We start from the raw sequence: 72,089 nt of genomic DNA, 5'->3' as shown, positions 1-72,089 counted from the left end.
CTATTTTATCTTTTTAGTAGCATTTGCATATCTAAATGTTGTTTAAGAGCCAGCATAGTTAAAGAATGAAGCTAGAAACTAGGAGACTATTCATGAGCCATGGCGGTCCAGTGGTTAGAGTGCAGTACTGCAGGCTACTTCTACTGACTGCCAGCTGCCTGCAATTTGGCAGTTTGAATCTCACCAGGCTCAAATTGACTCAGTCTTCCGAGGTGGGTAAAATGAGGACCCAGATTGTTGGGGGCAATATGCCTAACTCTGTAAACAGCTTGGAGAGGGTTGTAAAGCACTATAAAGCGGTATATAAATCTAAGTGCTATTGCTATTGCTGTTTTAGTCCTGACTGAGGCACAAAGCGAGCTGTGACCTTGGGCCAGTCACTCTCTTTCCAACTTAGAAAGCAGGCAGTGGCAACCCACTTCTGAAGTGTTGCCAATACAACTGCAGGAATTTGTCTAGGCAGCTACCTGGATTAAACAATTGATTCAAAGGAATAAGAATTCTCCATCCATTTTCCATCTTCAGTCAATTTTCTACAGACAAGTTCATCTGCTTGTACAGTATTTCTTTATTACTTGCATGTAATTTGTATCTATTCACTCAATTTTCCCTGTCAAAAATAATCATTTTGTCCTTGATTTTCAAATTAATACTCCTCATTGCATCATCAAATTTATTCATCATTTGTTCCACATAATTTGGGTTCTCAGACAAAAATGACATCATTTGCATAGAGAAACTCATTCATGTTCCCAATGATCAGCTCTCACAAGAATTCCTTTTACATTTTTGAACAAATACATAAACAACTAAAGAAAAATATTATCTTCCTTTCTGTTTAGTAGTGATTCATTTGTTAAGAATTGTATTTATTCTCACTATAATATACTGCTTTTGTTGCATTCAGAAGTAATCTTTTCAATGCCATATTCACATACAATGTTCCATAAGTCAAGCCTATTCACTTTTACTATAAACTTACTCTACAACAACAAATACACAAGTACAATTTCATAATTTAGCAATAACCTATTTAGGGGCAAAAATCTAGTCTATGCATCCTTTAGCTGATGTAAAACAAAATTCCATTTTATTTGTTTTCATTTATTAATCAAATGTATATAGCAAGTCATCTTACCTAAAATGACTTTGGATAATTTTGCTTATTAGCTATTTCTCATATCCTTTTATTCAATATTCTGTTATAATAACTTTGCTGGGAACACTTAACAAACTAATTCCCCCACCTTATTTTTCTTTTGTATATTTGAATAATGGCATTCCTCCAATACATGACATAGACGAAGTCTTCACATACACATTAAACAAATTGCACCACCATTCTGAAGGCAAATTACATTCGTATTTTAACTTTTGTTTTCAGTTATTCAGTTATATATGTAGCCATACCATTGTCAAACACCCTCAAATAGTATTTATGATTTCTTTTCCAACATTTGTTCTCGGAAAATAGCATTATTGTTTTAAGCATTTATTTTTTCACTTAAATCATTGTTTGACATTCTGCTATCATGCTTGTACAAATCTCTAAAATGTTTTCTCAGCATTGCTTTATGGCCATTTCATCCAAAATCAATTCATCCCTTTCGTTTTTGATTCCGTTCACTCTGCTAGAAGGGAGATTTTTTTTTTTTGTTTAGTCCTTTTCATTCACTCCCAAAATCAGAGGTCTCCAAACTTGGCAACTTTAAGACTTGTGGACTTCAACTCCCAGAATTCTTCAGCCAGCATAGAATTCTGGAAGTTGAAGTCCACAAGTCTTAAAGTTGCCAAGTTTGGGGACCCCTGCCCAAAATGGTTCCCACAGTAAATTAAATAATGATGAATTATCTTTTGAGAATGATAAAACGGGTTTTTCTAACCCCTCCCCCAGATTTAATATCAGGGGTACCTGTCACATTCCTAGTTAGGAAGTACACATTGACTGGTTGACTCTTTGCAAAGTAAGTGGTCCCAAAGATATCTGGGTTCCATGCCATGCAGGGATAACGGCTACCATACAGGTAACGGCTACCATTTTGAGTTGCATTGAGAAGTCTCTTGCCATCCAATGCAGTACTTGCAACTCCAGTTATGTGTTTCTGGTGGCTTGTACCACCAGCAGCCAGATTACTGTATCCTGTTTCAACTGCTACTTTCAAATAGTCTCCAAGGCAGCCACATGCAAAATGCATTGCAGAAGTCTAGCCTAAGGATGCAATTGACATGTTGTTGCTTGTATCAGGTATGGCTGAAACTAATACAAACAGAAACAGGGCAAAGCCCCATCTCTGCCTATATAAGTATAAACAGGTATAAGCAATACATAATAAATGAGTATGAATCAGTGGTGGGATTCAAATTCTTTTACTACTGGTCTGCGGGCATGGCTTGATGGGCATGGCAGGGGAAGGATACTGCAAAATCACCAGTCAGAGGTGGTATTTGCCAGTTCTCCGAACTACTCAAAATTTCCGCTACTGGTTCTCCAGAACTGGTTAGAACCTGCTGAATACCACCTCTGGTACGAATAAATGGGAACAGTAGGACAAGGACGGTAGGCACACTGGTGCCCTTCTTCATGTCCCCTTACAGGCCTCTTAGGAATGGAGTGAGGTCCATGGTAGACAGTTTAAGGTTAAAGTTTTGGGGGTTTGAGCAGTTGTGGGATTCAAATTTTTTTACTACCAGTTCTGTGGATGTGGCTTGGTGGGCATTTGCAGGGGAAGGATACTGTAAAATCTCCAGTCAGAGGTGGTATTTGCCGGTTCTCTGAACTACTCAAAATTTCTGCTACCGGTTCTCCAGAACAGGTCAGAACCTACTGAATACCACCTCTGGGTTTGAGGATGTAACAACAGAGTCAGGTAGTGAGTTCCAGGTGTTGACCACTCTGTTACTAAAGTTTTTTATATGGGGTTTTATTTTCTGTAAGCTGTCTTGAGTCGCCATCTGTGAATAGGCAGCAATATAAATTCCACAAATAAATAACAAACAAACAAATCCATTGGGAATATGCAGAGGTGGTATTCAGCAGGTTCTGACCAGTTCTGGAAGCCGGTAGTGGAGATTTTGTGTAGTTCAGAGAACAGGCAAATACCACCTCTGACTGGAGATTTTACAGTATCCTTCCCCTGCCACACCCACCAAGCCACACCCACAGAACCGGTAGTAAAAAAATTTGAATCCCACCACTGGGAATATGGATACTTTACGCATGCTTGAGTGTCATGAAAATGCAAGCCTTAGCATGGCAGTTGCCACAGAAAGAGACCCAAACAGTGTTTGCAAAAGACGAGCTTATCGTTTGCCAGAGAGGCTGGATTTAGATCAGCTAGAAAAAGCGAGAGTCCGGCTGTTTCCATGTGGCAGCACAGTGGGGGTTTTCCTTTCTTGAATCACCCGCAGAACTGTTATTTACTTAACAAACTTGACTTTTAAGCATTACCAGGCATCAGCTTAAAGAACAGGGAAGTAAGGTCAAGGAAAAGAAAGGCCCAGAGAGATTAAAAAAAAATAAAGCAGGCAGGTGTTGATTCAGTCTTGTCTGTTTCATCCAGAGTGAGACAGTATTTCAGGTCAGGCTAGAGAAAATAATAATAATAATAATAATAATAATAATAATAATAATAATAATAATAATAATAATAATATTATTATTATTATTATTATTATTATTATTATTATTATTATTATTATTATTATTATTATTATTATTATTATTATTTCCACTCTGGATTTTATCACTAATAGGTCTCAATTGGCTACCTGATTTAATTGTCATTTTAACAAGGTAACTTAGAAGAAGGCAATTCTAAAATTCAGGCTACCAGAAAAACTAGATGACCATGAAATAGTGGAAAAGAGGATGCCTGGTGGTCCTAAGTAAATTTAAAGAAACACTGAAGGAGGAGGAGAAGATCTGTTTTTTAAAAGCACCGTTGTAAAACTAAGCAATTAAAGATTTAATTACATTTGGCAATATCTCCAAAACCAGGACTTCTTCCTTTGATGAAGCTAAAGCAGTAAGTAGAGCACTAACAATCTGGATGGTTATCTATGTCTTTTTGCTGCTATCTACTGGCCATTTGGATATTTGCAGCCCAGTAGCTCTGTGCTTGTGGCACAATTGCCAGGTAAACCTCCACCTCACCTTTGCACACCAAAGATGCACCAAGATTATTCAATGGGGCTTGGTTGTGAGAAGCTGTTGATTATCTGCACCCGAGATGATTATTTTCACCCATTTTGTCTTCCTAATTATACAACTTATATTTCCAGCAACTGTGATTGTCTTTGGATGGCATACTATAGTTTTATTTCATGGTGACAAATCTCCCATATCCATTTACTTGTGGGGGTGTGGTTTTCTTTTTATAGATCCTTGATTAGGATATTGTTTTCTGCTTGATTGTTTGCCTGGTGTCAATCCCTGCTCCTCTGGGATGGTGATAGTGTTCTGGGTTTTTTGTTTCCTTCTTAGCTTTAACTAAAGAGCCGAGGTGGTGTAGTGGTTAGAATGCAGTACTGTAGACTATTTCTGCGGACTGCTGGCTGCCTGCAATTTGGCAGTTTGAATCTCACCAGCTCAAGGTTGACTCATCCTTCCAAGGTCAATAAAATGAGGACCCAGATTGTTGGAGGCAATATGGTGATTTTGTAAACTGCTTAGAGAGGGCTGTTAAACACTGTGAAGCAGTATATAAGTCTTATTGCTATTGCTAAAACTGGCAGGGAAAGTTCCTGTGTATAAACAGGGGGCAAATCCCACACTCACCAACATTGGTTTATTTAGTTGTGTAACTAAATGTCTGCAAGCAAACAAACAACCTCAGAGAACTCCAAGGTTTCCATAACTTAAGTTCTTGTGTGATATATGGTTCTTATTACATAATTTGTGTGATGACATCATGACATATTTGCCATTAATTTGACACTATTAAGTCTTATTACAATTATTGCCGGATGTTCTCAGAATTCCCAGCCAACATGGCTAATAGGTGGTTTAATGAAGCTATAGTAATTCTGATTAGTTTAAATTTTAAATGGTGACATGGCTACTTGCTTTTTTCTCTTTACCATATGCAGGAGGAAGAGAAGAGAAATAAAGGTACTCAAATCTACTGGTAAGACTTTAGAAAGCTTATTTACTTAATACTGAAATATGGCTTAATGTTAACAGCTGAACTAAGCCTGTATTTTGTGAATCACAGTTGGGCTGAAATCTTCACAGCATTTATTGCTCTTAAATATTACAGAGATGACTGTTGGCACACAAAAGATTAACTAATACTGTTAATGTGCAATGCATCTATTAAGACTGCTCAAAAAGGGAAAAACAGCTTTGTAAGAGCAATATTTTGTTAATATTCAATGACTTTTCCTTATAGTGTTTTTTGATGGAAAACACATGGAAATATTTCATATCTTTTGGCATGCATTTCAAGAGAATGAGAGAGAGGAGAGAGAGAAAGTGAGAGAGCAAAGGAAAATATGCAGGAGTTCTGAGTAAAACAGCTGCTGTGTAGAAACCATTGCTTAATATGCTCTGCTTTATTGCATATTTATTTCTTTGCATCCATCTGTTTTCACTTGTTGTCTCTTGTTTTATAATTGGATTTCAGGAAATTTGGGGGCAGGGAATAATCTTCCTGTTATTTGTTATCACAATACATTGTACAACGTGATCCTCCAATCCAAAACAAATGCAATCATAAATGTTCTTCTCTTCCGTTAGGATAAGAAATCAAGGTAGGAAAAGATGCATCTAGTGTACCTCTGTATTCCCAGAAGATTTTTAAGGAGGGTTCTTTATATCATACTTAAAATGACCAGTTTCCTACTTTCTTCAGCCAAACACATGATTGTGGTTTGTGGGGGCTTTTCCAGACAATAATTTTACTGTTATTATAGATGCACAGCTGTTCAGCTGCTACAGAGGAATCCAGCTCCGTCCCCCTCAAATTTTGTGTCTGATGCAGAGGAATCATATTTTCCTGAGACTCACAGAATGATATTTTGTGTCTGGGAAAATGAAATATTTTGCTAGCCTGTTTATGCCTGATTGAAATAGTGCGTATCAGCCCCAATGAGAAACATGTGCAGCAGGTTTTTCACCCTAATCCTTGCTAGTCTGTACCGATTAAAGCAATATTTTCCTTTCTGTGCATTTGTTTTACCTTGGTAAGACATGATCTCACTTGTTTTACAAAGAAACATACGGATCGGGGTAGAGTCTTAGCAAGCAGTGTGAATCTACATGTGGAAGCTGAATGACAAACCTAGAAATGCTGCTTTGCTGAAAATGTTTCTATGAATTGATGTCTTTTTTTCCCCCTGAAAAAGGAAGAAAGTGGTTGGAGCACTGAGGTTTTGCAATAGTCCTGGTATCTTCAGAGGTCATCTTCCAATTTGCCCTTCATGTATTGTCTCCCATGAGATAAATTAAAAGGCTAGTTTGGACACAGTTCACAAGTAGACCTTTCTCTGCTTGCTTAGGCAAATAGCAATAGCGCTTAGACTCATATACAGCTCCACTCTATAGCCCTCTCTAAGCAGTTTACAGAGTCAGCATATTGCCCCCAACAATCTGGGCCCTCATTTTACTGACCTTGGAAGGATTGAAGGCTGAGTCAACCAGTGAAGCCAGTGAAAATTGAACTGCTGACAGTCAGCAGAATTAGCTTGCAATACTGCATTCTAAATACTAAAGCTTGCCATATAGGATCTTTGGGTAAATCATGCCTTTGCCTTATTTCCTCCTCATCTGAACCAATCACCTGTTGTATTTTCTGCAAGTTGGTTCAATTACACTAAATATTACAAATAACTGTAACCTCTCCTGCCATGTTTGCATAAAGCTCATCTTGGAAGATAATCTAAATTCTGCACCCATTAATTTGAATTTTGGCAAGCTTTATCTTCTCATAGAGGTTAATATACAGATAGAATTCATCTGGTTCTCTCAACTGATAAGGACAAAATTTACAGATATAAAGGTTTATTCCTTCTCTCTTCATAGCCCCAAAGCTTTTCATAACAAGGAGATCTTCTGCAATGGATCTCACATGGGTAGGACTACTAGTTTGACCTGAAGTAAGTTGCAAACTTTCTGTTCTGTACAATCATTTACATACTCGTAAACGCCACGCGGTGATTGGACAAGACGCGCGGCGAGCTGATTGGCCGAGCGAGCGGCAGTGATTGGCCCGCCGCGAATCGCCCGCGATTGGTGGAAACTAATCGCGGGAGATTCAAAGTGGTGTCATTGGCCGCGGCCGATGGGGCATTGGCCGGGGGCATGTGTGGCTTTACGGACATGGACGAGGCGCTCCGAGACTGCGTCGTCCTAGGGCTCAGAGATCCGGTCCTGCAAAGCCGACTGATGGCAAAAGGCAACATCGCCCTCGCCGACGTCCTCACAGATGCCACCGCCACCGAAGCGACCCGGAAATCGGCGGCTCGAATGCGGAGACCCACCGCGGCCACCGATGCAGGCACGACAACCGAGACATGCGCTGAAGCAAGTCTCCGGGAGGCCACCACCACGCACCATGGCGACCTCGACTCCGGTTCCGACACCACGGACGAGGAAGAGGACATCCATCGACTCCAGACGGAACGAGACCGGCGCGATCGGCGGAGTCATAAGTCGGGGCCCCAATGCGCCAGGTGCGGAGGCGACCACCCTCGATCGGAGTGCCGATTTTTTGATGCGATATGCCGGCACTGCGATAAAAGAGGCCACATCGCCCGAGTCTGCCGACTTAAGAAAAACGTCAGCCCCCGGCGGAGAGAGAGCAGCAACCGGAGACGAGATGGCACCCCCACGGCCCAGAGACCGCCAATCTGAAAATCGCTGGAGCCGAGACGAACGGGGCCGCCGAAATGGAAGGAACTGGCAGAGAGAGGAAACCCACCAGACGGTCGTCATCGGCCATTCATCCAGCGAAGACGCCCGGAAGGTATATGTGGAAGTGAGCATCGAGGGCGAACCATGCAAGATGGAGGTGGACTCCGGATCCTACCTCTCCATGGTTGCATGGCGGGAAATCAAGCGCCTGGTGCCCAGAATCCAAAGAAGGGGACTGGAAAGCCAGAAACTAATCCTCAAGGACTACCAGGGAAATCGCATCCCGGTAGTCGGAACAGGACAGTTTGAAATAAATTTCAAGGGGCGAAAGGCAAGGCTCCCATTGACAATCGTGGACCGAGACTGACCCAGCCTTTTAGGACTGCAATGGTTCGCGCCACTCGGGATCGAAGTGACGGGCATTGATCACATCGGGGAAGCCAATTGGGAAGAACAACTCGCAAAGGACTTCCAGGAAGTGTTCGACGGCACCCTAGGCAAGTACCGAGGGCCCCCTATTTCTTTCAGTCTAGACCCCAGCATTCCCCCAAGATGCCTAAAACCACGGCGGGTACCTTTCGCACTCCGGCCCAAGATCGACGAGCAAATAAACAAGCTCGTCAGTCAGGGGGTTCTTAAACCAATTGACCACGCCAGGTGGGAGACCCCCATAGTCACCCCAGTCAAGCCCGATGGGTCAGTGAGAATCTGCGGGGACTATAAGGCCACCCTCAACTGCGCATTACAACAGAGCGCCTATCCCGTCCCAGTGGTTCAGCATCTCCTACACTCACTGGGGGGAGGCAAGGTTTTTGCAAAACTCGACCTGGCGCAAGCATACCAACAACTGCCGGTCGACGCAGAAACCGCCGAGGCGCAAACCATAGTAACCCACCGGGGGGCTTTCCGATGTAAGAGACTCCAGTTTGGAGTCAGTGTGGCACCAGGGATATTCCAGAGCCTCGTGGAAAGACTCCTGCAAGGAATCAAGGGGGTGGTGCCCTACTTCGACGACGTACTGGTGTCGGCAGCCAATCAAAAAGAACTGGAGGGTCGTTTGAGGGAGGTCCTAACGAAATTCAAAAATGCGGGGCTGAAGGTTAAAAAGGAAAAATGCCAATTACATACCGAGAGGGTCGAATTCCTAGGGTACCTTTTAGATCGGCACGGAATTCACCCAACCGAAAAAAAAATCAGAGCAATCAAGGAAGCCCCCAGGCCGAAGAATAAAACGGAACTACAGGCATTTCTAGGGCTGCTTAATTTCTATAATGTTTTCCTGCCACAGAAGGCGACCGTGGCGGAGCCTTTGCATAGGCTCTTGGACAAGGCGGCCCCATGGACTTGGGGGAAACGCGAGGAAGCCGCCTTCAACAAAACCAAGGACCTACTCAACTCGGATGCTGTCCTCATCCAATACAACGAGACCCTACCGCTAGCTGTCACATGCGACACATCAACCTTCGGCGTCGGCACCGTCCTCAGCCACACTCTCACCGATGGAAAAGAAGCACCCATCGCCTTTTTCTCAAGGACCCTCACCAAACCAGAAAGAAACTACAGCCAGCTTGACAAGGAGGCCCTGGCTATCGTTGCCGCTGTCAAAAGATTCCATGAATACATCTACGGCCGGACGTTCACCATCGTCACCGACCACAAGCCGCTGCTGGGAATCCTGGCAGGAAACAGGGCCACCCCGAACATTCTATCTCCAAGAATGACAAGGTGGTCCGAATTCCTTGCCGCCTACAGTTACCGGCTCACACACCGACCCAGTAAGACGATCACCCACGCAAACGCCCTGAGCCACACGCCGCTACCTGACTTGGACACCGACCCAGCACCAACGACGACCACCCTTAGCATAGAGACTCTGCCCGATCTACCCATAACCGCGTCAGACATTGCCCGTGAAACTAATAAAGACAAACGTCTGGCGCGAGTGTTACATTGGGTAGAGAAGGGGTGGCCCGAAAAAGACGTCGACGAAACATTCAGGACATTCCGGAACCGGCAAACAGAACTGTCATTACAAAAAGGTTGTTTACTGTGGGGAGATAGGGTTGTCATTCCGGAAAAATTACAGGGAAAGGTATTGGAATTGCTGCATGAGGGACACCCAGGCATCGTGCGAACTAAAGCCTTGGCCAGAAGCTACGCATGGTGGCCAGGGATAGACAAACAGATCGAGGCTTGGGTGGCAGCATGCAACCGATGCCAGGAAACCAGGCCTAGCCCCCCTGCTGCCCCAATCCTGGAATGGGAAACCCCCAGGGGACCATGGTCCAGGATTCACATAGACTTTGCCGGACCCACAAAAGGACACACCTTCCTCATTATGGTAGATGCTTACTCCAACTGGTTGGAGGTAAGCAACATGAAAACTACCACCATGGAGGCCGTTACCAAAGAACTCAGCAGGCTGTTCGCAACCCACGGCTTCCCAGACGTCTGAAATTTGAAATTTGAAATTTACTTTTCAGCCCCGACTACGGGCCCCAATTTACCTCGCTAGAATTCAAAAAATTCCTAGCAGAGCAGGAGATACGACACGCATTAACAGCGCCGGCACATCCGGCGGCGAATGGGAGGGCGGAATGGATGGTTCAATTTACAAAAATAACAATCCAGATAATAGAAAACGGGGAAATCCAAGACAAAATAAATAAAATGCTTTTGATACAACACATAACCCCGAACACAACAACTAACAAAAGCCCGGCAGAACTATTAATGGGGAGGAAATTAAGGTCCCCATTAGACAGACTGCACCCCACATACAACCCAGAAAAAACCCCAAACTCCTCAAGCAAAGACCGAACATTTAAACCAGGCGACACAGTATACGCAAGGAACCTTACCGGGGACCCACTGTGGATACCAGCAACCGTAACCCAAGTGACAGGTCCCCACTCGTACCGTTTACAAACAACCGACGGGCGAACATGGAAACGACACATCGACCAATTAAGGTCGAGAACTACCACGGGAAACACAACTGACACGCAAACAGACACAGACACATACCCAAAAAAAAGAAGGGGACCCCCCCAACACAAACCAAGAGGGGAGGGAAGACCCCAATAACCAACCCACACCAGAAAGAAACTGGGAATACTCACCAACAAACAGCCAGCTCGAAGCCTCACCAGGAAGAAGCAGCCAGGCCAGCTCAACCAGCCCAGAAAGACCAGGCGGGAGCAGCAACAACCGCAGCTCAACCAGCCCAGATAGACCGGGAGGGAGCTGCGACGAAAGGCCCGGCTCATCCTTCCAGGCGGTTCCATCGACGAGGCAGAGAGCAACACAGAACCCGACCGAACCGGCCATGAGCCAAGCACCAACTAACCTGCGCAGGTCAAGTAGGCAAGTACGAAGCCCCACCTACTTACGGGACTACGTTACGTAGGACCATACCAAGAGGGGAGGGGTGTTCTGTACAATCATTTACATACTCGTAAACGCCACGCGGTGATTGGACAAGACGCGCGGCGAGCTGATTGGCCGAGCGAGCCGCAGTGATTGGCCCGCCGCGAATCACCTGCGATTGGTGGAAACTAATCGCGGGAGATTCAAAGCGGTGTCATTGGCCGCGGCCGCCGCAGCCAAAAGAATAAAAGCCGCCACTTTTCCCCTTTCAAGCCGAGCTGATCTCGGACCAAATAAAGAGCTGAAACTAAGTCACTGGCTCCGAGTCTTCTTCCACGACGGACACGACACTTTCTACACAGGATAATGTACCAAAGGCATTTTTTCCAAAAGGCATCTGTTTCCTCCACCCTTGAAAACATTTCTCTTTTCATTCAGAAGGAGATTCACTTCTGCAGAACTGAAGAAGCTTCTTGGATAAGAAGCAAAGCATTTTGAAGGAAAAAACAACAACCCCAAACAGTCCAGCTGCCTTTTGAAAAAGTGCCTTTGGGGCAACTATGACCTGGATGATTGAGAATCCCCATAGACATTTACACAGAATAATGTTTGCAGTGTGCTTTGAAGGTTTAAGCAAAGAAAGCATGGAGAGGGGAACCTCCTGGTTCAGAATTGTGGAAACAAGCAATTGTGGCTAGGTGTGGTCTGGTATTGCACTGCCTGTGTATGCTTTATATCCTAAATTATTTTATTGGCAAGTTTGATGTTGATTAGTTTTGTTATGAAATCATTGTAATTGTTTATTTAGCAATCTCAGGGTAATTTTTGGATAATATATCAGATTGCAATCTTGTTTCCTGTATTAATGGAGAAATTATTAATCAGTAATAGAGTGTCTATTTTGTCTGCAAGCTTTAATTTCCCACCAGTTTCCTGCAAACTGACTCCCTCCAGATGTTCCAGAATTCATAGCCAGATTGAAAGTCCCACTATATCTGGAGAGCAATCAGGCTGGGAAAGCTTGTTCTACAATTACAAGTTGCATTTTAGAAATTAAAAGATACTTATGTTATCTCACAGTTATCTAGCATGTTCAAGAATTGATTAAAATCTCAAGAACTCTTTTTAAATAAGTGATTGAGTCAATTGTGTGAAATGATCTGCAATTTTAAAACATTCGTAGTTATTTTACTGAAATAGTACAGTATGATTTGATGTTTTTTTGGGGGTAAGCTGATCATGATAGTTCTTTGAGATTGATCTAGAAATAATATAAATGAGGGTGAAAATATTTTCTCCAAGCATATGGGTTGGTTTCTGAATGTTTTGTTACCGGGCTAGAGTTTAAGGGATGTCAGTGTCATTATTCTTCTGTTTATAACAGCTTCAGGTGTGGGTATGTCACGTGAGAGTCTTGCAATGGGTCAGGTATAGAAAGGTGGGTTTCAAAAATTTTAGGGTTCTCTGCCCTGTTGCTGTGTAGGTGTAGCCATGGTGGCCGTAGCTTAGTCAGCCTCCTGCATCATGGCAGGGGGGCATTTTTTTGCCCTCCTGGGGCTCCAGAGGCTTTCCTCAAGCCTCCAGGAGGGTGAAAATGGCCTCCTTGGGCTCCAGAGGCTCTCTGGAAGCTGGATACGGGTCCATTTCTGGCCTTCCCGAACTTCCAGGAGTCTCACTTTTTGCCCTCCCTAAGCCTCCCCATACCCTGCACTTATCTGCATCCAAAACAGGCCACCTGGGAGGGGTGGAGCAGGGTGGATGGGGCAGGGCCAGGGAGGAGTTGGGATTTGGAGGTTCTCCAAATAGCACAGAATCTTAGTTAGGGGCTCTCCCGAACCCCTGCGAACCCCCGCAGCCCACCCCTGGGTGTGAGTCATTGACTCTTACTTCCCACTATCTCAGGACTTGAAGGCAGCAAGCCTTATATATTATATAGGGAAAAGAAAGGATGATCACTTCTCTTATGGGTTATTTGTAAGCTCTCTGAATGCATTTGATCAGCCAATCAATGGCCAAAAGGCTGGAGTACAATAGAGCCAAATCCAGTAAAAATAACAGGGATGTGAGCAAACGTATTTTTGCATGAATTGCTGGTTGTATTGTGCAATCAGATCTTAATATAATTTTTTTAAAAAAATCAAGGAATGTCTGCAGACATTTCTATGGATTCTACCTACTTTATAAATTAACAGAAAAAGCAATCAATACCTGTAGTGTAAAGTGAATGCTGGTAGGTAATTATTGGATTTACAAAGATTCTTCTAGACACGAAGCATTGATTCAAAAAAGGAAGGAAAGGTGGGGGGGAGGAGAGGCAGAATCTTTAATGTTTCCAGTGTTAGGGATAATTCAGCTGACTTGATGAATCTTTCTTAGAATGTAAACTAAGTTCTGTTAGCACTTCTCCCCTAATGGAAAAAAAAACCTGCCTTGAGGTTTTAAAAGATCAAATGTAAGAGAAACACATATTGACATCTTAGTTCATACCTAATTCTATCATGCCAGGTATAGTCTTTACACAAGACATAGTGACTCAAGAATTTTAAACCATGTCTTCAGCCACTTAGTTCTTCCTTCTCTCTGTGATGCTTTACAGTCAAGAAAAATCTTTTGCCATGTTTTGGGAAGTTCTTCCTTTTGATTATAATTGTGTCTGTGAGTGGTACTTTTGCTTTGCTTTGATTTAATAAGTCTATCACTACCGTTCAAATAACATTTGTTAAAAAGAAGCTTTGTTTTCAAAAGTGTCCTTTAATCCAGTGGTTGCCAACCAGTGGGCCGGGGGAACCACTGGTGGTCCACGAAAATTTTTTGGTGGTCTGCAGAGAAATGTTACCCCCAAAGCAACTAATCCAGGCTGTGTGGGGATATAAGGCTGCGCTGCCCACATGGCCCGTGGGAACACAATGCTTGCTTCACTTGCATTGCAAACAATATGAGGTAGTGAGGGGAGGGGGAAAGAGTGGAGGAGGGAACTTGCCCCATGTACCCCACATCCCTGGCCTGGCCACTGGGCTGCTTCTTTCTTCTTCTTTCTTCTTCTGCTTTTGGCTGCACACAAGGAAAGCAGCAAAAGTCTTTCTTTCTCTCCCCCAAACTCCACCAGAAATGAATCTTTGGGACCCTGCAATGCATTCTGCTCCAAGAGGCTGCGCTGGCACAACAAGTCTGACAAAGACTCATTTCAAGCAGAGTTTGTGGGAGAAAAAGAAAGACTTCTGCTGCTTTTGCTGCTTTCCTTGCATGAAGCCAAAAGTCTCTCTTTCTCTCCCCCCCCTGAGAATGGAGCTGGAGAGGGTATCCTGTGATTCCAAATAAAGAATGATCGATCGGTAGGAAAACAAGGTGGGGAATTTTCCTGCAGACTTTTTGGGGGATTTTCCCAGGGTCTTTGGTCCACGGGATTTAAAATTATGAGTTTGGTTGTCCCTGAGGTCCAAAAGATTGGCAACCCTGCTCTAATCTTATCTATTATGGAAACATGGAGTGCAAATAAAGGGACTTGCAGCATGAAGGGAAAATTTAATATGATACTTGAGGTCTTGAAGTCAGAACTGAAGTTCCTGGTGACTGCCTGGACAAATCCCTGCAATTTTCTTGGCAATATTTCAGAAGTGGTTTTGCCCATGCCTACTTCCTCAGGATGTTGAGAGAATAACTGGCCCAAGATCACCCAGTTGGCTTTGTCTAAAGTGGGACTAGAACTCATGGTTACCCAGTTTTTAGCCTGATACTTTAACCACTATACCAAACTGGTCTCTAAATATTATAGGGTAATCAAAAAGGAAAGCCTTACCTTTTAACACTATTAGTCTGAGAACTGAAAGTGCTACATTTGTGGACATAAAAATCCAGAAAACTAATAAGTGGCAGCTAAGACTTAAGAGTTTTCTTTATCTTTGTACTGCTGTCTAGTGGCTGTCCATGGTGTTACAGTCCAGGTAGGGTGGTCCTATATCCCAGGTCCTTCTGCTTTAGAAATCAGATTTAAAGAATAAAAACATTAGAGATCTCACCTGCAGTGAAGCTCAAATGTGTTTGGTTTAATTTCCTTAGTGAAAGACAACAAATATGGAAAGAAAGTGGAGAAGTTGGACCTCAGCCAATGAGAGACTGAGCGGGATGAAGGCTCAGTGGGGTGTTTTTGAACAAACTGGACAGATAAGTGACTCAAGACTATTATTAAAAAACTGCATATCAACTAAAGATAATGTAACCAGCTGGAACAACAACCAAAGATTGGTGTGAGTGAATGAGAATGCCAATAAACAATGCAAAGAATTAGTAGCAGACAGCAAAAGCAAGCACAGAGAATACTTAACAGGATGAATAACAATGTAGGGTGGATTTATTTCCTTTCTATTCCTTTCCTTTCCTAGATCCAATCAATTTACTAATTAATCCATAGGATCTATGTTCCCAGTCAAAGTATTGGATGAGAAGCTAGTGATTAATACATTATCCTGCTAAGTTGGAAGCCTCATTATTTGAATTAGAAGTTGCTTTTGCAACACAATACTCAATGTGCCATTGTGACCGCTTTAAATGTTACTAAGAGGTTTGGGGGTTTAAAAATGTAAGTTTAAGTTTTTATGTAGAGTGTACAGAAATCTAAAAAGGAGAAGGTCCTGGAACTGTGTATCCCTTATAGAAATAATTGAAAGAAATGCATTTCAAGCTCCCCCTACTCCATAATGCTGGCCACCATGACAACTCTATAAGTGAAATTAAAGATTTATTAATGGAAAAGGTAAAAGATTGCTCAGTAGAAGTTCCCAAATGAGTGCGAACTCTATCTTTGAGAAGACACTTCATATCCTTCCTGAATCTCTCTATGAGGTATTCATTTTTTAAAAAAATCTGAACCATGATAATGCAACAGAAGACTCCTAAAGTCTTCAGAGGGGACCTTTCTTCAAAAAAATGGGCATTTGAGATTTTATATTCCTGGTTCAAGCTGTTGTATATGCAAGGAAAAAAAAACCATTTCCATTTTTACTGTTACATTTTACTGATACATTAGTCTACAATAGAATTTTACCATTTTGATTTGTCTTTGCCTGATTTAGCTGTCTTGATTTTCTTTAATTTGACTAAACTGTCTTGACTGGACTCCACCAGAATGTGACAGGCTGTGCTTTATTTAAAATAAAGATGTTATTCCTTTAAAATAAAGATGTTATTCCTGCACATGGTCTCATTGGATTTGTGCAGCACACTGAAATACAGATTAGTCAACCACATCGCAGCATGACATGTTATGAAAATGTCTAAAACTAATTCATATGAGTGGAATATATGAATCCCCCGCCAAACCTGGATTAATAACTGTATTCAAATTAAGGATTAGATGGCTGGGTTGAATCTGCTGTAGTCAGGAACTAAGCTATTTTCAGATAGTGCCAGAAGTGTGAGAATCTGAAGACATGCTTTTGCTGTGTCAAATTCACTTCAGCAGCCTGCACTTATCCAACCGAAGGACACAAAACAGAGAAGAGCTAGCTTTCAATTTAGGAAGTTAGTTTTGGGTGATTTGCTTAATTCAGCCTGAGGGATGGGGCATAGAGCAAATATAATGGATTAAGTGATTCATCAAGCCTTAATCCACCACTTGCCTTTGGTTCGATACAGGATAGCCTCCTAAACCAGAATATGGTTTGTTTGATTTTGGTTTACTGTGTTAGGCAAAGACAACCAATGGTAGCTTATTCAGTAAATTAAGATCAAGTTAGAGGATTATGTGATCATAGGTTCTATAAGAATACAATATTAGTTTTTTATAATGCTTGACAGGCCATCCTGAGCTAGTGGTATGGTGGTTAGAATGCAGTATTGCAAGCTAAGTCTGCCAACTGCCAGCAGTTCAATCTCAGGTTGATTCAGTTTTTGATAAAATGAGGACCCAGATTGTTGCAGGCAATATGCTGACTTTGTAAACCACTTTGTGCTGTGAAGCGGTATATAACTCTAAGTGCTGTTGCCATTGCTATCCTTGATTACAGAGAACAAGGAGAATAAAACAGTTTTATGTTAATGTGTGTAATAAACTCCCATACTGATGGGATTTTCCAGAGTCAACTAAATTACTGGATTAACACAATATGCTATATACTCTTATCTCCACCAGATTATTATAAAACAACTCTTGTCTTAATCCTCCTTGATCTTGCGGGCCCCATGACCATGGAGATGCCGGTCACATGACCATGGAGATGTCTTTGGACAGTGCTGGCTCTTCGGCTTTGTAACAGAGATGAGCACCAGCCCCTAGAGCTGGAAACGACTAGCATGTATGTGCAAGGAGAACCTTTACTTTATGGCACTAGGCCTTTCGATCCTCTCCAGAGTTTTGTATTATGTTTTATTTTGTTGCTCCTCATTATGTACTTGCAGGGGTCTATACATAGGGGGTGGATTATACTTCTTAAAGTAAATAGGTAAGATAAACAGAGGAAACGAGAAACTGAAAGACTTTCCAGTTTCCCAAGTCAGCTGCAGTGGGTACTCTGAAGAGGGCAGAGCTGGTTCTATATAGTGCTAGGAAGACTTTTTATCCATTATTTTTTGCAACCAGAGTAGGACTGGTGAGTATCAAGTGTTTATTTATTTTCATTCTTGTGCCAGAATACAAATACGGATATGTAATGGGAAGGAATATGATGGGCATTTTGCTGAAGAAGTCTTTTTTTAGTAACGTTTGTTTCTTTTGTTGTCTTAGGACACTGTGTGAAAATGCTGTTCCTCATGCCTCCTCTCCAATGAACTTGATTTTCAAAAAAGGAAGGGGAAGACGTCAATCTTGCTCTTTCAGATAAATCTTTCTGCCCTCCAATAAATGTCATTGGTAACATACAGCACTGTCATTTTTTAGCTGGTTTCAAGACATTGCTCTGTTCTACCAGGCAAAACTGAGGTCATTAGTCCGTTCATTGATTCTCTCAGAAGATGAACTTTGTTGCAGAAGAAGATAATCACCCAGGAGTTGGGGATCATACTATATAAATTTAATAACTAATAATTATTACAATTAATTTCAGATATAGTCAAAACAACTGGAGAAGATTTTGAAAAATGAATGGGTTAAGATTTAAATGGAACTTCAAAATACAAACAGACAGGCATCTTGTTCATAACATATCTGATATAACAGTTATTGAAAAGACAAAAATCAGTTCATTGATGTTGCTAGGACTGAGGAAAAACAACTGGAAAATTTACAAAATACTGGGACTTGCAAATCAAAGCTGAACCCTATGGAAAAAGAAATCTGTTGTTGTACTAATCGTGAGTGGAGCCCTTGGAGAAATATCTGAAGGACTTCCCCAATATCTGGAAATACTGAATTTATCTGATCTGAACACTAGTTCTAAAAAACAACAACAACCCACATCCTCCTTGGAACGGCCTAAATTCTTAGACACTGCCTTAATAATTCTTGGTTAGGACTTGAATTATGATGAATAATGAATCTAATTGTAGATTATCCACACATAATAATTACATTGCTTTAGTTTGGATTCTACCCATGTGTGCGTCTATGTGTATGCATGCCTGAAATGTGATGCAGAGCCCCAACATTTTACAGCATATTTTCTTCAGGGTTTGTTTAGTTCCAGCAACAGAAAAGACAAACAACTCTCTTCCATTTGTGAGCCAAGAGTGCTTTAAAGGATAGGTCACTGTTCCAAAAAGAGAGCATGCCAAACACCAGCTTCTCATATGGTCTCATATCAATTCCAAATGAATAGCTTCCAAGAGGATAGTTTGAGTGCTTGGGACATCTCTGCTTTGCTTCTTTGATAGTTTCACTTCATTTCCCCTCCCACTGGTTTACTAAACCCTCGTATGCTACTAAAAAAGAATACTATCCATAACTGCTCCTAAGTCGTCTTTAGGAGGATGCTAGCATAGAAACTATCCAGTTAAATTAGAATAATAAGGATATCATTTTATCCATTTATTCATACTCATTTATTATGTATATACTTATACCTATTTATACTTATATGTTTATATGTTATGTTTATACTTATACTTGCTTTCTCATACATGCTTGACAAAATAAATAAATAAAATAAAAAATAAAATATTATGTAGGACAGAGAGCCCTTCCTCATGGCTGAGTTAAAGTGCTACTCACCAGTTCTTGACTAAGCAGCAAGCTAGACTTGAATGGTATTTACTACTCCATTGGCAATCCCTATCCTGCCACAGATACAATGTCCAATTGGCAGCGATGAATAGATCTGTCCCATCCCCACCGCCTTTGGTTTCCCTCCACTCTCACCAAACATAATCAATTAGCAGGAAAACTTCCCATATCAGAAGGAGAGGAGGAGGCAAGATTTGACTAAACCATCAGGTTTGGCCAGTGGTGGGATTCAATTTTTTTTACTACCGGTTCTGTGGACATGGCTTGGTGGGCATGGCAAGGGAAGAATACTGCAAAATCTCCTTTCCCACCCACCTCACTAACCTGCTTTCCAGCTCCATTCTCCCAGCCAATCAGCTGGGACTCAGGAGGCAGAGAATAGATGGGGGCGGGGCCAGTCAGAGGTGGTACTTGCTGGTTCTCTGAACTACTCAAAATTTCCACTACCGGTTCTCCAGAACTGGTCAGAATCTGATGAATACCACCTCTGGGTTTGGCTACCTGTGAAAGCCCACTCTGGTTTGCCCAATTGTGCAACAGTCAAATGATAAGATAAGAAAGTTACACCTATTTCCATTCTCTTTTATCAAGCTTTTTAGGGAGATAAAGTCCAGTCAAATCTGGTTCTAGGGGGTGGGGCTCATTTCCATTTCTTAGCTAAGGGAGCCAGTGTTGTCCGAAGACATTTCCATGGTTAAGTGGCCCATATGGCTCTACACCAAAAGGCTCACAGAGTGCTGTTACCTTCCCACTGAAATGGTACTTCTTTATCTACTTGCATTTGTATGCTTTCAAACTGCTAGGTTGACAGGAGCTGGGGCGAATAACAGGAGCTCACCCCCATTATGCAGCACTCAGGTTTTGACCCGAGCTGTCAGATGACAAACTCAGGGTCTTTAACTGCTGAGATACTCTATATCAGGGCTGTCAAACTCCCGGCCTGCAGGCTGGATGTGTCATGCCCTAGCCACGCCCATTTTAGCGAAGGGGGAAAAAGTCCTGAAACATCATGTGATGCCGCTGTGATGATGTGAGTTTGACATCCCTGCTCTATATCAATGAAACCCATTGCTTCAATCTAACAATGTAATTACATTTGCACATTTCTACTTCTGGCTTTAATGCAGCATTGTCATTATATAAGCAGGAGAAAGAACAAAAGCACCTATGTGGCAGACAACTTTCTTCCTTCTGGATGTTCATTAAAAGAATAATTTTGAATGTAAATAACAGAAACAGAAGTTAGTTGTTGTGATTAATGAAAATTGTGCTTTCCAAACAATTTGCTCTCAGATAAAATAAGCACTAGACCATTTGTGTTTGTAAATTAACTCCCCTAATAATGATTCTGAATGGTAGGAATCTAAGTATCCTTAATAGAAACCATGAGTAAATTACTGCAAACATTAAAAATGACAAAGTGTGCCATGTTATCCTAAGTTGTATTAACAGAGGGATACAGTCAAGATCAAGGGAAGTACTAATACCAGTCTATAAAGTCTTAGTAAGACCACACCTAGAGTACTGCATCCAGTTTTGGTCACCACATTATAAAAAAGATGTTCAGACTCTAGAAATAGTACAGAGAAGAGCAACCAGGATGATTAGGGGACTGGAGGCTAAAACGGTTGCAGGAACTGGGCTTGGCTAGTCTAGTAAAGAGAAGGACCAGGGGAGACATGATAGAGGTCTTCCAATATTTGAGGGGCTGCCACAGAGAGGAAGGGGTCAAGCTATTTTCTAAAGCTCCAGACAAGGAATAATGGGTGGAAACTGAACAAGGAGAGATTTAACCTGGAAACAAGGAGAAACTTTCTGACAGTGAGAACAATCAACCAATGGAACAGCTTGCCCTCGGAAGTTGTGGGAGCACCATCAGTTGAGACTTTCAAGAAGAGATTGGACTGCCATTTGTCAGAAATGGTGTAGGGTCTCCCACTTGGGTGGGGGTTGGACTAGATGACCTACAAGGTTCCTTCCAACTCTGATTATATGTAATCTGTTATATTATTTACTATATGTTTCAATCAATTTATGTGACCAACCATCTCACAAGGCACTCAGTATCTAGCATTTTTTTTAAAAAAAGAATCAATTAAACAGTCCCAATAATATACCAATAGTAGCAGCTGAGGACAGCAACAATCAAAACTCCAGCAGCCATCCCACGTGCCCCCTTAACCTCCTGGCCTTAACAACTGGGAAAACAGCCAGAGCATGGCTATTCTGTTGGAGGTAGTGGGGCAGATAGAAACAATTGGAAACAACCAATCCTGCAAATTATTTGGTCCCATGCCATGAAGGGCTTTACAGGTGACAATCAGCACCTTGAACTGTATCCAGAAGCACTGGGAAAGCCAGTGCAAGTCATAGAGAAAAAGCATAACTTGGAGGTAAAGAAGTGCATCTATTCATGCAGGAATGATCTTGGGAGGCAGGAGGAAGACCATACAATGGTCAGATAAGAGGTAGCTGATCCTGCAGAAGGAATGTAGATGTGGAAATGTCTTGGAAATGAACTTTCTTAGTTATTTTGCATGGTAAAGGTGAGGGGGGAGAGATGCCGTACAGGAAACATACCCAGATAAATTAATTCTACTTCACTGTAAATTTACATTAACAGAATCTTTTAATGTATTCCAGTGATTTTGTACCTATGTACTATTATTAAACAACTTTGTGTATGTATTATTGTAGACAATCATTGATTGGAGCTTCTAGCAAATCAGACTTAAGGTCCCCAAGATGCTATTGCATAAACGCTCATATTAAAGCTTAATGAGATGATGTTATGTTTCAGGTTTAGCTTCTTCTGTTACATGTGATCTGCCACGGGTTCAACTTTCAAAGTGTGAACTTTTATAATTTCTTCACAAAACCATGCTATTCTATTTTGAGAGGTTTTCTCAAAAAAAAAAAAAAAAAAAAAAGAATCTGGATGCCATTTGTGCTGAATAGGATTTCATATAGCCCTAAGTAAATAATTACAGCTCCCAATATCTTCTTCTTGTTATTTGATATAATAGATGTTTAAAGTGAATCTCAAAAACATAAAATAAATCAGAAAAAAATAACTAGAAAAGAGATTTGCAAGTAGTAAAAAAAACTGAGTAAAAAAATTAAGATAGCACTAGATTAAGGTTTAACAAAACCTTATGTTAAGAGAAACTCAAATTTTGGATGTGGCGCAAGCCCACATGTAAAATTATAATTAGCAACAACCTTTCTTGAAGTTGAATTTAATTCTGTATTAAACAGTTGTTTTTGACACTATACGTCTTTCCACTGTTTAATGCCACTCTTTTAAAGATATTTCAAAGAAGCTTGTAAGATTGTGTGTGTGTTTTGTGTGAATATATATACATTTGTATGAAATAAATAAAAATGCCAGAGACCTACTATTGAAAATCCAGAGTTGGGAGCCTGGTAGTATACAAATCATGATGATGATCATCATCATCATTTTTACCATCACCATCCTGGCTTATATGTATTCATACTACATTTATCTAATTGCTTTATTTAGTTGGAAATCAATATATTTAAATCATGTATTTCTAAATTTTTATTTTTATTTAAAATCAGGGTTTTCTGGGATGATTTAAATTATTTTGCTTCTACTTGCAATACATTCTTTGCATAACCTTTTGATTTCTTTTAAAAAAAATAAGATTTCTAACAATAAAAATGGGAATATAAGCAACCACATAACTCTTTTCTTTCTGAATTCCAATATGACAGAGATAACCTATGATAAATGATGATGTGACTTACACTGAGAGTAGACATATGGGCTCTTTTTTATTCATTATCAGGAAATATTTCAGAGTCAGGATGAGACATATGAAACAGTTTGTAAAGCAATCAATGTCTATTAATATTATTCTGTTACGTGGAAGCCTTTTTTGTGGGCATATTTTCTGCATGGTGAAAGAAAAGTCCAAACTTTTGCTCTCAAATGATGAATAAATACAGGGCCCCCCAGATGTCTGATAGAAATGCAGCATTATTTACTCTTTTGACTGACCCTACGGTGGGAGCCTAATCTGGAATGAGCAATGCTCGGCTTTTAAAAATAACAGTCGGAAGACTGAAACCCTACTTGAGGTAGAAAAGGGTAATGGTTCCCTGGGGTCAAGGAAAGTTATTGTGAAAACTAAGTTATGCCTTCAAGGGTGGGGCTTGTCCTCAAAGGTAATCCTAGACAAAAGTCCTCTTGTGCTTCTTGACATGTATATGAAACTGTGGTTTAGCCTGTTTAGACAAACTAGGAGTTGGTTATTTCCATTCTTCATTGTTTATATTCTGCATTTTTTTCTCTTTTGGAAACAGGGCAACAATCTTCCTATTCTTGAAGCAGAGATTTGTAGGGAGTGCATATGATTATATGCTTCCTGATATTTGTATTTAAGAATTCCAAACAGGCCAGTTTTAATCAAAGGTTTTACTAACGCTGGTAAGAAATCTTAGCTGGAGTGTTTTCTGTTCTTTGTTGCTTGCCCCTCTCTCTTCTTTATGTTTGCCCTTCGATTGACGTCTCCTGGGAAGTTTAAATTGATTCACTAACACAAATATGTTTGCAAAGTGTAAATAAGATGCCAATTGAACAGCTCATGCTCTAGTGATACATATAACTTTGGGTGCTAGTTGCCCTTATCTGAGTAATTTTTACAAAACATTCTGGTTTATTTTCCTCTCTCTGTCTTCCCCTTCTCCTCACTCTGTGTTCTAGATTGTTCTTCATTGTTAAAAATTAAGAGAAAATAAATAGCAAGGCCTTTCAACCATAAGTATGGTAAGTGAATGGTAGATATTATATAAGCTATACTGTTAATCAAGATGACTAAATTGTATTGTTTAATCATTTCAAAATGACCAGCACTTTAACAATGAAAGCAACAAATGAATTGACACACAAAAAAATTATTTACAATAATAGTTTTAGAGAAAAAATGCTGAACTAATCTTTTGTCTTTTTTTTTAGAGTAGCATAGGGATTTCCCATTTTTATCCTAAGGAGACCATTTAGGTTTAAGTTCTGGTAGAATATCCTGATTGTTTTTGGACTGCCTTATATCTATGTAATAATGTTAGCTGACAGCACTTGTATATGTGACCATGACAACACTTTTAGATTAATACCATAACCCTGTTATTTCATATCTTCATTGGCAATTGAACTAATATTGTTCTATCTTGGTCACAGTGAAGCTCAAATCACAAAATGGAAGTTGTGATGCTATAGTTTCATCATGTTTGTGGAGTAGCATGGTTCATTTTGTCTGGACTCAGATATTGGCTCTGAGCATTTCCATTTCTCCACAGGAGCTAGTTGGCATAATGCCCTCATGTATTCACACCACATTTTGGAAATGCTTTGCAGTTAACAATCAATATTTTGTTTGTCATTTCTACATACACACAGTGATAGAGAAAAACCAACACTCCTATGTACACAACAGGAGGCAAGGACAGTTGAATATGGCTATTGATTGAAACCAATTTTTATTGTCACTGTTACTAAGATCATACTGAACATGAATGCTTTAAATTGTTATCATGTAAGCCACTGAAAATCAAACTGATTGTGGCAGGATATAGTTGCCATACATACATAGCCATTAAATAAACAAGCATGTTCTCTCATTGATTAGATGTAGGAGATGACATCTGAGCCTGAGGGTGGGGTGAAACACGTCATCAGTCTTGAGTCCCTACATGCCCATAAGAAATCTAAGTCCATCTTACTTTGAATTCTATTGACTCTTATCTATTCCAAATTTGTTTTGTTTGTTAGTAGTCAAAAGGCTTTTCTCCACCGTTGAGCTGAAGACCAATTTTGAGTCAACTAAACACTATTGAAATGTGTTAAACTTTGAAAGTTGTTGAACTCTGTCCTGCCTCTAGTACCTGTTTTCTCCTGCCAGTCATCTGATTTTTCTCCAAGGTAATGGATTTCACCCTTTGTGTAATTTCTAGAATAGTTACTTTACAATAGAAGGGTATGATAACAGAATTTTGAAAGCCTGTCCAAGTTTCTCACTGTTACACTAAACAAAATCAAGGCAGAGCTATTTTGTACTTTCTCTCATGCTTTCTTCAATCTCTGGTTTATGTAATCTCTTGTCTGTACCCTTCTTAAGTGCTCGCTCACCTTTCCCCAAGGTCAGTTTTAAATTCCTTTGTAATGGGCTATACAGCCTTATGATTATATTCTTTGAAGCTGCCCAGAGATGATATCACAGGAGATATTATTTTAGAAGGCAAAACTCACAGAAACATGAAAAGAAAAAGATGTTGGCAAAGCATGTTGTTTAATGCAAATAGGAAAATCCCTTCCAGTATAATCTGCTTACAATATCATGCTGTTTTTTTCCTCTGTAAATTACATATTAAGGTATTTCAGTGTTATCTAATATTCTATCTAACATTTCCTGCTGATGCTACTATTCTGGAAATAATATAAATTGTGTGGGAGAGCTAGTGAATTGGCATTCAATAAACCAAATTGCTCTTATGAATATGCTGAGAAATGAATAATATATTGTTTGTGTTCTGAAACTCAAAGTACAGGAAAGATTTTCCCTTAAATAATAAATCTGATTCAGATTACTGTATCGCCTTTACAGTGGGGTACCTTTCCCAGTTCCCATTGTAATTACATTTAATATTAACAATTACTTTTGGCTTTTCTATGGTTGGATCTATATTATGGAATGATTTGTCATTGGAAGTAAGACTTGTCCTCTGGAGTTAAAGCTGATGCAGGAGCGTATCTTTTTATCAGAGCATAGACTTCAAGGTTTTTATACTGCTGGTTATTTTATTTTAGAGAGAGCTATTAGGACAAGCAGCACACAACATCATTAAAGCCATTAAACAATAAATAAGTGTCAGAGTGAGCAATAGATGGAATTTTATATTTTATTTTCCAAAGAGCCAATTTGAGTGGGGAATTATGATTAGTGTAGCAAAGAAAGGAAATGAAGATAGAATGCTCAAGTGACTTGGATGAAAGTAAAGATGCAGGAATCCAAATATTTTCCATAATTGGACCTAAGGCTGTCCAGCTTATAGAAGATATGGAATGTACCAATTCTAAGAGAACTTATGACGGAAAGCTTTTATTGGAGAAGACTTGTCATTTATTGACTGGAGGCAGAAGATAAAATTTAAGGTATAAACTTAAATCTACAGACAATAACTTGGCTTGGATTGCAAAACTTAAGACAGAAACTTCAAATGATCCGCTTGAATTTAAATATATCTCACTATCTGAAATAGCTATAGATTTGAGTAAATGGACTGTACTCAAGTTGAATATTTGGCCTAGACCTAATAATTTAAAAATGAATTTGCTGCAGGTAGTCTATATCAGGGGTCCCCAACCACCAGGCCGCGGACCGGTACCGGTCCGTGGAGCACTCTGTACCGGGCCGCAAATAAAAAATAAATAAAAAAATGGCGACTTTCTTCGCCTTCGGTGAATGCTGCTGGGATCAGGGATCAAGGACACAAATGAAAGAAGGGGAGGGAGGAAGCAACCAAAGCCTGTCCTGCTCTCCAGCTCAGCAGCTTCGGTTTCCTCCCGCCTCGTTCCTCTCTCAGTCGCTCTCTCGCTCCTCCACCAGCCCAGGAAGAAACTGCTTCAAAGGAGCTGGCAGGGTGGCTTTTCCTGTCGCAGCAGCTCCTCCGAAGCGCCCGTTCACCCCACCCGCCCGCGCCCGGATTCAATCCAGTGCTCCATTCTGCCTGTCTGCCTGCCTTCGTTTCTGGTTGTTTGGGAGCAGCTTCGGCTGATAAAAAGAGGCGAATAGTTATTATTCTCAGCCGAAGCTGCTCCCAAACAACCAGAAACGAAGGCAGGCAGGCAGGCAGGCAGAACGGAGCACTGGATTGAACGCACGCGCGGGCGGGCGGGGGGTGAATGGGCGCTCGGAGGAGCTGCGGCGACAGGAAAAGCCACCCCTCGGCTTCTTTGAAGCAGTTTCTTCCTGGGCTGGATGTTAGAGGTCCATCGTAGCTCTGAATGATCCCTAAACAAGGACTACAGGAGCTTCCTAGGGAAAACACACTGACTAAATGCTCCTCATTCAATTCCTGTTTTCACCAAACAGAGATAAGAGAAACATCTGCATGAAATTTTGTAGCTACACAGCTGGGCAAGACCTAGAACTAGAGAGACTGCAGTCAGGTGTCTTTAATGCTAGTTGTAGGGTAAACATAAAGTTTTGGGAATGGAAAATAGAATCTCCCCCCCTCCCCCTGCCGGTCCTTGAAAAAGTGTTTCTGCTTGAAACTGGTCCCTGGTACAAAAAAGGTTGGGGACCACTGGTCTATATCTTACATGGTATTCCTCTATGCAGTATATTTCAAAAATATGTTTTCAAAAATTGTCTATTTTAGGAACTTATCCTCTTCATTTTTCACCCAGGAAAGTGATTGCCTGTTTGTGAGGTAATTTTTAATTTTCCACATTTGAATGTCAGAAATGAACCACATATTTTTACATAGAGAACCTTCTGAACATTCACAAAGTACAACACTTTAGTAGAGTCTAACATCACACTGCTGCTGTTTTCTTTTTGCCAAGACTCTTGTTTCTTCTGAATCAACATCTGTAAGAGTTTAAGCTCATGCAAGAGGATTAATTAATTCTATTCACAAAGGAATGTTGATGGATAAATGCAAGGAATAAATGTTGGTAATCACATCCTATTTATGAATGTATATACCCTATCTTGAGTTCCCCCCTAACCATAGGAGAATTATGTCCTTCAAGTCCCTTATTCCATTTCTCTCAATCAAGGATATTACTCCTGCACTTTATAAAAACCTAAGTCATTGCATCATGAGCAGCTCATGTTATTTGGATTCCCAAAGCTGCAGTTCTAAATTTTTGTGCCCAAAATTGTATTTCTACTCTTTATGAAAGTGCTGTAATTGTTTGGAGAGGTTATAACCTTGTAATGCCCCACTTTTTTCTTCTCTTTTAACCATTTGCTACATGATCCATGGACACTGACTGACTGTCTCTTAAGGTTCCTACATTGACTTAATTCTCATTACCAAATCCCCTAACCCAGATACTAGAATGACTAGTATTGAAATCAGTGAACCCTTGCTCTACTCATGATAATAATGATAGTTATGTTTTTATATCATTACTGAGGATAGGAAAAAAACAACCCAGACAAATATGTCACTAGAGTTTTCTGGCCTTTGTCTACATGATGTTTCTTTTATATGAATTGCTAAATTTGCAATAATACGTAGAGACTTGGATGAGTTTACTTTAATTTTACCCATCTTGGTCCAAGTATGTTGTTTAGACAGCACAGCTTTAGGAGTAATTTTGCCCTTTCAGATGGCTAACTCATGTTTCTTTTTAAATCCCACTAGGAAACTCATTTTTCACTGTTAGTTTATTGTAAACAGGCTTAACTTCTTTGTTTAATTTTCCCTATTTACTGCATTTGGATCTTAAATCTGAAGCTTGCTCCTATGCACATATATCAACAGCAGGGGTGGGATTCAAAATTTTTAACAACTGGTTCTGTGGGCATGGCTTAGGTGGTGGGTGTGACTTGGTGGTCATGTGACTGGGTGGAAGTGGCTTGGTGGACATGTTATTGGCTGGGTGTGGCCAACTCAATATCACTCACATTGAGGCACGCATCTCCTCGCCTGGCCTCTCATGACTGTGGGGGTGCTGCAACAGTTGTAAGTGTGAAAAATGGTCATAAGTCCCTTTTTTCAGTGCCATTGTAACTTTGAATGGTCATTCCACACAAGCAAAGTACCAGCAAAGGAGGGGAAAAAAGCTCCAGAGAAGTTCCTGAGACAGGAAGTCCAGTCCTGCCAAGAATGCAATAAGGGTTAATGGAGAGGCCATTTCTGTAAGCAACACCAGAATGTTTCCTTCCTGCCTTCCTTACAGGATTAGCCCAGTAATTTCTTCTACCAACCAGTTTTCCGAACTGCTTAGAATGTTAACAACCGGTTCTAGCGAATAGGTGTGAACTGGTAGAATCCCACCCCGATCAAGAGGGTAGGTTTAGATTTCTTTATATAAATAGTTCCAATACAGTCTGAATTCAAGTCTGAACATAGCCCTGAAACAGTCTCTGCTGCCATGATTGATGATATTTTAACTAAAGAGAAACAGGGTATTTACTATTATATTGACTTCTTGATCTGCCATTTGGAACATAGAATGTTGACAAAAAATTGATCATAGGACTTTATGTCAGAAACTTGATAAAAATTGAAAAATGGAGACACTGGGTTGCCTATTGGACCACCAGAAGGTCAATAGCAAATTCCTACCTGATCCCATTGTACTTGCATCATTGCAATTCATAGGATTTCATTATTTTACCTCTGCTGTTAATATCTTACCAGAAAATAGAAGGTAGTCAGCCACAAATTGGAACATGTATCAGCAATATGTTAATGGCACCAACTCTAACATCACCTGAGTGAATTCAGTTGCTGTGCAAGTGTTTTGAATTGCTTGGAGGCAAATGGATTATGTCTGGATGAGCACCAACAAATTCAAGTTCATTTGAGAGAAATGAGTACTGTGAAATTAAGAAGGAGGGGAGGGAGGAAAGGAGGAGGGAGGTAAAAAAAGAAAAAAGAAAGGAAGAGGGAGAGAAGAGAAAGAAAATAAAAGAATTATGACAAATGGTTTCTTAGCTCCAGGAATTATTAAGAAAGCCTGTCCTGGACAACATAATATTTATTCCGAGGGAATTGGATACTCTGTGGACTTTCATTCATTCCACTTTGTCACTTGGGCCCAAGTATCCTCAGTCCCAAGGAGAGAAGGTGCACAACTTTTGTTGGTAAATTGGCCTCTCAGGTAACATAGCCTCAGTAATCTATGCCCTAATAACCTAATAATCGGGTTAATGTGAAGTATTTATTTGGAAACCTCGAATATGGTCCATAAGCTGCAACTAGTAGAGAATTCACTAATTAAAATTTAAAATGTTAACATTAGCCTATAAAGACCTGAATTTTCAGGGCTTAAACATTTAAATTTGCCAGTCCCATCCAACCTGCATAAGGTCAGTGGGGGAATTCTGCTGGATGTCATTCTGATTGGCTCACATTACTATGTAGTAGTTTGATTTATTGAGTATTATTTCCTCATGAAAATAACTGATTCCCTCACTGCCTTTTTATTTTTTTCAAAATATACTCTCTGGCATATGTAGTATCACCAGTACTAGACTGTCTTTTTGATTGCCTTGGTTGCTCAGTGGTTAGAGTGCAGTACTGCAGACTACTTCTGCTGCCTGCCGGCTGCCTGCAATTTGGCAGTTCGAACCTCACCAGGCTCAAGGTTGACAGCCTTCCATCCTTCCGAGGTGGGTAAAATGAGGACCCAGATTGTTGGGGGCAATAGGCTGACTCTGTAAACTGCTTAGAGAGGGCTGTAAAGCAGGGTTATCAAACTCCCAGCCCACAGGCTGGATGCTTCACAAGCTGGCCATGCCCACGCCCAGTTTAGCAAAGGGGGGAAAAAATCCCGATTCATCACATGCTGCCGCCATGATGACATGAGTTTGATACCTGTGCTGTAGAGCACTGTGAAGTGGTATAAAAGTCTAAGTGCTATTGCTATTGTTCAGATTTCTGTTCTTGCCCTCTCCTCCTCCTCTTCTTACTCTTCCTCTTCACAATGATCCTTGTTTTAATATTTACTTTTTGATTTCTTTAAGATTGTTAATTTTTTATGGCTCTATTGAAAAGTGTTTTAAAAAGTTTACACAGCACAATCTGAGAAACAATTTTGCCCTTTCAGAGGAGACCTTTTAAACTGCTCTGGGCAATTCTGGAAAAGCAGTATATAACAAGATAATAAAGAAACAATAACTAAAATAAATAGAAGTCACACAATCAAACCGCTTCCTCAGCATTATGTTATTGATCCTCAAGCTGGAGCTTAAAAAGTACCGCTTATCCAAAATTCATGGTTGAATTTAATGGGAACGACTGCCTAGTAGCTGTGTTTATCAATATAAGTATATTTTTGTATCACTTCTGATATTAGATATATGGATTTATACACAATGATGGCAAATGTTCCTCTGTTCTTATAAGAATGGACACCTAATTTTCACCAGGCTTCTCTTCCTTTGCTGTTATAGTCTTTAACATCAACATACATGATGTTCTGGAGAATCAGTTTGGGGAAGCAATGGGGATTTAATAGATAAGGCAGCTCAGCTCCAAACTGGGTATTTGGCTCATGTAACAAGAGAATCTGGAACTAAGACAAATTGATCACCAGGTGTATGAATATCAAACAAACCCATCTGTCATAATCATGGCAAAACGTTCCATGATTCACATTTTTTTTTGTAACTTGCAGCATTTTATCATTGATATTTAAAGTTCTGAGTGATCAATTAAAATCAATTGCACATAATGTTCTGCTTGCCTTCAGATGATCCCAGAGCAACTGAAGCATAATTTCTCAGTTGTTTCTGCTGTGTTCTTGTTCATTGTTTAATTTGAACTTTATCCTTGCAGCCTAGCAAAGGAGATAAGGGGATAAATAGCATGAGAAGCATAAATTGGATGAGAAATAGTATGCTTTCAGAATAGTGCTGAGACAGAACATAATTTGCTCATTGGCTATATACTGCTAGGGAAAAAAATGGCATAGACAATGTTCTACAGTACAGAGAAATAGAAAGCTACCCAAAATTGAGGACATACAATTCCATACTATTTATCTGGGAGTATTATAACACTGGATTGTAAATCTGCAGGCGGTCACTCATTAGTTTTCCTTATATATAGTTGCGAAACCCAGTACTGTTACAATAATCGGTAACTGTCAATCATTATGTACCTACAATGGCTTCATCTATACCTGAGTCAAATGAGGCTGTTTGAAACTTGTTTACTGGCTCAGAATAGCTTTGCCTAGTGGATACTGCAACTAAGTTGGGTGTAAAAAGCCTCCATTAAGTTTTATTTCTGCATGAATGTCAGGATCAGAAACAGGAAGGTAATGAGAGGAGTTGAACTTGGGCGAGCAATAGAACCATACTGAAAAATGCTTAATATATTTGTTTATAATCTTTCTCTCCAGAATAAATGATCAACAACATCAGCAACCAAAAAAGTTCATGAACAGATCAATCTTAAACTCATATTAAAAGTTGACAAATGCACTAATCATAATTCCACACAAAGGATATTGCTTGTGTTCCAAAATCAAAATCTTTACTTTGCAGAATTAAACACTTTCCCAGAAAGCATTATTAATTCTGTCCAAAGATTGTGTCCAAATACTCACCCTACTCTGATTGTCTGAGAGCTATCTGATTTGATGAGTTCTGGCTCTGAACTCAATCAGGTAGCTTTTGATTTAGTTGAATCTGGGTCATTTTTTTCCTGAACTGCTGAACTATGCCTGAATCAAATCCTGGGGTAGATTCACATTTGTACTACTAATATTTTTCCACTTGCATGATTCATTAAAATGTATCCCCCCAGAACAGTTTATTTGTTATCTTCACTGTAGACTTGGAATGACACTTTCTGTATTATTTTCATTCAAAACTAATTTTTAACAAACTTTTCGTTTTTAAAAATTTTGTGGCATTATAATTTCTGCCTGTCCTAAGATCAGAAGAAGAGACCCCTGTTCAAATGACAGACAATGTAATTCATGGAATAATTGGAGAAAGTGCGCCCAGGGAAAGTATAATTTCCGTTTCTTCTTCTTTTTTGTTTTTTGCAAGGAGTATTTGTGTCAAATAAGACTCAAAATGACTTCAGTCATCTTCTCTTTCCTCTTGCTTTGCAATAGTAATAGATGGCATAATAATACATTTGATTATTTTGTGTTGATAAATCTACTGTTCACTGCTGACCACATTAATTTCTCTAGAGGCACCATGCAAGATTGCATTTCTTTTTTTCTATCAACATTTAATTAACACAGATAGAATGCCCAAGAAATATACACAAAAATCTCAGTGCATGCTGATTTAAAAGAGGGATTATATTGTAGCCCAAGACTCCTTAGTTAAATGTAATCAATACATCATTTATGCAAACCCCAACTTTCACCTAAACTGCTGCCAAATAGTACATTTTAATGTGAGAGAAGGAAAAAGTATGCATACATATAGAATATTATACATTAATATCAGGGGTGGGATCCAAATTTCTTAACAACCAGTTCTGTGTGTGTGGCCTAATTTGTGGGCATGGCTTGGTGGTCATGTTACTGGCTGGGCATGGCTAGGTGGTCATGTGACTGAGGTGGGTATGGCTAGGTGGTCATGTGACTGAGGTGGGTATGGCTAGGTGGTCATGTTACTGGCTGGGCATGGCTAGGTGGTCATGTGACTGAGGTGGGTATGGTTAGGTGGTAGGTGGCCCTGTGACTGGTAAACCAAATATAAGTGGTCCTCGCTTAATGGCCAGTTGCTTAGCAAGTGCTCTAATTTATGACTGACCTTCCCAGAGCTACTTGACCTGTTTTGGGAGTTTGAAAGCCATGCGCTCTCTCCCTCCCCCTCCCTCCCTCCCTCTCTCTCCCTCTCTCTCTCATGACCAGTTACAACATGCCACACAGTCATGTGACTGAGGTTTTCTATGTTTTTTGCCAGTTTCCAACAATTCCTTCTGGTTTCTGGTTAAAAATGCCCATTGGGGAAAAGGGACTTGTTTAACAACCAGTGTTCACTTAATGACCACAAGGTTCACTGAATGATCATGGTGTTTGCCTAACCTGGAGTTTGCAACCGTAAACACTCAAAGAACTGTTTTTCTATTCTCTTTTAAACAGATCTCTCTCTCTCTCTCTCTCTCTCTCTCTCTCTCTCTCTCTCTCTCTCTCAATCTCTCTCTCTCTCTCTGTGTGTGTGTGTGTGTGTGTGTGTGTGTCTTTCTTTCTCCCCCTCTCTCATCTTTCTCTCTCATCTCTCTTTTTCTTTCTCCCTCTCTTTCTTTCTCACCTCTCTCTCTCATTTTTCTCTCTCTCTCATCACTTTCTTTTTCTTTCTCTCTTTCTCATCTCTCTGTTTCTCATCTCTTTCTCTCTCTCATCTCTCTCTCTCTCTGTCTCTTCTCTCTCTCTTTTCCTTCCTCTCTTTCTGTCCCGGGAGTGGGGAGGAACATCTGAACTAGTGTTGGGTGGTGGAAATCTGATGAGCCAGTACTGAAGACCAGATGGCTGGCAGGAACGGGGGGCAATCCCGCAGTCTCCTCAAAAATAATGCTTCTGGTGAGGAGGAAGAGAAGTGCATTGGGAGGAGACTTGGCGGGTGTCAGAGGGGTGGTGAACGCTTCATGGCTCCTGAGGAGGTGGAGCCTCCAAGCTCCCAATATCTTCACATGAGGGTATCGCTGGCAGCTGCTTCCTGCTTCTCTGCAGCCGTGCTAACAGCATTCAGCCTGGCTGCTTCCCTCCTCCTTCTCAGCCTCATACATACAGAGCAAACACTCACACATGTCACAGTGCTGGAGGGACTCGCCCACGCACCGACTCCTTGTGGAAGATCCTCCCGGCGTCATGTGTGCACGTTCTACCTGAGAAGGAAAAGAGTTGCCAAACTTCTTCCTTCCTTCCCTTTGCAGTGGAGCTGCTCGGAAGGCAGCTCCTGTGGCCTGGCTGTCCCTTTATGGTCCCCCCCCTCACACACACACACACACACACACATCTGCATCGAAATACCTTAAAGGGACTGGCTGCAGTGGCTGCCTTCGTGCTGCAAAGGGAGAAAGAAAAGTTTGGCAACTCTTCTCCTCCTTCTCAGGCATACACACAGAGTGTGCTGTGCACACATTGTGTGTGCATGGTGCTGGAGGGACTCGCCCATGCACAGAAGGTCCCAGCCTCATGTGTCCATGCTCTGTGTGAATGCCCGAGAAGGAGAAGACTTACCAAGTTTTTCTTCCTTCCTCTCTTCTGACACACTGGCCAGGCAGGTGAGCATGGGGCAAGTGTCCTTCCAGCAAGCGCAGCCATGGGGCTCTGACCTCATACAAATGCAAGTTTGCAGATACCCGGGATTCCTGGCTTTGGCTGCAAGAACTGCAGACAGCCTTCCCCACCACATACTTCCTCCTCCCGCTGGCCCATGCGAGGCAGGAGGCCCGACAGAAAGCACCTGGCACAAAGACACAGCCCTCCATGACAGAGTACTTCCTGGGGAACAAAGCAAGAACTTACTGATCCATTCCGAAGGGGAGCTTCAGAGTGGTGGCAGCGGCATTCTGGGAAGACGGCCCTCAGGGCCCTGGGAAACTGTCTTGTGCAGTACAGCAAAATGTACTTTAGCAACTGGGAATTGCTGCTTTGGGCTCTGCAAGTCCTCTTCTCTTCGGGAAATGGCTCTGGGGGGCAGAGAGGAACAGAATTCAACCTGGCTGCTTCTTTGACACCTGGAGTTGTTTCCTGATGGGGACTTGCAGGACCCAAAGCTAAATTTCACTATGCCAAGAAAGACTCTCCCAGCTAGACCAGCAGGGGAGAGAAGCAGCTGCTGATCCAGCAAGAGCTGACACGGAGCTGCTCCATGTGTTCTCCCATGAAGGCAAGTGTGGGGGAAAGGTGACTAGTGGTATACAGGTAGGCAACCGGGGCTTGCTTGCAGAGCCTCACTCACCAATCATGAAGGCAGGCAGCAATGGCAGGTGTGGTGGATGGGGAAAAGGAGGCTGCAGGCAGCCATGTCACGCATGCGCGATAAGGACTGACTGGGCGGGGAGGGGAGGGATGGGTGGAGAGGGGTGGGGCCAGCCAGTGGTACGATTTGCCGGTTCTCCGAACTACGCAGAATCATAACAACCGGTTCTATAGAACCAGTCTGAACTGGTAGAATCCCACCCCTGATTTATATGTATACTTAATTTAAATTAAAATAAATTATGATTAGATTAAATAAAAAATAGCTCTTGCTCTGCTTTCACTCTTTCTTATCCTTTGACTTGGTACAAGTGGGCAAGAATCTCAGCTCTAAATAGTTGTGCATCCTTACTTCCTAATAAATAAGATGCCACCAACAGATTTAGTGGGTTCTCCAAACTTCTACAGGTATACGTTCCTTTCAAGGAAGTTATAAATATCATATACTGGTGATCAAAAGAGGAAGGGACCTGCTCAAAATTTTTTAGTACTTTATAAAAACAGTATAATAACTGAGAAGATGTTTAGTTTATAAAAATGCTAAGGAAAAAAAATCTTTGGGAATGATTCTTTGGGAATGACATAGGGTGTCAATGTTTCTGTTACATTGGAATTTATAGTGTGAAAAGCATGAGATGTATTTCATTGCAAATGCAGGACTACCAGATTCTGTAACAGCTTTGTTCCCTATGCCATCCATCTGGTATACTCAGAAGATTCATTTTTCTTGCCATGTACATGTATACATCCGAATCAGACTGTGTTGTTTCTCTGTGTCATATAATATATGTGTGTATATGCATAATTTTGTATTTACTTATTTATTTAGTCATATTTATGTAGTGTATATTGGAAATGGTAATCCTCTGAGAGCTGTATGCAACAAAATTTGTTGATTAGTGTTCATTCAAAGTGAGAATAAAGTTATTCTAAGTTCTCTCCAATAAGGGAAGTAAAGGCAAGTCCATGGGAACTGTTCTGGGACAAATATGACCCCCAAAATGTATACTACACTATGTGCACAATTATTAGGCAAGTGAGTATTTTGTCCATATCATATCATAGATATTCTCCTAAGAAAGCCAAAACCTTACTTTTACTTTCTTAAATGTTCAGGTTTGTGATTTATTAGCATTTTGGATTGACTGAGAGCACTGTAGTTGTTCAATAATGAAATTAATCCTCCAAAATAACAACTTGCCTAATAATCGTGCACAGTGTGTATAAGATGGTTATTTTATAAAATCAACAGTGCTTTCCTGTACATGCCCATTGAGAAACCCATTCATTGAGTTTTCAAGAAAATATTTTTGGAACAAAGACTGAGAGCCTTTCGTCACTTGCATTCAAGCATGGTAGAAATATGCCCTGGCAGTGCTTAATTTCTTTCTTGTTCCCAAGTTGTCATTTTCAAGCAGACTACTTGGAGTTTTCCACTCTCTTTGAACAAAAATAACCCTTTTTAAAAATCAACATTTAATAAATCTGCAGTCATACTTAGCTGTACTGGGGTTAAAGTTGTGTTTCTCCAGTGCAATACAGGAGCAACCTCAAAGTACATAATAAAATTACCTCAGAGAGAATTCAGGCAACTGTAGTTATTGTGAACAGAGGCAAGGGAGACAGACTATGGTGAAATAATGAGAGCATGTGCAAGATAGATATAGTTTTGGCTAACTTAAAGATGACTAGATAGCTCTTCAAGTTAACAGTGAGGAAGGGCATTGACTTAAATATTGAAATGGTGCCTCAAAAACCAGGCAAATGGATGATTTCCACTTGCCCTATCCAATATCCTGAATAAAACACAGTCACTAATAGTTCTATAAAGTAACGATAATATTTGAGATATTCACTGCTACTAAGGAAGTACTCAATAGGTGAACAAAAATATCAAATTCAGCCTAAACATCTGGCTGATGTGAAATGAACTATAATAAGAGAAAGAACTGTAAACGGGAAAGAACTGCAGAAGGTAACAAAATACAAAGATCTGCAAATAGAAATAGATCGGCAGTGGCAAAAGGAAACAAAGGTAATATCAACGGTAATAGGTGCCCGAGGTGCAAATTCCAAACAACGGGAGGACCACTTGAACACCCCCAGTACTGGCAAATCCACCATCAATCAATTGCAAAAGGTAGCTTTGTTCAGAACAGCTTACATCCTGAACAATCCCTCAATCATTATCAAATATTCAAATCTTCCTATCCCATGTCCTTAGGAAGGACTTGATTGGTGGATAAAAATGCCAAATCCAGCCTAAATATCTGTTTGATTGGATAAACAAGTGTAATAATAAAAGCTAGCATTTGAGATGAGGCATTGGTCAGAATTATATAACACAAATCTATATAAAAAAATTGAGGAATGAAAACTTAGAATAGCTGCTATACTCTTGAAAGTCCTTCTCAGTTTACCTGTATAATGGTCAGTGATTCTTGTTTTCTAATTTTATTATCTTACATATCTAAACAATGATGAATTACAAATGAACATGACAATAACATGTGTACCAAAGTACCTTCAAAATTATTGCATCTTGAGCAGAGAAAAGATGCAAGTTAACATTTTAAAAGCAATATTTGTTCCCAGAAAGGTAAACTAAATAAGACTTTCAATTCTAAAAAAACATATCTAATGTTTATTAAAATCTGAAGTCATTGATTGGACAACATGGGATATTCCAATTCTCTATTCGAGATTGCTTCAATCGTCAACATTCATTGTTTCTTTTAAAAATGATAATGGTTTCTGAAAGGTAGTTAAGGGTTGAAGATGTTAAAATTTAATTACTGTATCTCCCAAAATCTGGAATGTTCCAGTCCTTAGAACTTTAGATGTATTCAATTGTTTCAAAATAGATTTATGTACTCGTGGAGCAAACGTTTGTGGTCCAGATTCCAAAAGTTGGCTTAATAACGTTTGCTAACTCTTAGCTGTCAGATTTGCTTTATGCCAAAGAAGAGGCAAGACCAAACAGCATGATTCCATATGGTGTAGGTTTAATTCATTATTTAAACATTGAATCATAATGTCAAAACTGAAGAAAAAGATTTAATAGCTATATATTTGTGTGTGTAAGGGAGACAGAGAGAGAGGGAGAGAGAGGAAGAAAGAGGAAGAAAGAGTTGCATTATTATTTATAAAATATTATGAACCAATGACTTACACTATAAATAACATTTTAATTGCAATGTTTTTAAAATTTAATGAAATAAAAAATAGTCAGTGGAAAACATATTCTTTAGTAATTCTTTTATATAAAAAGTGGGTATGAATCATTTGTCCTTTGAAGAATAGAATAACTAGAATAGAGAGTTCTATTTATAACAATGACAGTCATGCACTCCAGCCCCAGACCAGTTAGTAACACAGCGGTGACAATAAACAACAAAATGAATTTATCCATCAGTAGAATAGGGTGGTACAAAAGATGATAGTATCTCATGTTTATATTTCCTCATGCTAAGAAAACAGGAAGAAGAACAATATGGAAATGATGCTTTTAAAAATAGGGAATGAACTAAATTCTCATTTAGCTCTTTGCAAATCACATTTTACAGTGTTGCTTTTATATTTTTAGAAGCAAAGAATATTGCTTTCTGGAATTATTCTGCATGGGAATAGAAACCTATCTTATGCTGGATAAAAAGTAATTTATCAAAAGAGAAATTAAACCTACATATCCAACAAATTCCCTTTCATGGTAGACAATATGAAGGAAAAGAAATTGAGTAGGAAAGTGTAAATAAAAGAAATGAATGGCACGAGAAAAGAAAGAGATGAGGAAATACAGCTAAGTGTAAGTTATACCAACAACATTAACTATGGTATATTTCCCTACACTTTTGCAAGACATTATTACATCATTTTTCATTCTTGTACTAATTAATTGTGTTTGTTTTGCCTTAAACGCCTCACTTTTCTCTTTTTTTCAGTTGAACTCAATCTAACCTGGGTTTTCTGTCTTCCCTGTTTTCTCATTCCTAAAATCTTCCATCACATTTTTTTATTTGCAGTTTGATCCTCCATATCACCAAGCCTCCTCAATGCCTCTCTTTCATCCTGGTTATTTTCAACTGGTTTTAATTTAGCTCTTGTTCATTCTTGATTCTGCCTCTTCATTATACCAAGTAAGTTTCCCAGCCCCACTGCATTCAACTTGACCAATTTATTGCCTACAATTCCATTAAAATCTCCCATCATAACTATATTAGCATAGTCCAGTTCAATTATTTTCATATGTAATTTTTTGTAGAATTCTTCTTGATTGTCATTTGGGGCATAAATTGCAATCAGGAGTGTTTTCGTATTATTGTCCATTATTTCCACCATTAGTATTCTTCCGTCATCATCGGTATAAATCAATTTTGCTGGGATGGTCTCTTTGATATATAAAACCACTCCTCTTTTCTTACATTGTGTCAAGGAAGTAAATATTTTCCCTAGTTTTGGCTGTATCAACAATTGTTCATATTGTTTTTTAATATGTACTTCTTGTAGACAAATTATATCAAATTTTAATTTCTCTAATTTATGAAAGGTTTTCCTTCTTTTAACGGCTGAGTTAAGTCCATTTATATTAATTGCAACCAGTTTTTTCTCTTCCATGGTTATATTTTGTAGTTAGGTTTAGCAGTTCTCATAGATCTTAGTTCACGTTGTTCTTTGGCTTCCACCTTTCCACCTACTGCACCTTCTTCTTTTTCAATTGCCATTTGGTAGTCCTCTTGGAATTCAATTAGTGAGATTTCTTTTTCTGCCTCTTCCTCTTTCCCTCCAAAAAATTCTGTATAAAATAATTCCGCTTTCTCAATTGAGTCAATTCTATGTCTCTGTTCTTGCCATGTGAATATTAAACCTTCTGGAATCAGCCATCTATAATTCACCTCTTTTTTAAGTAGCATTTTAGTCAGGAATCGGTATTCTCTTCTCATCTCTCTCACTCTTCTGGGTATTTGTTTCAAGACCACAATCTTCTTGTCTTTATATTTCAATGTTTTCTCTTTTGCCACTTGCAATATTTGCGTTTTAATGGCTTTCTTTGTAAATCTAATGTGAACTTCTCTTGGTAAGCTATTTCTCATTGCATATCTTGTGAAAACTCGATAAACCTCATCTATTCCATCCATCATCTTCTCTTGAGTTATTTCCAAAGCTTCAGCCAGTATTTCTATCATTATCTCAGCTAAGTTTTGTTTTTTGTTTTTGATGCATTGATTTTTCAATATAATATTAACTGCCAATCTTGGGGTCTCAGCAAGAACATGACACACCTATAGCCAAACCAGATCTTGTGTCATCCTAAGCATTCATTAGACTTTTAGTGATGACACATCTCACATCTTGCTCCTGACTGAACTATTCACTAAGTATTCTTTATATTCTTTCTCATATGTGCTTTGGTTCTATCATATAACAAATCTTATTGTATTCAAAAGCCAATCTTCAATTTCATATTAATGCATATTGACCCCTTAATTAAAGCTTATTCATCTTATCATATACAGTACTTAGGTAAAGATAAATATTTCCTCTGCCTGTCATGTTTAATTCTAAGGGGTGGTGCTCATCTCTAATGCACAGCTGAAGAGTCAGCAAGACACTTCTGTGGTCATATGGCTAGTATGATTATACACCAGGGGTGGGCAAACTTTTTGGCTCGAGGGCCGCATTGACTTTTAAAATTTGACAGACGGGCCGGGTCAGCACAAGATTTTTTGGGAATCGCCCCCACACTTCCCCTCCCCTCGGAGGCCCCTGAGTCAGGAGTTGCTACCGCCGGCGCGCTCCGCACTGCTCCAGTCCCGCGTTGCCTCGGGAAGGAAAGGCAAAAAAGGAAGAGCCGCGGCGGTGCTTTGCAACAGCAGCAGCGGCACCAGAGGCTCAGGCTCAGCGGCTCCTGGTTTTGCCTTTTCCTTCCCAAGGCAACGGGACTGGAGCCACGCGAGCTGCGCCGGCGGTAGCAACTCCTGACAACCCCAGCTGGACACCTGAGCGGGCCCCGGGCGGAACTGCCTGTTGCTGCTGCCGGAGCACCGCCAGGTCGCCTCCTCCAAGCAGCCCGCCCGCCCACTGGGCTTCCCTCCGCCGCGCGGCTCGTGGCCAGGCACGGCGCCCGCGAGTTAAAGGAAGCTGAAAGTTGCTGGGAAGTTGCTCGGGTTTCCGGGGCTTCCAGGCTTAAACTTTGCACAGGCAAAGTTTGCAGGCGGGCGTCTTCCCACCAAGGAGCGGGAAGGGTTCCGCCCGGTGGGCGGGCGGGCTGCTTGGAGGAGGCGACCTGGCGGTGCTCAGGGTTTCTCCTCCGCCATGCGGCTCGGGCCAGGCGCGCGCCCGCGAGGAAAAAGGAAGCCGCAAGTTACTGGGAAGTTGCTCGGGTGCTGGGAGCAGGCTTTTAAAGTGCCACCCGAGCAGGACCGCCGAGCCGGGAACGGGGCACCAAGGCAGGGCAAGGCTCCACCAGCAGCGGCCTAGCTTTAGGTGGCTCCAAGCAGCCTGCTCCAAGCAGCCCGCCCGCCTGCCGGGCGGAACCCTTCCTGCTCCTCGGCTGGAAGACGCTCCCGCCTGCAAACTTTGCCTTTGCAAAGTTTAAGCCTGAAGCCCCGAAAAAAGGGGATCGGTGGGGACTCACCTTCAGAGAGGTCGCACTCGAAGGTGATTTTGAACTCCCAGCCGAGGCCTTTGCAAAGTTCTTCTTTCTTTCCCTACCCCGAGAGCGCTCCGCACTGTTTTGCAGCTTTGGGGGCCACGCGGCGCAGGGCAATACGCCACGCCCAGCTATTTTTTTTTCAGGGCGGGCCGCATTGGACAGACCAACGGGCCGGATGTGGCCCGCGGGCCGTAGTTTGCCCACCCCTGTTATACACTGAAAGCATACGGGACCCAGTTACCTTCCTACTGAAGTGGTAACTATTTATCTATTTGCATTTACATGCTTTCGAACTGCTAGGGTAGCAGAAGCTGGGGCAAGTAATGGAAGCTCACTCTGTCACATGGTACTTATATCTCAAACTGCCAATCTTAAGGTTGGCAAGCCCAGAGTCTTAATTGCTCAGCCATCGTGCCCTCATCATATACCATGCATAAATAAACATGTACTTATATTTTAACCAACATCTTCCAAGAGCAGTTAACAAATGAATACCCCATAGCAGGGCTGTCAAAATTGTGGCCTGCAGCCAGATGCATTACGCGCTGGCCACACCATCGCCCGGTTTAGCAAAGGGGGGAAAAGTTGTGATATGTCATGTGATGACATTGTGACGATGCAAGTTTGACACCTCTGCCCTATAGTTTTTTTATTCACCTTTTTACCATTTTTTTTTTTGGTGTAGAGTAACATTAATGGTATCCTTTCAATTCACCAGAGATTAATACAGCCTTCACACACAATCACGCATACAGCAAGCCATGTAGCCACTCTTTAAATGAACCACATCCATCTTTAAACATTTCTCCTACTCCCTAGAGCTGATGCCTTACTATTTTTCAGGATTCTTATATTCAAGACTTTTTTTCTATCTGTTTTCCTTGGTTTTTTATTGCAATCTTATTTGTTGAACTCTTTCACATATTATAGTCATCCCCATACAAATATCCTTTCCAGTTTTTCTTCCCTTCTGTTTCATCAGGACTCATTTCATTCTTTTTATTTTAAATTTCATTTACTTGCTGGAGGTGCATTCTCATCCTTTTTTCAGCCACTATTCTCCCCCCACTCCCAAAACCACTTTCCCCTTTCTTTTAGTTTTAACCATTTTTTTTTGCTCTCTAAGTTCTTTGCACTATCTTTTCCACTATAAACCCATGGATAAAATATTTTTCTCATTCTGCTCTTTTGCAATATTCATTTACTTCATCAATAATGAGAAGAAAAGCAGACTGCTCAGAAAAATCATGATTCAAGGTCTACTCTTTTTGTACATGCATTATGACATCACAACAGATATACAAAAGGGACAGTGCTTGCAATACTCCATTGCCACCCCCATGGTCATTTTGACAAAACTTTGTGTTCCAGGGCCACCTCAGGCCCTTTGACCATAGGAAACGGCAGCTCCTTGTATTAATATTCAACCCAGCACAAAATTATTGGATCTTTTGAGTGGCCTTGTGATTTGATTGGTGTTCCAAGACTGGAGGCTCATTTCAGGATCCTCTTTTATAAAGATCAATTCTCTTTATTAGGGAGATTAATTAACTATTAGTGTTATAGGAGAACAGATCCCAGAAGTTAAAAAGAAAGAAAATCGCCATGCTGAAAGCAAGGGTTTTTATTTTTCAGATTGAGAGAGAAAGAAAAAAAAATCAAACATCGCTTTAATTTGAACTCACAAATGACAGTTTATTTTAAGAGAGTTTGCATAAAACAGGAAGTTAATTGTATTTCAACCTCACTCAAAGCCTGTCGATTGAGAAGATTGTTAAATTACTACAATAATAATGAGGCAGACTGGGTGAAGGAACTGCCTCCTGCAGCCAGCCATGTTAATTACCTTGCAGCTGGGAGATCAATTTGCATATGTGCTCTTTGCATCCCGTCAGGTGTAAGAGAAACCACTGAACAGTTACAGGAAATAATTTGACTCTCCAAAATGTATGACTAAAAGGTAGGCTTTGCCACACTATTCCACTCATTGTTCCCTTTAATTTGTTCTCATCTTAACAGCCTCTGCTTCTGACTCCTGGAACCTTCACATTAGCAAACAGAATCTCATCAGAAACTCCCGTTCTCCTAATTAGATATCAAAGGGAGGTGAGCCTATAACCTAGATGGTCAATGAGAAGCAAGACAATTACATTCAATGGCATTAGATGCTTTTACAATGGACCTGGATGGCTAATAAAATTGGAAGCTATTCAATAGTTTTGTAGGGTCTTCACACTTTTTGTTTGGTAAAGATCACACGATTTTATACATTCTCTTTTAGTGTCATGCCTGTGCTGGGTTAGATGTAAGGAATATTCCACAGGCTAATCTGAATATTCTTTATCCCTTAGCAAATGTCATCTCTAATGTAGATAGAGAAGAAACAAATGGGAGGAAAAATAAGCTCAACATTCACTTGTGCACATTGATGTTTAATCTTATTGTTTTATATTATCTTGTTCTTAGAAATGGGGTTTCAATCACAGGTTCTTGACTGTGATCTTGATTTTTGTTTAACCTGTCCTTGCATTGCTTTGTTTAAAATCACAACTGAAGATGTGCCTGTTCATAGAGGCATCTGCAGTGCTGCTTCCAGGATAACATTGCCTTTTTGATAACCTCACAACATTAATAATGTTTGCAACATTGATGAGGCTACAGTTTTGTATTATTGGAATTATTAAACTGCTTTCATTGCAGAAGATTTTATGGTTGTTTTTGTCCATTGTTCTTGGCTTCATTGAAAGGAAAAGAAATATAAAACAAATTATTGTTATTGCTGGTTATAGTAACTATATTGACAAAAACATCCTGGTCCTGTCCTAAAGTTTCTCATGGCTTCTTTTGAGTGGTTTTGATCTGTGCTCGCTGCTGGAGTGCCCCAATCCTTTGGATTCGGGGCTGAAGCCACCCCGTAGAGGTGGTGAAGAGGGGGGAGATTGTTAGCCAAGTGGAGGGGAGCCGCATCTCTCCTCCTTGGCTGGTCTAAACTCCCTTCCCCAAAGAGGGTTGCTGCGGTGGTCAGAAATGGCCACCTCAAAGAAGAACCTGACTGGATAAGATTGTGCAGGAGGAAGACAAAGAGGAAAGCAGGACAGACCAGGCTAAACAACAGAGAACATCTAAGCAAGGTATCCTGAATCTAAAAGTACCTAGAGGTACTTCTGAAAGAAGATTTTTAAGCGGCGAAGGAGAGAGAAAAGGAGGTTAAAAACCCTTTTTTACCTTTATATTGACAATTACAAATAGTATGGAAAGAAATTTATATTAATCTATATTAATCTATTTTGACACTAATAGGCAACCTTAAGCTGAAATCTAAGTGTCAAAAGGAGAATAAAGATTTTTTCTTGGTCCTTTGTGCAGAATGCTGTTTTAATGTTGTGTTTTTGGAGGATCTTGCTGATTTTGTCAAAATCAGAAAAATATCCACCATCCTAAGAAACCCTAAAGACAAAATCGAGTTAGAAAACCAAGGAGTATACGAAATCCCTTGCACCACCTGTCCCACCACATACATCGGACAAACTAACAGAAGAATAAGTGCATGCATTGAAGAACACAAGAACTCAATCAAAAAGAGAACCGACCTCTTCCCTGGTCCAACACCTCAAAGCCACAGGACATGAGACTGACTTTAAAAATACCAGAACTATCACCAAAACCGAACACTTCAACAACAGAATAATCAGAGAAGCCATAGAGATAGAAAAACACCCACACAGCATGAATAAACGAGATGATACCTCCTGCCTACCAGCCATTTGGAAACGCGCCCTCATGAACAAATGAGTACCTAACATAAAGAATGACACCAGACCCATACCCACGAGGGCCACACAAGATGCTACCACCACACTTCCATGTAGAAAGCAGACTCACACCCACACAGAAGATGAGACACGACCACGGACCAGAAGCCGTACCGCAGCTGCATCACTACCCGCGTCAAACTCCTCCAACCCATACATGAAGCGAACTGACACCCATCATGATGATGCGGCACGACCACGAATGTGAAGCCAAACAGCAGGATCACAGCTCACCAGCTCAAATCCCCCAGCTACTAAGACTAACCTGAGCACAACCAAGCCCCCACCTGAACAGAACACACCCCAGCAAATCAGAACACAGCCAAACCCCCAACCAATGAGAACACACCCCCACCCAATCAGAACACAGCCAAACCCCCACCCAATCAAGTCACACCCCCACTAGCAGTTAAAAGGAAGAAGCAGCTGCAAGCTCACATTACTCCGAGAAGCACAAAGCCGAAGACACAAGCCTGAAGATGATGAATGAGACTTCATCGAAACGTCACCTAGATACTTCCAATTTTACATGGGAGAAAACCCAAATAACCAAAGATCCACATACAAATAGTCCCCTGTGCATCATGCCCGGCCACATACATTGGACAGACCAATAGAAGAATAAGTACCCGCCTTGATGAATACAAAAATGCAGTCAAAAACCTGGAACACACTTCCTCACTAGTCCAACACATGGAAGCCACAGGTCATAGCATCAACTTCAATGGCACCAAAATCCTAGCCACTATAGAAAACCCCAGCCACAGAATCATCAGAGAAGCCATAGAGATTGAAAAAAGACCAGAAAGCATGAACAGAAGAGATGATTCCACCAGACTGTCAATCATTTCGAAGCCTGCACTCACAAACAAACAAATCTCCACACCACAAGCCAGGCAAACACCTGGGCACAAACAGATCCCCCCTGATACCTCCAGCTCAAACACACCCCAACCAGGCACCCAGATGAAACCTAGCTTCCTAACTAATGATAGCCGTCCATTTACCCGGAGCCAAGCTGCACTAAAGGCCTCCAATAAAGTAACACAATGTTGCCAGCCAATCAAGATACAAAAAGAGCCAAAAAAAACAGACAGAAGATATTAGAAACACCAATCAAGCAGAACACAGCAAACTCCAAGACCAATAAACACAGACCAAGACTCTCAACCAATCAGGATGAAGAAAAAACCATTCTGGCACAACAATAGGCTGCCCCAAATTCAAATCTGAAACCACTGTAAAAGCCTGACTCACAGATCAACACTATCAGAAGCCTGATGATGGCAGATGAGATTCTGCTGAAACGTCGCTACAACTTTAAAAGCACAACTGCTATGACGTGGGAAAATACCCGAACAAAGCTGAATGCCATACATGTAAGTACCCGTGAAAACTTAAGAAAACATATATACATACATACATACATACATACATACATACATACATAGTTTTTGCTATGTTTTTAGAATTTTTCTTTTTACATTTTCAAGGGGAAGTACCAAGCAGGGTCTGAATGATGAGATTTACATGATATAAAATAGATATTAGAAATTTGAATGTTATAATTTTAGAATGCACAAATTCAATGTTTAATGAGATTTCATATGATAATAACAATAAAATTTAAAGATATTGCACTTTGATTGTCAATCATAGGGGGAATTTTGTTTCTTAAGAATGTTGGAAGAGAACATATGAAATTGTAAACAAGACAGACAAAAGTAGAAGTACAATGAATAAAAAGATATAGAAATTTAGGTAAAAGAAATACAATTGAATAAGAAGAAAATGAGATAACCATAAAAGAAAATTAAGAGAAGTAAAGGGAGAAATAGTGAGAAGTTGGAAAAAGAGTAATAAGATATGAAGTTGAATACATAAGATGAATATGCATATGAAATTGTGTCTGTATGGAAATGTGATAACCCAGAACTATGCTGTACTCAAATAAGATGTTTTGTTAAAACTCAATAAAATTTTATTAAAAAAAGAAAGATAAAAAAGTCAATCTGATCTCCTTCTATTCCATGGAATGTGGAATGAATAGAATGATACTGCATTAAGGAATTGCATGAACTGCTCTGATGTATTAATTAGAATAATTTTCTATTATGATTCAACCAGTGAAACTCTTGTGGAAGTGATTACCACTGATGCATGTTTAATTTTGCTTTTGTCAGTGCTACTACCCAGCAACATTGGTTGCTTTATTTTCAAAAGTGTGAAAATAAATGTTCTTATGCTGCTTTGGAGTCAAAAAGAGGTATATTGTTGTGTGTTATGTGGATCATATATTTTATTTGATTTAGCAATCCAGACACAACATTTAAATGAAGACGTATAATGACAGAAGTAAATTAAACTGGCTAGGATGATTACACAATCTAAGGTTTAAGGCAGGGATAAAATCTTTCATGGGAACTAAAAGGAAATGAAAGTGCCAAATTTTTGCCCCTGCTCATAACTAGCAGGTTTTAAGTATTTTTTTTTATTTTATTTTTTGCAAAATGTGAGAAGTAATGGTTATAAAGACGGGCATTTTCATGTATGAATACAATGCACGGTTATTTGATAGGAAAAGTGGGATTATATTTTGTGGAATATTTTACACAGGATTCTTAAGACTTCTGGAAATATTAAGGGGAATTGCCACAAAGGAATTGATCAGCTTGTTATCTTGCTTCAAACAAGCCAGAAAATTGGGTGGGTGTGGGGGAGGAGGGTAAACACAGCTATTCTTTCTGGCAGTGTTCCATCAGGTTCCTGACACAATCTTGATTGCTCTGTCTATCTTCCAGTATTTTTTATTGTCAAATTCTAGAACACCCATCCAAGTGAAGAAAAAGGAAGATGTGGATGAAAACAAATTATGCTCCAAAAAAAAAAAAAAAAAAAAAATGATTTAAAAGCACATTGAAATTAAGGTTTTCTTGTATTATGAGCAAATGTAAAGAAAGAGGTTTTTTTCTTTTTTGTGTGGGGAAATGATTACTTCTACATCCCTTTGAAGTTCTGGATTTTGTACAGAAGTTATATTGCTTTATTATTATTAGGACAAAATATTAAAATTTCAAATAAACCATGTATATAAAACTATGCTTATTAATTAAATTCCTATCCTGCTTTTTAAATAAAAAATCATGTCCAGGATGGCTGCCTGTTGTGGTTATTTCAAATGTACCTTGGATGCAGAAAGGACAGAGAGATGCCTGCTAAGGAATTTAAAGCTGACGAGAAATGAGCTCTTTTAACAAAGTGAAAGTATATGGTTTGAAACATTGCAAGCATTTTGAGTTTACGACTGGTGGCCAGTGAAGCTGTTATAACATGACAATTGTATGTCCTCTCTAATTGTCAGGTACAAGGAACCAGAAAAAAGTACGAAGAGCTGACCAGAGTGGTATGTTTGTTGTTGCTTCACCTATAAGCAGAAATCTCACCAAACGAAGACACTCACTGCATAACTACTGGATAAAGACAGTTTTAAGGAGGATCTCCCTTCAGCCACTTCCTCCCCATAAGCAACTCAAGGCTAGTCAATGGTTCCACTCTCCTCAACTCAGCGGCAGATTCTACTATATCCGTTGGATGTCTTCAATACCTTGGCTGCATCATCATCATCTAAAGTTCCAAGCTCTTTCATAGGACAAGTACACAGAGGTAGGTAGCATGTCAACTTCTTTTAACCCAATTCAGGGGAAAGAGAAATGGCTTAGATCATGGCCATCATTTCAAGACAGATAGTGTGGGGTAGCAATGAACACTTAATAACAGTTAACAGTCTCTTAACTCCTGATATCTCCCAACATGCCAAGATTTAATAAAAGGCAAAATAGATGAAACAATATTATTCTTGTTCTCTATGTAGGACAGAGAGTCCCTGTTAAGCAGAATTTCTTTATTTTTGACTTTATTTTTGATTATATGGGTAAATAGAAAAGGCAGGAACAAGGACATTTTTTAAAAATCAGATTTTATATTTCTATATTTATAATTGATTCTATGTGGTCTGGATTAGGGGAAATAACTAAAGAAAGACATTGTCAACATACAAAGTCACAGACCCCGAATTTTAAATAACTGTATTAGTAATTTCATGTATATGCCAAATAAAATGGGACCTCCTAAACAATCCCTGTAGTTTCAAAAACAATTCCAGATTCCTGTTTAAAAGAGTTGTTTTAAGTTCAGTCCAGCCAAGCTGACCTCCTGCTGATCCATGATCATAATTTAAGACAAACTTTAGTGGCTCATCTTATTCAGGAAATGTAAGGTCCTACTTCTAATATTTTTTTCTCGAAAGGAAAATTTGAGACTAGAAGTTACTCAATATGGAAGCATTGCGTTTGCATGAGTTACTCGTGGTCCTCTTCAATATCTGTTTTAGAGCGGACTGAATTGTATCCTCTTTTAAAGAAGAAATTTATCACTGTGTATGTCCACTTAGCTAACCTCCATTATTTTATAAGCTTAGAGGAACAAGGGTCTAGCACATTCACCTCATCAAAGTGAAAAATATCTATTCTGCACAAGCAATCTTAAATCATCTGGATCTCTCTTAAGTATGGGTCAAAGGGAACACACATATGTGACTTTATCTGCAAAGTAAATAATGTTATCAATGAATTTCAAGAATTCATAGCTCAAAATACTCTACAAAATGAAAATAAATCATTTTATTTTATTATTTATAAGCAAATAACGCATTTTTAAAAATCTGCACCCAAATACATTCCTAAGCATTCAGTACAAAATAACAACAGCTGAAATCTTACAAGGAATGTCCTTGTTTTCTCATGATAACATGGCAGTATATTCCAATAGGCTTAATGTTGTGTCCTTCTAATTGTATCATGCAAAACTTGAAACATTGACAAAAGAACTTAAAAGACAGTTTTAGATTTAATTTAAATCTTTGGTTTTAATTAGACAAGCATTTAAACTACTACTAGAAAGTAAGAACACTGTCAAAGTAAAAGAAAAACATATTTTCCATAGTCTCCATGTTAAATTATCACAATGTTAATTATGTCATCCTGCAGATGACATGATTTTTACTGAAGAAGGTGGTAGGTTCTTCTTCACTGAATGTGTTCAAGCAAAGGCTAGACACTCATCTAAGTTTAATTTGGATTTTAAATAATTTGATTTGCCAAATTAATCTGATTGGATGATTTGAATAAAATCAATCTAATTTATAAAATCAATCTAATTTGTTTTGGATGTTGGAACTGAAATGGCCCAATTCACCTTTCCAATTTTTTTGTCTGCACATTCTTAAATTATCCAAACTTCACATTTATTTTAAGCTTTATCTGGCTTTGTGATTTATCTTTCCACTTTGATTTGTAAAGTAGATTCAGCTTGGAAATTAAATCACATCTACAAATCTGATTTTCATAGAGACCTAATAATTGATTCAGTTCTATAATATGTTTTTGACTTATATCAAATCTGCTGTTCTCTGCAGTTCCTCTCTACAACTCTGATGGCATTGGTGTGACTAATGCTATCAGTGCTACTAGACAAGCATTACAGAATAGCCATGCTAAATAATTCTAGTGCATTCTCATTCACTTATACATCTTATTTAAATAGTAACAGTTGTGGATTTTAGGTTAAAGCCAAGTTTTCATTGGCTTTCTATATTTAAAATGAATGATGGAGAATTATGTATAATGCCTTCATTTTTGGATATCTAGTCATTAAAATTATTTATGTAAATAATTAACTATTTTGAAAATTATTTTGGTGATTCTCTTCCAAAAAGGAGTGTGTGTGTTGGAGGGGAGGGGGCAGAGAAAAGAACAGAATTCTTAGTAAAGGATAAAGTACTTCAACAAACACTGATTATAATGGTTTTTGAATGATTTTAATTAGAGGGTGAAATGCACTTCAGATCATTTTGTTGATCTTGGCAATTTCAAAGCTGGCTTTTAGTGTCTGTGTTTTTCTAAAATTCTTGTTAAAGTATATTTTTAATTGTTCTACAAAATGTCTTTCCTGAGGCTTTAAAATGCCTCTTTGGCTTTAATTGCAAATTTGGCTTCAAAATAAACTGTTCAAATTATAGTTAGACATTGATACAACCCTCAATGGCAGGACATACTACACTGCAATAAGACTGCGTGGCACAGCCCTGTGTGAAGATATCCAACATAAATTTTTGATAAGGGGAGAAATATAAGAGAATCATAGGATGCATGTTTGCTGTTGCTTCCTTTTAAATGAACCTGCTCTCCCCCATCCAGAGAATTTTAAGTACCTTTGAATAAAACTGAAAAGCAAATGATAAAAAGTGGGAGACCCACTTAGTTTGAATAAATATTATTTCATGCCAATAGTTACATAATTCTTGTAGTAACATCAAATAACTAGAACAGTTTTCTGCATTCCCACTGTTGCATTATGAAAGAAGGATGTAGGCAAAATCTCAAGACAACAAACATCAAACTAAATAACAGCCCACCCTTCCAATCCTATACTAAATGCAGAATGTTAGTTAGTCTAATTGAACGTAGACATGCTCTTGATGAAGGATTGGAGGAGCCATTAAAGAAAGACAACCCCTTAATCAACGACTCAATAGAAAACATGAGAAAAAAACTCCCCAAACTTCAAGCCGATTTTGGCATTAGAGGAAGCAGATATAAAACAAAATCTAACAGGCTGTTAAGATTTTGTCATTATATTTTACAATAATAACATAGTGTTTCAGCAGTCCTTGTGATATCTGATTCCTTACCTAGCCTCCTGAAAGGGCTGACATCAAACCTGAAGGCCAGTCAGAGTTTCTCTTTGCTCTCTCTTATACCAAAGAGAATTAAGGTGGAGTTTCTTTTTTCATGCTTTTCACTTTCCAAGGATTACTGCCATTTCACCTCCCCAATGGCTCAACCATTCCTTCATCAAAGTTATCTCTACATTCCTTTTTGGTCACAAAGATTGGGAATTTGTCCTGCTGACCCAATGTACTCCCCCCCCCTTGATTTCATTAAGAAATAATATCAAATTTTGGTTTAGCATTATGAGAATAGGTTGAAAAATCCTTAGGAATGTGTTTCTAGTTCTACCATAACACCGAGATCATCAAAATGATTTTACATTTAACTCAGAAAGTCTATACAGAAAGTGGTAAGGACACCTGAGAAGATTATAGGAAGCTTGCTTCCCAATATTCAGGATACTGCTCCTTATAAGCAATATGTGCTTAGAACTCAAAGCATTGTTAGAGACCCCACACACCCACTTTGTGGTCTGTTTCTTTTGCTCCCCTCTGGGAGGAGGTTTTGAAGTATTTCTAGCAGGACTACCAGATTCAGTAACAGCTTTGTTTCCTATTCCATCTGTCTGATAAACTTCCAAGGTTCGTTTTTCTCATCATGTACATGTATACATACAAAATAGACTGTGTTGTTTTCAGGGGTGGGATTCTACAGGTTCACACCTATTTGCTAGAACCGGTTGTTAACATTCTAAGCAGTTCGGAGAACCGGTTGTTTGAAGAAATTACTGGCCTAATCCTGTAAGGAAGGCAGGAAGGAAACATTCTGGTGTTGCTTACAGAAACTGCCTGTGATGACCCGCAGTGTCTCAAAAATAACACAAAAACTAAAACATGAATCAAGTTCTTGCAATGCCTTCAACTTAGCTTCACTGTTTTATTAGTCACAGTTTAAATTCAAAAAGTAGATAATGAAGCAAAAGGAAACCAGAAACAAACCGTATTGAGAGTTCCAAGGCAAACCAAGATAATTAATCACACATTCCAGGAAGATAACCAGGGAGAGTCCATGGGAAGAACACCAACGAAGTTAAAGCTCATCCAAAGAAAACACTAATTTGATTTCAGCGTCTGTGAACACGCAGTTTCAAACTCCTATACCAAGCTCACAGCTGCAACCCATGAGGAGGATCTACTCCTCCCTAGTAGACCATGCTTTTCCCTGATCCTCTCCTCCCTGCGTGCCCTAGGATGGATAGAGGATGGGCCTGGATCCTCCTCTGATTGCTCAGCCGGCATCTGCCCTTCCCCAGCCTCCTCCACCACCTCTGGAGCCACACTCCCACTCCCTGTTGGCTGTTCCTTCTCTCCCTCAGAGTCAGTCTCCACCAGGGGCATGACACTGCCTCTCTGTTAACTCTTATTACATTCTTGGCAGGACTAGACTTCCTGTCTCTGGAACTTCTCTGGAGTTATTTTTCCCTCCTTTGCTGGTACTTTGCTTGTGTGGAGTGACCATTCAAAGTTACTTTAAAAAGTGACTTATGACCATTTTTCACACTTACAACTGTTGCAGCATCTCCACAGTCACCAGAGGCCATGTGAGGAGATGCATGCCTCGATGTGAGTGATATTGAGTTGGCCACACCCAGCCAATAACATGACCACCAAGCCACGCCCACCAACTAAGCCACATCCACAGAACCGGTTGTTAAAAAATTTGAATCCCACCCCTGGTTGTTTCTCTGTGTCATATAATATATATGAGTATATGCATAATTTTGTATTTATTTATTTTATCATGTTTATGTAGTATATATCGGAGAGCTGTATGCAATGAAATTTCATTTTAATGCATGCTGATTACATGCAAAGTGACAATAAAGTTATTCTAAGTCTAATTTATAATAAATGTTTATCATGTGAACTAAGAGTTTTATATTTCAAATCAGAGAAGTGTTGAGCTCTGCTAGTATGTAGCTTTATAGAATTGGAAGGGAAATTGTGGCTATTGAGTCCAGAATGCAGATCAGAAATCCAGATCAAAGCACTTAAATCCAAATTAAACTTAGATGAGTGTCTAGCCTTTGCTTGAACGCATTCAGTGAAGAAGAGCCTACCACCTCCTTCAGTAATTGGTTGCCCTGTCAAACTTCCTTTGCTGTTAGGATGATTCTAGTCCTGTGATCATCATAACTGCTTTTCTGTGAAGCTGGTCTAATTTCTCTGAATCCTTCTTCATATGTGGAGCCCACAACTAGACATGGTACTGTGTTCAGTGCAGCTTTTAACAAAGCTGAGAGATTTGTAAGAGGGATCTTGGAGTCCTAGTGGACAATCAGTTAAATACGAGCCAGCAGTGTGCGGCAGCAACCCAAAAAGCAATGCAATCCTAAGTTGCATTAACAGCAAATTCAGTATCACATGAGGTACTCTAGTACCACTCTTAAAGCCTTAGTAAGGACACACCTAGAATACTGCATCCAGTCTGGGTCACCACACTAGAAAAAAGATGTTGACACTCTCTAGAATGAATGAAGAGAAGAGCAACAAAGAAGATTACAGGACTGGAGTAGGGGTGGTTTTCTACCGGTTCTGTCCACCTCTGTAGAACTGGTAGCTCTGAAGAGCAACAGACATAGAACTGGTTCTATGTCTGCTGATGTTTTTGACCACCCACCCACCCAGACTGTTACCTGATCTTTATTTCCTGACTTTTCAACTTCAGCTGCCGAATGAGGCACAGCTGCAGTTAAAAAAGCAGGAAAAGAGGGCTGTTTCAAAGGCTCTGCACACAGCATGCTGATGACAATTTAAAGGCTCACAGCATGTAGAGAAGCTCGTAAATCCTGAACCAGTAGTTAACCCTGTCATATCCCACCCCTGGACTGGAGGCTAAAACATATGAAGAGCAGTTACAAGAACTGGGCATGGCTATTCTAGTGAAGAGAAGGGCCAGAGGTGACATAACAACAGTATTCTAATATTTGAAGATTGGAATGGAACAGCTTGCTTTCAAAAGTTGTCGGTGTTTCATCACTGGAAGCTTTTTAGAAGAGACTGGACAGCCACTTTTCAGAAATGGTACAGGAGGTTGGACTAGATGACTTACAAGATCCCTTCCAACTCTGTTATTCTGTAAAGCAACATAGGTTGGCTTTATTACTTCCTATAATTTGGAATTCATGCTTAGGTTGACACTGCTTAAAATTGCTTTTGCCTTCTTTTGTAGCCACTTCAATAATTTACTCATATTCACTTTGCAATCAAATATTATTCCAAAATCTTCTGTACAAGTACAATTATGAAGCCAAGTCTCTCTCCCTTCCCCCTTAAATAGGAAATTGATTCTCATTTGTCTATATTCTATTCTATTCCTGCAATCCATTTCTCTAGTCTAACCCAATGTTACTCAACCTTGCAACTTTAAAATGCATGAACTTCAAATTCCAGGCTTGCTGGCTGGGGAATTCTGGGAGTTAAAGTCCACACGTCTTAAGGTTGTCCAGGTTGTGAAACACTGCTGGATTGTATCATACTTATTGTGGCACCTTTAACATCTATCTTTGAAAATTTTGCTAAGTATTCTTCCACTTCTTCATCTAAATCATAAACAAAAATAGAGAGGAATAAAGGATCCCTCTCAATATTTCTCTCTGAATTGATGGAGAATCATTGAGGAGCAGTCTCTAAGTGCAATTTCTGAGCCAGCTGTGGATTGTCATGCTGCCCAGCTTGCAACAGTATTTTAGGAAAATGTAAATCTATCTAATGATGCTATTGCTCATGGATGCCTTTTGAGCATATAATTTACTCATACTATTTTAAGTACTCACATGATTACTGTCACATTTTTGTGATCAGAATAGCTGCCAATGTGTATGAGAAAACCCTTTCCCCCTTGAATAGGTACAATACTGCTGTACACTATATGTACCTCCCACTTGTTTTCAGTTGTGTAGTGTGTCTATGGCATGAAACTTTTCAAATCTCTTCCTTCATCCCATCTCCTAATATCTCCCCACATATCAAGAATATTATTGCTATGAGGTTCCATCATTATTGCCAAACAGATATCCAAGGATTTCCCTTTTTGATACAGTATATTGAATTTACAGATTATGCTTATTTCTGCCCTGGAATCAGTTTTATTCTTTTTCTTTTCTCAATTATCAAGGTTGACTTGCTTTCTGAGTAGTGTTGATAAGAATTAGTAAAGGAAACAGTGTAATGTTGTAACAGCAAACATCTGTTTAAATATGCTGTTTGCTAAAAGACAGAGGCAGAGGAGGAAAATTGATATTTATAATTCATTTATTTATAATGTCATTTTTTAAAAAATAAATGTCCACTTGTATAAGACTATGGGCAGCTAACAAGATTAAAACACAACTGTAGTCCAGTTAAAAAAGAACTCACGTGGGCATAGTAGGGAAATAAATCCATTGTTTTTCAATCACCCTAATGATGGATAACCCAATCCCATCCTGGGGGTCAAAGGTGGTATTCAGCAGGTTCTGACCAGTTCTGAGAACTGGTAGTGGAAATTTTTAGTAGTTCAGATAACCAGCAAATACCACCTCTGACTGGCCCCACTCCCATCTATTCTCTGCTTCCCAAGTCCCAGCTGATCGGCTGGGTCTTCTTTTGTTGCCGTGCACAGGAGAACAGAGCTGGAAAGCAGGTTAGTGGGGGGGGGGAGGGAATGGGGATTTGCAGTAACCTTCCCCTGGAGTGGGGTGGGAATGGAGATTTTGCGGTATCCTTCTCCTGTCATGCCTACCAAGCAACACCATGTCCATCAAGCCATGCCAACAGTAAAAAATACTGGTGGTAAAAAAATTTGAATCCCACAACTGCTGTGGATATCCTAATATACATATTTCAGGAATGTGATAACCTACTGTGTTTCTTTTTCTGAGTGTTTTTAAAAATATATTATTGAGGATATAATGTAAGGATATAATGTAAGGATATAATGAACTGCAATATTTATTATTTTAGGGGCAATTCATGGGCTCTTACACCAATGAAATTCATCCAATAATGGATTGACTGATCTTTGAGGTATCACAGGGCTTTATTTCTAGGTTCAATTATATCACATGACCTAAAATGGATACCTAACATCAAAAACGTCATCAAAAAAGCATGTTCTTTCTGTGTCAACTCAGAAAGCTCAAACTGCCCAAGGAGCTGTTGATACAGTACTACAGAGGAATTATTGAGTCTGTCATCTGCACCTCTATAACTGTCTGGTTTGGTTCTGCAACCCAACAGGACAGACACAGACTTCAGAGGATAATTAGGACTGCAGAAAAAACAATTACTACCCACCTGCCTTCAATCAAGGATCTGTATATTGCATGAGTCAAAAAGAGGGCTGTGAAAATATTTACAGACCCCTCACATCCCGGACATAAACTGTTTTAGCACCTTCCTTCAAAGTGATGCAATAGAGCACTGCACACCAGAACAACTAGACACAAGAACAGTTTTTCCCCAAAAGTCATCACTCTGCTAAACAAATAAATCCCTCAACACTGTCCAACTATTTACAAAGTCTGCACTGCTATTATCTTCTCATCACTCCTTATCACCCATCCCCTCCCACTTGTGACTGTATGACTGTAACTTTGTCGCTTGTATCCTTACAATTTATGTTGACTGTTTCCTAGTATAATTTGATTGCTTATTGTATCTTATGACTATCATTAAGTGTTGTACCTTATGATTCTCGACTCTTGATGAATGTATCTTTTCTTTTATGTACACTGAGAGCATTTGCACCAAGACAAATTCCTTGTGTGTCCAATCACACTTGGCCAATAAAGAATTCTAATTCTAATTTACTCAAAGGCGCTTTTTCAAGAGGCAACTGGACTTTCTGGTTGTTCTTTGAAGATGTTGCACTTCTCATCCAAGAAACTTTTTTGGTAATCTTGGATGAGAAGGGAAACATTTTCAAAGAAAAACCAGAATGTCCAGTTGTCTCTTGAAAAAGCACCTTTGGGACAACCATGACCTGGATGACTTGAGAATCTCCATAGACACATGGTTTCAGTTTTTTCAGCAAATATCTGAGCAGTACAGATAGTCTTTGGCTTACAACAGTTTCTTTAGTGACTGTTCAAAGTTACAATGGCACTAAAAAACTGGCTTTTGACTGTTTTTCACCCTTACAACCAGTGGAGCATCCCCATGGTTACATGATCAAAATTCAGATGCTTGACAACTGACTCAAATTTAGGATGATTGCAGTGTCCCAGAGTCATGTAATCCCCTTTTGCGACCTTCTGACAAGCAAAGTCAATGGGGAAGCCAAATTCATTTAACAATCATGTTACTAATTTAACAACTGTAGTGATTCACTTAACAACCATGACAAGAAAGGTCATAAATTCACTAAACAACTGTTTCATTTAGCAATAAAAATTTAGGGCTTTATTGTGGTTGTATGTCAAGAATTACCTGTATGTTCCGTTGGATGTTATGAACATTATCAACAATTATTAGTACATAACATTAATTTAAGTTTCTGTTTTAGGACTGAATGCCACAGATTGGAAAAATTAATTGGCTCTGGGAAAGTTTATATGATAGCATTCTTGATAGCATTTGGCATGCCACAGGACTGGATAAAGCCAAATGAGCCACAGTGGTGCAGTGGTTAGAGTGCAGTACTGCAGGCTACTTCCTGCTGACTGCTGGCTCCCTGCAATTTGGCAGTTCAAATCTCACCAGGCTCAAGGTTGACTCAACCTTCCAAGGTCAGTAAAATGAAGACCCAAATTGTTGGGGGGCAATATGCTGACTCTGTAAACTGCTTGGAGAGTGTGGTAAAGCACTGTAAAGCAGTATATAAGTCTAAGTGCTATTGCTATTGCTAAAGATGATGGCAAACAAATCCTTTTGAAAAAGTTTGAGGAAAAATAGTTACTTGTTTTTCTCTAAGTTGTTTTGCCAGACCTGGATATTGTCAGCTTACTTACTGAAGACTGGTTGTCTATTCATTCAGTATGCTGGGGAATTATGAGAACTGAAGTTCATCCACCTTAAAATAATCAAACTTTGAGAAACATTGACTTATAGTGGCCAGAATAGTGGAACAGATTCCAGAATTCATCACACTAATAGTGGTATATTCCTATTCTTTCTCTTTTAGGTATCTATTTCATTGACTTTTTGCCATCAATCTAAAATATTTTCATATTTTCAAAGCACTGAACTTTTCATTATAATTTTTAATATTTATATTACTATGTGCTCTGTTAGGCTTGCTTCCTAATCCCTACCAGTTGACATTCATTGGCTGATGAGACCTGTAGCAGGGCCAACCTGCCAGACTGAATTGGATAGATAGATAGAAACAACTGGCAGAAGACGATCCCTTAGGTAACTCTGTCCCAGGCAATGAAGGGCTTTAAAGCTTACAACCAACACCTTGAATTGCACCCAAAACACACTGGCAAACAATGTAATTCATGCATTCGTGATGTTACATCTATCAAATATCCAACATTGTTGAAGCTTCTGAATGTTCTCCAAGGGCAGCTCCATGGTCCATGTAGAGTGCAATAATCCATATGGGAGGTCACAAGTGAGATACTGTGAGCTGAGCCTCCTGGTGCAAGTATGGGTACATCTGGCACATAACCGAAGATTTGTAAAGATCCTCCTGATCACTTTTTTTTACAATTTTGAAGAACAAACACTTAAACATCACATTACTCCTTGTCATAAACCATAGTCCAATGCTCTTATGTGATTCGGTCCCACCTTTACTGGACTTTCTGATAATCCTCAAGCATTATAAAGCTCAATTCCATCCATTCATCCACTGCAATTGTAGGACCTTTAAAACAATTGCTGCATCAACTTCACAAGAGCTTTTCTTAGAAGTGGACTATGTACACCACATCTAGACTATATACAACACATCTAGATTTAGAATATTGAAAAGAAGCTTGCTTAATAACTTATTTTTGCCTATTGTTTTAGGACTTTGGAAGTAATATTCCTTTACTAGATACCTAAAGTTTTTCTGTTATAGGGCTTATGCTGGAAAGCAATTTTTGAACTGTAATTAGGTCTTGTGCGGGAGTCAGTCTAGTATATTGGCTAAAGAAACTGGGAGCACATGAATTCTAGTCCTACCTTAGGCACAAAACCTTGGGCCAGGTACTCTCTCAGTTCTAGGAAGTAGGCAATGGCAAACAACCTCCAAACAACCTTACCAAGAACAATGACACAAAGAGATGCATATGTGCATGCATACACACACATGGATGTACGTGCATGCACACACAGAGAGGTTTTCTGGATTTTGCTATACATGCCAGAACAAGCCATGATAGGAGGTCTGTGATCATGTCTTTCATTTGTTCAATGGGGTGAACATGACTGAAATTCCTGTATACCAGAGCAACAGTTTAAATGGAAAGGAATGCTCTCTCTAGTTGCTCCACAGAGCAAAATGTACAGTCAGTCTTGTCTTTGAATCTATTTTTGTACAAGCTTAGTGACCAAGCCCTTTCTGCTTTCTATGGGAACTGTAATTCAAAGATTTCACAATACAATAAGATTGAGTACACAATACACATAAGTGGAAGATTCCAAGACCTTCTGGCAGCTGGAGGTTAGTAAGAGTAGATTCTGCCTCTCTGCAACCTTTTTCACTTGTGAATTTGACCTACTACCATTGATCAGGGAAAAGTGAGATACATTTAACATGCTGGGCTATTCTTCTAAGTGTCACTTTAAGCTGCATTTTTCACATTTCTAGGTATCACACTCTCTTAAATGCATTCTGTCAGGAAAAATGGTACTATTTACGTCATTTATCTTGAATGCTGTTCTTTTTTCAGAGTCATAACCTTGAACTTTTCATCCAAAACATACTATTCATGTACTTGTTTTGCATTGTTATTTTAATCCTTCTATCCTGGTGTTTAGAGGTTATTGGGTTTTTTTTGGTACTGTTTGTCTTCTCAGGAAATATTTAACTGACTTGGTTAAAATTAGCCTTGTTATGTAGAAAGAGTGCTAGGCTACTGGAATTTTCCCCTATAAAGTTAACTTGATCTTGATCTTGATCTTTATTGCTTAATATCTGCAACACAAACATAAATCTGCAGTTTTGTGGCCAGCTTAGACCCAGAGTGCAATATGTCATTCAGCAACAGAAGCTGAAATAACGAAATGGAATTGTTTCTTCTTCTCAAGAATTTATTTGGTTTAGAACTTTTTTATGTGGTATCTCATTGGTTTAATGCAACTTAGTAAACAGACTTTTGGGGGAGTATCTCTACATTGGAGTCTCTTTCTTTTCTTTGGTGTGTGTGTGTGTTTGTACATATAGTAAGAAAGTAGAATGAACACTGAATTACAGCAATTAACATGCATTACACAGCTGCCAGAAGACCCTGGAATCTTCCCCTTATGTGTGTTGTTTGGTGGCAAACTTGGTTTGCATAAAATTGGTTAGGCTGAGACCAGAGCAATTGTTTCTGATCATTCATTTCCAGGGGTAGTCTTGCTATATCACATTTGCAAATTATTGGGGAAATGTTATTGTACCAATATGGATTCCAGAGATTGAAATAAATGAATTTGCAAAAGTGATTTGCAATCATTAACTTCACACACCTTGTTCTCTAGACACTTGCAACAGAATTAAAATTATGAGAATATAGACTTTATGGTTCCAGCTACTGAAGAATTGCCCAATTTGTCCAGTCTTTCTTGATAATGACAAAACTCTTCTCTTCATCTATCTTCAAAGATAGTTTCTTTGAAGTATTATTGTAATTATTTTTGCCCAGAAACTAGGATTAAAGCAGCACCCTTTTAATGAAGTTGTTATGGACTAGTAAAACACTGGTTTTCCTTAGTTCTATAGTGTAACAATTCCTCTCACTATACAAGACTCTCCATAATAGCCAGTCTATCAACTAGAATCTTTGTGAACAATTTATAGTCATTACTTGATAATATTGGCCTATGGTTTCTTGCTAAAGTCAAATCCTGTCCCTCTTTAGTTATTAATGATACATTGACCTTTTTTTTTTTTAACTCTCTGGCATTTTTCCTTCCTATAGGATAGAGTTCATCATATTTTATAAAGGTTGTAAAAGATCATCCTCAAAACATTTATAATAATAACCTGCTCATCCATCTTTCTTATAGCTTCAAAATTTTCCCTTGTTGTTATAGGTCTGATCATTATTTCTGTTCCTCTGTCATTCTTGATAAATTTTGCTTCTTTTTAAATATATGTTTTTAAATCAAAACAGTTCTGATAATATATGTTTGTGAGGATTTTAAGTAAAAGTAGTTACTTTTCTGCAGTTAGGTCAACCACACCAAAATATTCAGACCTTAAAATGGCTCCTATCTTTTATGTTGACAAGCTCTCTTTGAATGTTTCCCAGTGATATCTTTGCTGACTGGAGCTCAGAGTAGAAAGAACTTTAAGGATTCCATATGCCTCAAAAATTTAATCTTAGCCTGCTAAATTTTCAAAAGAAGGACTTAAGAAAAAATAATTGGATCACCCTTTTTAAAAGGGGGGGAAATATAAAATTGGAACTTTGAAAAAAAGAGATTTCTTGTTCATTGTGAACTGATATTCACCACACTTTTTTTTTTTAAAAAAATGTAGAATTCTGTTTTGCTTTCTTAGGAGGTATGGGTAGATCAGTAGCTTTAATTACACATTCTCCATTATTAAACATTATAGCAAAACTCTTCCCCCTTTCATTTCTTAGATGCAATTCTGGGTGTCCTTTTTCAATCCTGCATGAAAAGCAAAGAAATGTTTTCCTTTTTAATGTCATATGAGAGGATATTTGGTAAATGTGCCTCCATATAAAACAGCTGCATCCATTGTGAGTTAAAAAACTGAAGCTGAACTTTTATCCAAACTCAATTTGGCTTTGCTTTGGCATTCTTAAGCAAGCCTAATCTCTTGTGATAAGGGTATATTTGAATTGAAATGAAATGGAAGTATATCAGATGAGGGTAATAGAAAGTGAGAATATTAGTTACTATTTACTAAATCTGTTTTAAAGATACTTATTGTCACTAGTCATTGACTTGGAAATGGTAAAATGGGAAAGCACCTTCAGAGTTTGATCAGATACCAGTTGAAGAAAGAAAGGCTTATTTCTGTTCATAAGTTGGTTTTGGAAGAATGAGGGAAAGGAAGGGGAAAGACTCTTTTTCAACACAAATTTGAGAGGATAGCATGAAGAAAAGGGTGATGAGGACTGGTTCGAACAGAGTTCATATATGGCATATTTTCCTTTTATCTAAGATTGAGAGGGGATTATGCTGATAATGGTTTGAGATGAGGAATAATACCTATCCCTTAGAAATTACTTGATCACCAATGACCCATTGGGCTATCTGACCTAATCAGAGAAACAGAATGACCACAGACAACCAAAAAAGAAAAAAAAACCACTGGGAATTGGAGTGACTCTCAACTTCCTGCTGGCTTCCCCATTGGCTTTGCTTGTGGGAAACAGGCAGGGAGCATCAGAAATTACTACTTTATTTATTTATTTATTTATTTGATTTGCCAATTGTTTACAAGATAATAAGTATAAGTTTATACATAGTTGTGAATACATGAAATGGGTACATATAAGAAAAATAAAAGAAGAATAAGAGAAACAATAGGACAGGGACGGTAGGCACGTTGGTGCGCTTAACTGACCATTGAATTGCCTGCCTCTTTGGGAGAGAGAACAAAAGGAGCCATAGATCATGAGGAAAACTTAAAACTGGCCAGCTTTGCATGTCCCTAAGAGCCCCCTCCCTCCACCCATCAACCTTTAATGCCTCCAGTTATCCCTATCATAACAGCAGGGATGGCAGTCGGAAGTGAGGAAAGAGTTCTTCCCTCGTTACCCACCTACTACTAAGAGATTTCAAATTTCAGTCTTCACTTCAAAGCAGTCAATTGCTACTCTCCTATTGGACCTTGATGCCAGCCAATTATGTGTAGTGACTCAAGGGAAGTGGAAAAGAGGGTGGGGATATGGTTGTCCCATTTTCCCTTGAGCCACACATCTTACAGGTTCTGGGAAGTATATTCGAAAGTCCTGGTGGTACTAAAGTGGTGATAAATTTATCAAATTTCATTCTCACAGGAATTGTGAGACCTCATATTCTAAAAGTTAACCCATTTGAATTATCTTGGTTCAATAAATGGTGCTCTCAACCTTTCAGTTTTGCCCAATTGAAGGTTATAAATATACAGATATGAGAGTTTTAGTCTATTTCTTTTTTCTTCCCTTAATTTCCTATTTTTATTTGTATTTTACACATTGATAAAACAATAAAACTTATTGAAAAAAAAAAAAACTAGAGAGTTTTAGTAGTATATACATAGATACTTAAGGAAACTATGGGACAATAATATTTGCATACAAGCCATGCCCACCCAGTCACATGACCATCAAGCCATGTCCAGTCAGTAAGCCACACCCACCCAACCACATCACCACTAAGCCACACCCACAAATTAGGCCACACCCACAGAACCAGTTGTTAAGAAATTTGAATCCCCTGGTACAGATAAATTAGAAATAAAAAACCCAACACAAAACACAGTAAAGTAATTAACATGACAGACCAGGATAATAAATTGCAGACTTCCAAACGATAATGAAGCACACACAGTCGGGAAGATACCAATACCCAGATAAGCCTCGACCAAGATAATGCATGCTTTGCTTCCAGCAAGGTGCTGTTTGCAAACGCCCTTCTTATATCCTGTTCTCCCAGCTGCAACTAATGAAAGGGATCAGGGCCTTTTTCTCTTCCGTAAGCCACATTGCTCCCTTCTCCGTTCCTCCCTGCGTGCCCTAGGATGAAGAAGGGGTGGCCCTGGATCTTCCTCTGAATGCCCAGCCAGACTGTGCCCTTTTCCCGTTTCTTCCACAGCCACCAGAGCCACACTCCCACTCCCTGTCAGCTCCTCAATCTCCCCCTCAGAACCAGACTCCAACAAGGGCATGACAGGGGCCATCATAAAAATGAGGCTTGTAGAAGACCAACAGTTGTCACTTTCAACAAAGATTTATGTTATTTATTTATTAAATTTATAACATGATCCAAGATTGTGTGGTGCAGAGCAAGAAAGCAAACAAGAAAGATCGACTGGCTTCAAGCAAGAAAGATCAACTGGCTGTCATAAGTAAGAGGACGGTTGAGAGTGGCTGGAGCAGCTTTTTCTGAAGTGTGTAAAACCTTTCCATTTATGGATAAAGATAGAAATAAGTTTAAACTCCTATGGCAGAAATATGATTCCACTTGTGCACTATGAAAGATTTGTTTCAAATCATGCCCACAAGAAGCTTGAGATGACTGAAGAATTTATAGCAGATCTGAAACTAAGATATAATATCTTGCAACTTTGCTACATCAGCTGAATCTTTGATCAAAGATCAAATTGTGTGGGACATAAGAAAATGGAGAATGCTTGCTTAGAAAGGTTGAACTGATGCTTAGAAAACACTGATACCTGCAAAGTAACAGAAATCACTCAATCACAACTGAAAATTGTAGGACTCGGCAGTGATAATAGACCAGAAATGCCATCACCTGTGATAAAGGTCTAGAGAAACATGCTTTTGGTTCTAACAAAGGAACCAGCAGGCAAGAAAGCTTGCAGATGGGGAAAATCATACAGTCAATATGTTATCAAGCATAGCTACAACATTCTATAGCACAGCGGTCGCCAACCGGTAGGCCGTGGCTCACTGGTGGGCTGTGAGAAAATTTTGGTGGTCTGCAGAGAAATGTCACCCCCAAAGCACCCCCAAAACAATTAATCTAGGGTGCGGGAGAACACTAGGCTGTGCCGCCCACATGGTCCACAGGAACCTTCCCTGCATACTCACTCCTTACCCAGCAAACTTGCCTGCTAAGTTGCTATTTTTCCTTTTTGCGACCATCAGCTGCTCTGTGCCGGGAGAATTAGATTAGCTAGAAAGCAGGAAATTGTTGGATTTCTTGCTTTCTAGCTAATCTTTACATCTTCGGCTCTGCTTTTAAGCCGAACCTCCCTTAGGACTGAAGCAGTGCAGACTCAGGTAGCCGATGGCAGAAACACAGATCTCTAATGAATTTGTGATTCTGTGAGCAGCTCAATCTGCCTGCCTACTTTGCCTGATTTTGGGTAAAAGTTGCTCTTTTTTATAAAAAATTCAATATTTATATAAATATTTATAATATTTACATACAAGCCATGCCCAGCCAGTCACATGACCACCAAGCCATACCCACAAATTAGGCCACACCCACAGAACCAGTTAGTGGTCTCCAGGATTTAAAATTATAAGTTTGGTGGTCCCTGAGGTTCAAAAGGTTGGCAACCCCTGCTATAGCATATGGCCAGAAATGTCACAACTATGAAATGTATAATTACATCTTTTTTTCCCATGAACGTAATGGGCATCACCTATGTTGAATTTTCTGGGCTTGCTGGAGGAACCCGGGGGTTTGTCAGGGGTGTATGTGGGGTGCATTCTATCTAGTGTTGATCGTAGTTTTCTGCCCATCATTAGTTCTGCCGGGCTTCTATTTGTGGTTGCGCTAGTGTAATATGTTGGATGAGGAGCATTTTATTGATTTTATCTTGTATGTTGGTTGTTTCTATTTTCTGTATGGCTTTTTTTGTGTATTGGACCATGCGTTCCGCCCGTCCGTTCGCCGCCGGATTTGCCGGCGCGGTTAATGCATGGCGTATGCCCTGGCCTGCCAGAAATTGTTCAAACGCTAGCGCGGTGAACTGGGGCCCGTTGTCCGACACTATTATATCTGGCAGGCCGTGTGTGGCAAAGAGTTTGCCCAGTTTCCTTATTACCGCCTCCGTTGTGGTTGATTTCATGGTGCTTACCTCCAGCCAGTTGGAGTAAGCATCTACTGTGATGAGGTACATGTGCCCCTTGGTTGGTCCCGCGAAATCTATGTGAATCCGAGACCACGGTCCTCTTGGTGTTTCCCACTCATGTATTGGGGCGGCGGGAGGACTGGGCCTGGATTCTTGGCACTGTTTGCATTTGGCTACCCAGGTTTCGATCTGTTTGTCCATGCCTGGCCACCATGCATAGCTTCTGGCCAGGCTTTTCATCTTAACCATCCCTGGGTGCCCCTCATGCAGCATCCCCAATACCCTTTCTTGCAATGTTTCCGGAATTACCACTCTGTCCCCCCAAAGTATACAGCCCTTCTTGGTAAAGAGTTCAGTTTGTCTGTTTCTGAAGGGTCTGAATAGTTCGTCCCTGTCCCCTTCCGGCCATCCTTTTCCAACCCAGCTTAGGACTCACGCCAGCCGCTTGTCTTTATTTGTTTCTCTGGCAATGTCTGGTGCGGTCACTAGTGGGTTGGGTATTTTCTCTATTTGAAGTACCTTTGTCGTGGGTGCTGGGTCATCTTCTAGGTCGGGCAGGGGTGAGCGGCTCAGGGCGTCTGCGTGGGTGATGTCCTTTCCGGGTCGGTGAACCAGCTGGTAATTGTATGCTGACAGGAATTCAGACCACCTTGTCATTCTTGGTGATAGGATGTTCGGTGTGGCCTTATTTCCTGCCAGGATCCCTAGCAGCGGCTTGTGGTCCGTGATGATTGTAAAAGTCCTACCGTAAAGGTATTCGTGGAATTTCTTGACGACTGCGACGACTGCTAAGGCCTCTTTGTCGAGCTGGCTGTAGTTCCGCTCTGGCTTTGAAAGTGTCCTTGATGAGAAGGTGATGGGTGCTTCCCTCCCGTCTGGTAGCTGGTGGCTGAGGATGGCGCCGATCCCAAAAGGCGATGCGTCGTTACCGTTAGTAGCAGGGTCTCGCTGTACTGGATTAGTACCGCGTCAGATGTTAGCAGGTTCTTTGTGTTGTTGAAGGCGCTCTCCTCCCGTGCTCCCCAGGTCCAGGTGGCTGTTTTATCTAACAGCCTATGCAACGGTTCCGCCACGGTCACCTTTTGAGGTAGGAAGACATTGTAAAAGTTTAACAGTCCCAAGAAAGCCTGCAGTTCCGTTTTGTTTTTGGGTCGTGGTGCTTCCCTTATGGCTCTCAGTTTCTTTTCTGTGGGGTGGATCCCTTGTTTGTCTAGGAGGTACCCTAGGAACTCGACCCTCTCAGCCCGTAGCTGGCACTTCCCTTTCTTGACTTTGAGTCCCGAGTCTCTGAATTTCTTCAGTACCTCCCTCAACCGGGTTTCTAGCGTCGTCAAAGTAGGGCACCACCCCCTCTATGCCCTGGAGGAGTCTTTCCATGAGGCTTTGGAAGACCCCGGGTGCCACGCTGACTCCGAACTGGAGCCGGTTGCAACGGAAAGCCCCCCGGTGCGTTACGATGGTCTGGGCTTCGGCGGTTGCGGCGTCGACCGGCAGTTGCTGGTAGGCTTGTGCCAGGTCGAGTTTTGCAAAGATCCGGCCTCCCCCCAGCGAGTGCAGAAGGTGCTGCACTACTGGGACAGGGTATGTGCTTTGCTGGAGCGTGTGGTTTAGGGTGGCCTTATAGTCCCCACAAATTCTAACGGACCCATCTGGCTTGATGGGGGTGACTATGGGGGTCTCCCACCTGGCATGATTGATTGGCTCCAGTACCCTTTGCGCGATGAGCTTATCTAGCTGCTCATCGATCTTGGGCTTGAGTGCAAATGGCACTCGTCTGGGCTTGAGGCGGATTGGTGTGATGCTCGGATCTATATTAAAAGAGATAGGGGACCCCCGGTACTTGCCTAGGCTGTCGTTGAAAACTTCCCGGAAGTCCTCCACAAGTGCTGCTTCCCAGTCCGACTCTGTGGTGCGGTGGATTCTGGTTACTTCAATGCCTAGGGGTGCGAACCACTGTAATCCCAACAGGCTCGGCCGATCCCGGTTGACGATGGTCAGGGGTAGCACTTCGGTGTGGTTCTTGAAGGTGACTTTAAAATGGCCTCTGCCAACTACAGGGATGCGGTTTCCCTGGTAGTCTTTGAGGGTTAGTGTTTGGTCTTCTAATTCCTTGCGGCGGATGGAGGGAACCAGGCGCTTGATGGTGTGCCATGAGACCATGGAGAGGAAGGACCCGGAGTCCACCTCCATGTTGCATGGCTGGTCTTCTATCCCCACCGTCACGTATACCTTTCTGGCGTCGCTTGTGGAGGAATGGCCGCCGCCGCCGGTCTGGTGTGTTTCCTCCCTTTGTCTTGCCTCGTTGAGCCACCTGTTCCAACCCTCTTGGATCCAGCGGCTCTCCGTCTGGCGGTCTCGGTATCTGGTGGGGGTGTTCTCTTGCCTCCGTGGGCTGCGGTCTCGTCGCCGCGGGCTGTAGTGTTTTTTATTTCTGCACACCTTGGTGATGTGCCCCCGCTTCTCGCACTGTTGGCAAACGGCATCGAGGAACCGGCAGTCCGAACGGGGGTGATCGCCTCCACAGCCGGTGCACTGGAACCTCGACTTACGACCTCGGGGTTCCCGTCGCCCTCGTGCTGCTTGCAGGCGGTGGATCTCCTCCCCCTCGTCCTCGGTTTCTGAGAAGGAGTCAAGGTCGCCGTGGTGCGTGGTTGTGTCCCGGTGGTCGATCTCGGGTCGCCTTTCGGGGTTCGGTGTCGTCTCGCCGGTCGCTGCTCGTGGCACGATGCTCAATTGCCGCATCCGAGCCGCTGATTTCTTGGCCGCTTCAGCCACGGCTACCTCTGTGAGCGCATCGGCGAGGGAGATGTCGCCCTTTGCCATGATGCGGCTCTGGAGAATGGGGTCTCGGAGTCCCAGGACGACGCGGTCTCGCAGGGCCTCGTCCAGGTTGGCGAACTCGCACAGGCCACCCAAATCTCGTAGTGCCGCTATGAAGTCGCCAAGCCCTTCGCCCTCGCGCTGGTCCCGCCTGTAGAAATCATGCCGCCGGATGAGGATGGGCACGACGGGGGCATAGTGGCTTCGTAGCAGGGGCTCGAGGTCGCCCCACTCCATGGTCTTGACATCCTCCGGCTTGGCCAAGGCTTTGGCCATTTTAAACACCGCCGGCCCACAGTGTGTGAGGAATATGGCCCGTTTCTTTTGGCCGTTGGCATCTTTAAGATTGCTACTCTCGAGGAACATCTGAAACCTATCGGTATAGGATTCCCAGTCCTCAGTAGCGGGATTGAAGGGTGCGGGTGGTGAGTTGATGCCGGCCATGCTGCTTGCTGCTGTGTGCCGCCTCGCCACGTGCTGGGTGGTCTCTTTGTCTCACGATCCCACCTTCGTCGCCAGTGTTAGATCTGAGGTGGATCGGTTCAAAGGAGAGGCGAGACCATTCTAGTGAGTTCAGCTCTTTATTTAGAATAGGAACAGTCTGAAGAATACAAGCTGCGGCAGCCCTTCATATAGGGCTGGCTCGCTCGGCGGCCAATGGCAGCGCTTTGAATCTCCCGCGATCGGCACAGCCAATCGCGGTAGATTCTTAGCGCTCCAATCACGGCCGGGGCTTCGACCAATCAGGTTGCTGTCCGCCTGGACCAATCAGTTTGCGAGGGTTTGGAGTAAACTAATACAGCACAGTACCCTATGTTAATAAAGTATAGTTTCCATCTTTCTGTGGAGTTAATAAACTTATCTGGTCTACCTAGAGGGATTGTCATCAATAAATCATTTGACAAATATATTATTAATCATACCCTGTTGTAGAACTTAAACAAATATTAATTCATTTATTATGTGAGGTTGAAAGAAAGAATAACACGTGTTTTTTTTTTAAAACACCTTTATTAATTACTTTAAATGTATGCTTAATAAAATAATGCTGGATAATGCAGATAAACTAGCAACATTTTCTATCGACATGAATTAGGTAATTTCAATTGCAAAATAAATAGAGTCTGACTTTGA

Source organism: Notechis scutatus, chromosome 1 (assembly GCF_049901735.1).
Source record: "Notechis scutatus isolate UNSWTSFEM ecotype Mainland chromosome 1, rNotScu1.2, whole genome shotgun sequence".
In the NCBI taxonomy this organism is placed as follows: Eukaryota; Metazoa; Chordata; class Lepidosauria; order Squamata; family Elapidae; genus Notechis; species Notechis scutatus.
This window is presented reverse-complemented; position numbering follows the sequence as displayed.